The 72,089-nt window shown below is 41.5% G+C and overlaps 1 protein-coding gene across 1 annotated transcript; it reads right to left on the reverse strand.

The window, feature by feature from the left end:
• Window positions 1–4,055: 4,055 nt before the first annotated feature.
• ECRG4 (ECRG4 augurin precursor) lies at window positions 4,056–18,827 on the reverse strand. Its single transcript, XM_090280362.1, has 4 exons — window positions 18,666–18,827; window positions 13,706–13,753; window positions 11,624–11,781; window positions 4,056–4,437 (listed from the first exon to the last, which is right to left on the reverse strand). Exons 1-4 carry the CDS (start codon window positions 18,742–18,744, stop codon window positions 4,279–4,281), a joined length of 444 nt encoding a protein of 147 aa, XP_090136488.1. The 5' UTR covers window positions 18,745–18,827; the 3' UTR covers window positions 4,056–4,278.
• Window positions 18,828–72,089: the final 53,262 nt, after the last annotated feature.

Raw genomic sequence — 72,089 nt, forward strand, 5'->3', positions numbered from 1 at the left:
GCGTGTTATTTACATTCGCTAAGCAGCCCAAGTGTCCATCGGTAAATGAGTGGATAAAACAACTATGGGATATTTACACAATGGAATTCTACTTGACTGTGAAAAAGAAGAAAATTTTACATTTTGCAACAGTATGGATGGACCTGGAGAACATCACGCTAGGTGAAACAAGCCAGTCAGAGAAAGGCACCATATGATTTCACTCATATGTGGAATCTAATGAACAAACTGAACTAACAAGCAAAACAGAGACAGATTCATAGATGGAGAGCAGATGACAGCTAGTTGGGGGGTGATTAGGGAGTTGAGGACTGAGCAAAAAGGTAAAAGGACTCATGGACATTGACAACAGTGTGGTGATTGATGGGGGGAGGGGTCCGTAAGGGGACTAAATGGTACTGGAAAGAATACAATAAAGATTAAATCTTAAAAGGGTAAATAAATACATACATAAATAAAAATGAAGAAGATTCAAAATGGAACTAAGGTCAAATATAAATCAAAGACCCATTGATCCAGATGCAAGGAAATTAAGAGAACAGAAATTCCTATAATGGAGAAATACATAAAGAAACGATCAACACAGCAAAACTGCACGTTTGAAAAGATAAGATTCATTTTTTAAAGGCACAAATAAAATGAAAGGAAAAAAAAAAACATTGCCACAGATGCTACAGAAAAACAAATAGGATATTAAGAACAATTCTCAGCACACTTCAAAATATTGATATAATGGATGATGATGTAGAAAAATATAACTTTTCAAAACAGATCAAGGAGAAAGACAAAATTAGAATAATCCTTTAACTGTAAAAGAAATACAATCAGTAGTCGGACATTTAAATGGTTTTATCTGAATGCTGCTGAACATGTGGGAAACAGATAATTCCGTTCTTACACAAAGAATGGAAAAGAAAACACTCATGAATATGGATGCAAAAATTCTAAACAAATACTACCATCTGGGTCCAACAATGATTGAAAAAATCGTGATTAAGTTAGGTATATTCCAGGCATTCAATTGATGAATATTAGAATTTTGTTAATCGAATTTACCCCACTAATTACAGATTTAAAAGGGAAAGTTATGTTATTTCAATAAAGAATATGAAATTCACCATCCATATATGATAATAAAAATGTCTGAACATATTTTTAAAAGAACAGAAATTTCATTAACTTGTTAAGAGGCATCTACAACAGATATCCAACATAGTTTATGGTAAGACATGGGAAGCACTCCCTTTTAAGATTTAGAATGGAGCAAAGGTGTGCTCTCCATCATGCTTTCTCCCTCCTTCTTAACATTGCATGGAGTTTTGAACCAGCCCAGTAGTGGTCAAGAAGAAACAAGTTTTAAGGGTGGGAATGTTAAATAGTGCAGCTGCTGTGGAAAATGTGTAGCCCCTCCTTAAAAAATTAAACAATTGATCCAATAATTCCACTTCTGGCCTATACTCAGAAGAATTGAAAGCTAAGACACAAAAAGATAATTGTACACCACTATTATAGCAGCTTTATTCACAATAGTTAAAAGGTGAAAGCAACCTACCTGTCCAGCAACAGATGAGTGAATAGCCAGAATGTGGTCTATATGTGCAATGGAATATTATTCGGCCTTAAAAAGCCAGGAAATCCTGTTTCGTGCTACAACATGGATGAACCTTGAAGACACTATGCTAAGTGAAATAAACCAGTAACAAAAGGATAAATACTGTATTATTCCACTTATATGAGGTACCTAGAATAGTTAAATTCATAAAGACAAAGCAGAACATCAGGTTCTAGGGGCTAGAGCGGGAAGGGGAGTTAGTATTTAATGGGACAGGTTCCAGTTTGGGAAGATGGAAATGTTCTGAAAATGGATGATGGTGATGGTGAACAAAACATGAATCTACTTAGTGCTACTGAATGGTACACTGAAAAATGGTTAAAGTGGCAGATTTTATATTATGTATATTTTACCATAAAATTTTTAAAGTTCTGAGGATTCCAAAGGAAAAATCAAAATTACTACTATACAGATGTTATTATTGTTCATAACTACTGCTCTTCTGAAGCCAGTACTTCCTACTAAGCCCAGGTTATTTTGTTACCTATGGTTCCTGAATGAGAATGTGTTTCAGAAACTATATGTGAAGTTATATATCATTTTTCTGAGAAAGAACAAACAAGCTTCCATTAGATCAGCAATTTTCAATAGGGGTGCTGCAAGAATTTTTAAAACATGCAATACCTGACTTTTTACTCAGGGGCAATGACCTCTTTTCCCTTAGATTATCAAATAAAAATATGACTACAGCCAACAACCAACACAATAATAGCTGTCAGGTGTGAATGAATCAAAATTTTTGGCAGGCTGCATAATTTTAGTAATTGGTTTATGTGTGCCATAAGATAAAAAAGTTTGAAAATCATTGCATTAGACTGTCAGAGGGGTCTGTGACCCACAAAAATATAAGAGCCATTCTGAGTGGACTCTCCCATAATTTCATCTCATACTTTCCACCCATCCTCCACCCCCAGCAGCTCTGCAGGCTTGCACAGGCTATAACCAGACTGCCTTCTCTCAGTAATGTGCTTGGCCTTCATTTGCCTCCCATCTCATTCCCACCTTCCTGATCCCGTCTTCCTACCCCACCACCACTTTTCTCCTTCTTTCATTCACTCATGTAATTTAAATATGTTGAGAAATATATTATTATATCTTCCTTGAATTCATTGGACAGGTTTAATTTTTTTAAGACAGGCAAGGCTCTGTAATCTACCAAACTTCAGGATTTTTCCTATTACATTTCGTTTTGTTACCAGTAGAGTCTGGAGTGCTGGGGAGTCTCCCCCATTGGCCAAGATGGTGGCAAGGGAGGTTCTTACACTGAGCATGTGGAAAGCTAGAAGTATGGATGGACAGGGACTGAGTGCACAAAAAACTAGCAAATAATTGGACAGAGAAAAAGCCCTTCCCCATACCAGTAACAGATTGGAGGTGGGACCAAGGAAAGGCAGGCACATGCATCATAGAAGTCAAAATAGCACAGGGGAGGTATTGGACAAAAGAGGCTTGTCAGTCTAGCCTGGGGAAAGAAGGGATCAGTTGGGAGGTGGACCAACCCGAAGCATGAGACAGTTTGGGAAGTTGATTGGTCATTTTGAGTAAACAACTGGTCTGTCCAACACCGAAGCTAATACAGTCCCAGGGGAACAAAGCTCTCTTGTGTGTTCATGACCTATATTAGCATGGTGCACTTGTCCATTCTCTCCATGGGCCACATGGCCCATGGCCTCCAGGATGGACTCTCTCTCTATTGCTTACTTAGTGAGGTACTTGCTGGTGTGTTCATGTGCTCTCTCCTGGGAGTATGCAACCTTGTGGCCTTGGCAGCCGCATGGTTCATGGCCGTGTGGACTCTACATGCAAGCTCCAGGAGAGACCCTGAAATGAAGATCAGCCAAGAACAAGATAAGCTACCTGGATGGGGACTATGACCACTTAGCAGTTGCCTGTGGACTCCAAAGGACTGTACTTTAAATTGGAGCAGGAACTCTGGACACTGGCTTTTGTCTTTGTCTTGTTGAGGAAATGGTCATTGAAACAGGGTTCCACCATTCTCCCAGACTGCACTGCACTTGAATAAAACTTCTTTCCTTTTGCATCGGCATCTTCCTTATAAGTCTGGTTTTTGTGGCAACAGGCAGCTGAACCTCTGGGTTTTTTCATTCAGTTACAACTTCCTGGATGATAACATTAAACAGGTCCAATTCTAGCTCAGGGACTGGAACCCAGAAAGCCTAGATCTGTAACCTTAAATAATGTTCAACTAAACTTTCTTGCTGGTTTTATACCTTGCATTTAATGTGGACAAAATTTTAACAAAAGGAAGACCACTGCTGAGTCCCAGGGTCTGCTTGGGGGTGGTGAGGATTCTTGGGTTACACTTGGGATGATAACGGAGAGAGACCTCACAAATGTCCCTTCAACTTGAGAGACATCTAGGTAATGAAAAATGTTGATAGCTTAATTCTCATCCAAATCCATTCTGAGACTTTACTTTTTAACAAAATGCTTTTATTGCCATTTCTAAAAAAATGCACAGTTAGGTACTTGCATAAAATATCAAAAGACATTTATAATCGCTGTTTTGACTCTTTCTTTCTGGTCATGGAAAGTGGGCAAAAAAGAACTACTGAAACAAAGCACGACAGAAACGACTTGCGCCAGGCATCATGAAGAGGAAGCAGGTCTGCTGCTGCTGGTTTCTTGTACACATGAGACAATGGTTAGTAGTCATCATAATTGACACTGGCTCCATGCCGAAAGCTATCTGGGCTCCGAGGACCAATGGCAGCATCTTCATCATAGTGATGGCGGTAGTAATCATAGTAGTCATGTCCGTTCCGATCTCTGTTTAGCCAATAGGTGACATCATCTTCAAATTTCTGGAGGAGAAGTGAAAAACCATAGAGAATCGGTTTAAGGGCACACACACTCCTGACCACATCCTACCTCTGGCTTTCTTGGTGGTGGTTTCTCTTCAATGGTTAACACCCCTCCCTAAGTCTGTGTCCTTGTAGTATTCCTGTGCTCGGAGGTCATTCCAGCTGGCTACAGAAGACTGATAAAACATTTTCCCCAAAGGAGTGCACACCCATACCCATGAAAACTTCTGGCATATGAGAACATCTAATTGTATCCTATACATCGACACTTTTCTCTTTTTGGGTAAATAAAACAGACATCTGCTTCATACAGTAACCTCTTGGCCTGACCCCTGGTACCATACATGTGTTACTGTGGCAGACACTGTTTTATCTTCTTGTCTCATTCCGGTGCCAGGCCCACTCTAGTGCACACAGTAGATGCTTAATAAATGTTGGCTGAGTTAAATCAGTCATGGCACTGGCATAATGTAGCCACAGGGCAGTTTATTTTGGGTACTCCTGATGGTGACTTCTTTATACCTGTGCTCTTGCTTAGAGCATTCACAGGTGCCTTATTCATTCCACAGACACTGATGTAATGGACACAGCATGTCAGGCCCAAAGCTGGGCTTTTGAGGGTCACCCAACACAAGGGAGACAGTTACTGAGAGATACATATGAAAACAGACAGTTGCAGGGGACTTTGGCCAATATGGAGGCCTAGACAGATGATATTTCTCCCTCCACAACTAAGAAGGAATACAACTACATCATAACTGGAAACAACCAGAAGTTCCAAAAAATCGAGCTGCATGGAAGTCCAACAAACAAAAATATAAAGAAGAAATACTCATCCAGACAGGGGGGGGGGGCAGAGCTGGGCGGAGAGGATGCGGTGTGGTGGCACTAGCAGCGGTGGCAACAGCAGGCCAGCAGAAAGCACAGTCACACGTTTTAAAAAGTCAGGAGGGACACCTGGGGAGCACTCCCAGCACCATACCAGACTGTGCAGCTCACAGTTCTAGCACTGGGGACAATGAAGCCTCGTTGCTTCTGACTGTGAAAACCAGTGGATGTTGGGGTGGGGGCAGAAACTGCCAGCCTCTCAGCAGAGTCTGCTTGTTTAAAGGGCTCCCATGGTCCTAGAACATCTGCAAACCTACCCACTCTGGGAACGACAGCCAGGGCAACAGCTAGAGAGGTGCCAGTCCCATACAGAAGTGGGAGAAGTGCCTGGAAAAGGGGTGAGTGCTGAGCAAGTAGTGTTATTCCTTTTCAGACCCCTCCCCTACATACAGTACCACAACGTGGTGAAATGGGCCACCCCATACAGACGAGTACCTAAGGCTCCGCCTCTCACAACGTAAAAGGTGCCACAGCTCTACCTAAGACACAGAGGCAAACAAACACAGGAGCCTGTCAAGATAAGGACACAGAGAAGTATGGGCCAAAAGAGGGAATAGGTCAAGGTTCCAGTGGGAGAACTAAGCTACGAGGAGAGAGCCAACCTAACAGACGAGGAGATAGCCAACCTAACAGATGTAGAGTTCAAAACACTGGTGATAAAGATGCTCACAGGCTTGACAGATATGCTTAAATATGGCAAATGCATAAGGGAAGAAGTGAAGGCTACGTTAAATGAAACAAAGGAAAATCCACACAAAACCAATGTTGAAGAGAGGGAAACTGGGGTTCAAATAAATGATTTGGCACATAAGGAAGAAAAAAACAGCCAGTACAGAATCAGGAAATTGGAATTGAAAAAATGAGGAGAGGCTTAGGAACCTCTGGGACAACTTTAAACATGTTAACATCTGAATCATAGGGATGTCAGAAGGAGAAGAGGAAGAACAAGAAATTGAAAACCTATGCGAGAAAATAATGAAGAAAAACTCCCCATATTTAGTGAAGGAAACAAACATACAAGTCTAGGAAGCACAGAGAGTCCCAAACAAGCTAGACCCAAAGAGGACCACAACAAGACACATTAGAATTAAAATGCCAAATGTTAATGATAAAGAGGCAATCTTAAAAGCAGCAAGAGAAAAGCAAGGTGTTACCTACAAAGGGGTGCCTATAAGACTATTGCTGATTTCTCAAAAGAAACTTTGCAGGCAAGAAGGGACTGGCAAGAGGTATTCAATGTGATGAAAAGCAAGGACCTACAACCAAGATTACTCTATCCAGCAAAGCTATCATTTAGAATGGAAGGGCAGCTAAAGTGCTTCCCAGACAAGGTAAAGCTAAGGGAGTTCATCATCACCAAGTCATTAGTATATGAAATGTCAAAGTGACTTATTTAAGAAAAAGAAGACCAAAACTATGAACATTAAAATGACAATGAACTCACAGCTATCAACTGAATCTAAAAAATAAGAACAAAATCCAAATAAGCAAACCAGAACAGGAACAGAATCATAGGTATAGGGATCATTTGGAGGGTTATCAGCTGGGAAGGGGAAGGGGGAGAAATGGGAAATGGTGCAGGGACTAAGAATAAGAAGCATAATTGGTCAGTACAAAATAGACAAGGGGAGTTAAGAATAATATAGGAAAGGGTAAAGCCAAAGAACTTATATGCACGACCCATGGACATGAACTATGGGGAGTGGGATTGCTGGAGGGAAGGGTGGCACTGGGCAGAGGAGAGCAAAGGGAAAATAAATTGGGACTACTGTAACAACATCATCAATAAAATATACTAAAATAAAAAAAAGTGGTTAATAAAAAGAAAAGGGAAGGAGAAGGACTGCAGGTGAGTGAGAAGCAAAGAATGACATTCAGGTTTAGAGTGTGGGAAACTGGTCTTTGCTATTAATCCATTTTTAAAGGAGAAACTAGTTTTTCGTTATTGGTGGTGAAGGTGCACAATGAATTTGGATTAAACTTGCACCTGTCAAGGCTCATATCTTGGTGAGAGATTTGCTGGAAGGGCAAAAGGCAAAACAGACAAAGATAGCCTGGGGACGTTGGAGTGTGTTTAGGAGTCTGAGCTTGGGACCAGTTTTTCTCAGTTTGGCCAGCGCACCACTGTCTCCAAATCTCCAGGGAAGCTATAAAATGCAGATTCGCAGGCACCATTGCACACCCCCTGGATCAAATTTTCTGGAAGATGGGTCTCAGGAATCTTTTTTTATTTTAATAAGGCTGCCAGTGAACACTGATATCTGAAAACATCTTGAGGCTGAAGCCTGGCCTCACCCACAGTGGTGACTTAGTGGCCATCCTCTCTGGGTGAACAGTGGACCAACTGTACCAGGCTGAAAAGCTAGACTCAATGTCTATCTCTGTTTACTTAGCTTGGGGCACCCTTGGAGCCCTCCCCAGCCTCTGCCTTGGAAAAGAAAACACTGGCCTGTGTCCCAACACTGCAGTTTCTCCTATAGCGAAATAATCTTGGTCCTTGATTTTTCTCATTTTAGAATCTTGTTTGAAGTTTGGCTTAAAATATTTTTTTTCACTACAATTTTTAAATGTATTATGACTACAGAAAAAAAAGCAGGCTCATATTTTAAAATCTGTATGTAGGAGGGGGACAAAGAAAAAGGAAGATTGTAATTCCATTGCCAAAGATAGCCACTATTGACATTAAGATGGATTTCCTTCTAGTCTTGTCTATGCATATCTGGTTATTACAAGCTTATTTGATCTTCCTTTATTCTGGTTTTGTTATCAGACATTATTTTAGCCATTTGCTCATGTTGAACACTTTTTACATTCATTTTGTTGTTGTTGACACTATTACAGATGTTCCCCATTTTCCTCCCTTTGCCCTTCTCCATCCAGCAACCACCCCCTCCCCTGGCCTTCACCACACTGTTGTCTGCATCTGAGTTATGCATATATGTTCTTTGGCTAATCCCTTCACCTTCTTTCATCCAGTCCTCCCACCCCCATCCCTCTGGGATCTATCAGTCTATTCCATGTCCATGCCTCTGTTTTTATTTTATTCTTCAGTATATATCTATTTTTTAATTAATTAATTAATTGTTTGTTTGTTTGATTTTATTTTTAGAGAGAGGGGCAAGGAGAAAGAGAGGGAGAAAAACATCACTGTGTGGTTGCCTCTCACTTGTGCCCCTAACTGGGAAACTGACGTGCAACCTAGTAATGTGCCCTGACTGGGAATCAAACCAGCGATCTTCAGTATATTTTATTCATTAGATTCCACATATAAGTGAGATCATATGGCATTTGTCTTTCTCTGACTGTTTCATTTCACTTAGCATAATAATCTCTAGGTCCATCTGTGATTTTGCAAAGGGCAAGCGTTCCTTCTTTTTTATGGCTGCCTAGTACTCCATTGTGTAAATGTACCACACAGCTTTTTTTATCCACTCACCTACTGATAGGCACTTGGGTTGTTTCCAGACCTTGGCTAATGCTATGAACATAGTGGTGCATTTATACTTTCTGATTGGCGTTTCAGGATTCTTAGGGTATATTCCCAGAAGTGGTATTGCTGGGTCAAAAGGCAGTTCCATTATTAATATTTTGAGTAAACTCCATACTGTTTTCCACAGTGGCTCCACCAATCTACATTCCCACCAACAGTGCACTAGGGTTCCCTTTTCTCCACGTCGTCGTCAGCACTTGTTTATGGATTTATTGATGACAACCATTCTGTCAAGTGTGAGTAAATACCTCATTGTAGTTTTAATTTGCATGTTTCGGATGATTAGTGACCCACACCTTTATGGTTAATTAATATTCAACAAAAAAGGCAAAAAGCATATAATGGAGTGAAAACAGTCTCTTCAATAAGTGGCGTTGGGAAAATTGGTCAGGTACATGCAAATTAATGAAACTAGACCACCAGCTTACACCACACACAACAACAAACTCAAAATGGATAAAAGACTTAATTATAAGTGTTGAAACCATAAAAATCCTAGAAGAAAACCGGGAAAAATCCTAGTAAGATCTCAGACATCTCGCATAGCAATATTTTTGCCCATATATCTCCTAAGGGAAGGGAAACAAAGGAAAAAATAAAGAAATGGGACTACATCAAACTTAAAAGCTTCTGCACAGCAAAAGAAACCATGAACAAAATGAAAAGGGAACCCACAGTATGGGAGACATATTTGCCAATGATACATCTGATAAAGGGTTAATTTCCAAAATATATAAAGAACTCATATAACTCAATACCAGGAAGACAAACACTCTAATTTAAAAATGGGCAAAGGAACTGAATAGCTACTTCTCCAAAGAGGACACAGAGATGGCCAATAAACATGTGAAAACATGCCCACGTTGAACTCTGAATACCCATTTTCATGAACTGTAAATACTGGTAATCAAAAAATGCAAAGTGCTAAAAGATGATATAGCATTTTCATCTATCAAATAAGTAAAAATTCTTAAAGTTTTCAGTGAGAATACTAGGTGTTGCTGAAGATGTGAGAAAGTGGTGCCCTCATAGATCACTTACAAGAATGTGCAATTTAGCACTACTTAAGGATCCTTAAATATAGTTCTACATTTGTCGCAGTAACTCCCCAGGGCAGAATGCAATAGTAAGAAACAAATTACACACAATGATGCAAATAATAGCACCTGCCTTTTGGGTTGTTGTGAATGTTAAAGAAATTAATTTGTATAAGAAGTAGAGACATTCCTGATGCAGTTTGGCTACAAGTGTTTAGCTACTTGCACAACAAAAAAATTATATTTGAGTTGCAAAAAGCTAATTGGGGGAACAACTGATATGTCCAATAGCTGGAAATGAGGAGGAAATTATGATGCAGCTACAGACTTGCATTTTATGCAGCCACTTAACATGGTCTTTTCAGGTCCTCAGCCCATTTTATAATTAGATTGTTTGTTTTATTGTTCTTGAGTTGTAAGAGTTCTTTTTTTAAGGAACGTAGACTTCTTCTTTTTAAAAAAATGTTATTTATTTCATTTTAGAGAGGGAGAGAAACACCAGTGTGTGGGAGATACATTGATTGGTTGCCTCTTGCACGCCCCCAATCAGGACTCAGCCGCAGCCCAGGCATGTGCCCTGACTGGGAATTGAACTGGCAACATCTTGGGTTGTAGGCTGGTGCTCAATCCACTGAGCCACACCAGCCAGGGCTGTAAGATCTCTTTATATATTTTGAATATTAGCCCCTTACCAGAGGCAATGTTTGCAAATATCTTCTCCCATTTGCTTTGTTGCCTTTTTGTTTGTTGATGGTTTCCTTTGCTGTGCAGAAGCTTTTTAGTTTGATGTAGTCCCATTCATTTATTTTTGTTTTTGTTTCCCAATAAATTTAATTTAAAAAATAATGTCTCTAAAGAGTTAATTTGTTTTCAGCTATTGCAGTATTTTGTATACACCCTTGATTTACAATATGAATCATGGGCCCATATGGAAAGACACTTCCATTTGCCCTCCATGGAGATGCAGCCCTTCATCCTTGCCCCCTAGCTGGGGTGGCGGGCTGAGTACTCTCCACACTAAGGCTCACACAGTGTGCTCCTCCTGAGCCCTGTGCAGCCCTGTCAGTCACTCTGCAGAATTGTGAAGCAGAATCCCTCACCTTAGCCTCATGGTGTCTTATCTCTCCCTGGTTCCCAGTTGGGAGTCTATGATTATAAAAAAAAAAATTTTCCTGTAATTTGGTGAATATGTCCACTCACACTACCTGGACACATGAAATGAACCATCTTCTCCTGCAAATGCATTGACAAATTATCCCCTAAACATCTGCAAAGACATATCTCTCGTTAAAAATCAGTTTTCATCTCTTTCCATTGTCCTCATGGGTCTTTGTACTGATCTTGTTGTTTCTGACATTTTTTGAGGTAAAGCCGAAAATGTTTGGGGGAGGTTGTGAGTTATTTTAAGCACACCCAGGCAGAACTGTTAAAATTGTTCCTAGGAAAATCAGATTCTCAATGAATCTCAGTTCTAGCCAATTTGGGCAGTGACCTCTCTGGAATTCTGCTTCCCAAAATGTTGGAAGGGCTTCTTGTTTGGACCCAGTGTGATGGAAAATTCCAGCTGCTTTCCTTATACTGATGGCCACATGACCCAATGCCTATAACAGCGCTTGGCATATAGCGGTGGCTTTGCATTTCTGGAGCAAATAATGAAACCTAATATTTTGTGCCCTGTTTCCCCAAGCTATACCCCTGTCTCCGCCCCCCTCAACCCCCCCCCCCCACATTGCCCTGTAGGAAGCCAGCCCCAATAGGAGAGAACACCTACCGCCTCGTCGAAGCCCATGTAGAGGAACTGCTGGTACCACTGCTGCACCTCTGGCCGCGTCCGGTCCCACAGCTGCCGTCTCTGGCGCTTCAGGCTGCCTAAGAATTCTTTGGCTCTGCTCTCATCAACAGCCACGTCAGCTTTCTTTGGAGCAGGTGCTGAAATAAATAATTCCCACCCCAAATTCTTTTTCTTTTCTTGTTGGGGTGAATCATTATTATACATCCCAATCCAGTGCCACATGGGGAGGGTGATTTTGACTCAGCTTCATTTATACTTGGGGACCTTGTTAGTAGGCTCTCCTGTTTGGGGACAGCCATGTAAAAGTACATGGGCTGACTGGCAACTTCTCAGGCCCAGGGTAGAAATGAAATTCAGTGCATCCTCTGCAGCTACTCGACATGCTCAGACCCCAGGCCTCACGCAGGGGCTGGGGGTTTGCCCCTCAGGCTCTGCATTTGGAAAACGACAGGCTGGCTAGTGCCACCCCGGTGCATATACGTTGTACATGCAAACAGAACACTCTGCTTGCTTAAGAAACTTGGGGAGTAAAAAGGACTGGAATGATGAGCCCTGAGGGGACAGGACCAGGCCCAGGCCCACGGTATGGCAAGTGCTCAGGTCAGATGCCTAGAGCGCACAGTGCCACCTTGGGCCGTCATCTCTGGGCCTCACACATCAGTGAGGAGTCAACTGAGTCTGGAAGCATCCTGATACTGCTTTAACATGCGTCTTTTGACATCTTTCTGTGTGGTCTCAACTATTTGAAAGGATGTGCCTTGGGGAAGGAAGCAGCTGTGTCACTGGGTCTGCCCCTGCTGTCTGGCTTTGAGCCTGTTCCTTCATCTATAAAACTGGACTGACCGTCCCTGTCTCCATGGTGTTCTAAAGGCTGTACAGGGTAATGGAAGTAAAGTGCCCTATGTGTTTATTGGTCACATGGATAAATATGAGGGGGGTTGCTTTTTCCACTCTTGCTTATCTAATTTCCTCAGGGCCTGTTGCACTGTTTGGCACACAATAGATGCTCCATATATATTTCTTGGTTTGAACTGAATAAAAGTTGAGGATGTGCACTCAGGACTTAGGATTATCCTGGCGGTTTCCTCTCCTGTCCCCTTTGTTAGGCTGGCCCTGTGGGACCTTCTTTTACCAGGTTGTACCCTGGGGAGATGTATGGTGGCCCTGCATGGGGAGAAAGCACTCCAAGGTGCCTTGGAGATTGTGGAGGGACCAGGGCCTCATGAGTGGCTGGAAATGCTGGTAAAGATGCCCCAGCAGCCCCCTGGCCCTGAGTGGGGCTGCCTGTGCTCAGCACCTACAGGGTATCTCTGAAGGGCAGCTGGGAGGCATGCGAGTAAGAGCTTGAAGCCCTGTCGGGAGCCTACTTGAACCTACTAGAGTCCCTGCTAACTCAGACAGATAAGAATAAATGATTAAATGTTCACATCAGAAGTATGGCCACATTTATTTTCTAAGGGACAGGTAACTTTATTTTATAGGTAAAGATGAAAATTCCAAGAGGGGAAGTGGCCTTCACAAGACCACACCACTAGTCTGATGACAGCAGGCCCGGGCTCACGCTGTGGCTTCCGACTGACTGTTCCATTTCTATGACATTTTCCTGCTGCCTACCGCATTTCTCTTAGGGGCATTTTCCACAACAGATGTTAGCAACAAAACATTTTTCTGGTTAACCCTCCTCCCAATAGCTAGTTGAATATGGACTACTGGGACAATATAATACGTGCATACCACCAACTGAGCTTTTCTGGGCTCCAGAGGATATGGTCTAAGTTAGATATGTGCATTCAATTAACATGGTAGCACTGCTTCTTTTATTTCTGAGTCCACACTGACAGCTTTCAGAAAAACAACCTTTAAACATTTACTGGCAATAATATTTATCTAATAAAATGTCACAGCACACACCCACAGAATAAGCTCTTCAAATGTGCTAGCCCTTTAAGGACCCAACATTTCTGATTGTCCAAATACGAGACTCTAGTGAGCATGTTCAACATTGCCATCTCATTTTAATCCTGTGAAGAATGCAACTGTTATGCATTTGGGTATATTTACCTTCCCGTTTCTGAAGCAACAGCTTGAGTTTATTTCCACTTATGGCATCTAAAGGAATGAAAATAGAAGTCAGGTTCAGAGTTGCCCATGTACTCTTTTAATTTCTCAAATGCAAAAATCAGTTGGAAAAATTCACTGTGTGCATACATCTTGACTTGGCAACTTAATAGTATTATAGTGTTTAAGACTTGTTGTATTCTCTGTTGTCCAGAAGAAGCAGTTCAGGCTGCCCATGGCTCAGACTGGTGATAATGACCATGGCTGGCCAAGGACATTTTGATATGAGCTAGTCCTGGGGAAAAGTCACATTGTTCTTTCAGCCCTTCTGTCTTATTACAAGGGCCAGCCACCTGTCATATGTACCTTCCTGCAGACTTTCTCTTTTCAGGACATAGTGGGTAGATGTGCCCCCCACCCTAGTCCATGTCCACCTGAAACCTCTGAATATAAACTTATTTGGAAATAGGGTCTTTGCAGACACATTAGTTAAAGCTCTTGAGGTGCTATCATACTGAAATTAGAGTAGGCTGTATATCCCATGACTGGTGTCCTTATAAGAAGAGGAGGGGAGGCAGAGAAGGTAGCTATCAGAAGACAGGGGCAGGCAGAAATGGGAGCTATGTGGCCACAAGCCCAGGGACCTATCTTAGCACTCCAAAGGTTTAGCCCAGTTTTGTAGCTTGTCCTCAACATCTTATAATCACGTATTCCTTGCACTATTTGCTATTATTTTTATTCTCTTATAAAAATACTTCTAATCAGCCCAGTCATTTCAATGGAAAATAACATGTCTGGCATGATAGACTACCCCACTCCGTGCGGTGATCTGGCTTGAGGATCTATCAACGCCACATATAAATGTGACATATAAGGCTTAACCTCTGAAGGGGGGAACAAAGCCCCTGGGAAAAAGCCCTGGCTCATAAGTAGTGAGTCAAGTGTCTTCAGGGCTAAGGAGCTAGTCTGGCCCCAGATAGATAGGCATTGAGGTGGCGGTGCCCACTTTCTTGGGCAGGTACTTAACCTCCCTCTCCATGGACAGGCGCCAAGGCCTGTTTTTCTAGGAACAGTTTTCTAGGTACAGTTTTCTGGGAAAAAAATCCATAGCTTTTGCTAGATTCCCAAAAGTGTCTGGGATCTAAATAAGATTAAGAACCCCTGCTTAAAAAATTTACTAGGTAGTTGAGGGAATAAAACACATTTGTAAGCAAAGGTCATAAATTGGATGCCCGCAGCTGAACCTTTCCTGCAGATGTGTTTGTTGGCATTCCAGTGTTCACAAAGTTTGAATTTGTTCACCTCTGGGCCAAAGTTACTCAGCACACCCCATGGTCCATAAACAGCCACTTCTACTGTCCCCCTGTAAGCATTTGAATTTGAGTGATACCCAACTGCCTTTAGAGTAGGTGTTCCAACTGGGGAGCCTGGTTTGGGAAGAATCTCTAGAGACCACACTGAAGGAATGAAGTACAAGTGGTGTTACCCTCACATCTTCCACAGGACGGCTGGGTGTCTGCTGGACAGTAGGCTCAGTGAGTAGCACAATGTGTGGCAGCCTGTAGAAGAACTTAGCAGTTTTCATTGTCTGTGCTAACATCAGTCTATAGTGATGTGATTGTTTAAAAAGCAATTGTGGCCCTGGCTCAGTAGCTCGGTTGGTTAGAACATCATCCTAATATGCCAAGGTTGCAGGTTCAATCTCTGGTCAGGGCACATACAAGAATCAACCAATGAGTGCATAAATAAGTGGAACAACAAATCAATGTTTCTCTCTCTCTCTCCCCTCCCCCTTCCTTTCTCTCTAAAATCAATTAAAAAAAAAAAGAAACAAATTGCAATTTTAGGCTGTATTAATAACAGGTAGCAACTTGCAGAAAGGAATTGTCCTGTCTCTGTTTTGTCATTACTCTGATCAGACTACCCCTCTATTATTTAGTTCAGTTCACAACATCTGACTTTCAAAAGGTCACAGAAAAATTGGACTTGTGGTCAGAGGACAGAGTCCAGAGAGGACAAGGGCCCAAACATGTGCTACTGTATATGAGAAAAAAGTAAAAGAATCTAGATATTTAACCTAGAGAAACAAAACTTCTGGGAGAAAAGTTATGGCTCTAAGGTGCCACAGGGCCATAGATTAGGACATGAAGTAAGGTTTCCAGCATGTGGGCAGCCATGCAAAATTAGCACAGATTGTGCCAAGAGGTTTCATGTTAAGAGTTACTGGAGGCTTCTGAGCATAAGTAAGCAGAGATGAGCACTTTATGAGGCTACTGCAGACGGGATTATTTAGAGGGCATGGCACTACTCTTAAAGTCTGCACTTCTTTCCCAGCCATAAGAGTCAATGAAGAAATCAATGAAAACATTTCCCAAAGCAGACAGGGATGTTCCTTGGCACTAATATTAGCATTCATTACGATCTTAACAGTTGTTGATCTCCAGCAACTCATGCAGAATAAGCCATTCCATCTGCTTGCCTTCTGTAAAAGCGCTGAGCAATTAATGAATGAAATGTGGTCTGATGTTAAAACAGACATTAGTTTTAAAAGCATTTGTGATGAGGCTGCAATTTCATGCAGCAAATGTGTCACCACTACACCAGATTTGAAGCCTCTCCAATTCTCAGCTGTAATACAACTGAAAAGCATAGAAAACCCTAAATTATGAATTGTCAATGTTGCCTCCGTGCCAGTTACTGCACACTGAAGTATGTGGAACAAAACGGGGACAATACTAAACCTGACAAGCTCAGGTAAGCATGTGTTCTTACAAAGTCAGACTGAAAGTAACCATGTAGGATGGTATGAAATTAAAACTTTCTAACTAAAAGTGAGTCATGGTGGGTAGTCATGTCCTAGGCTGGTATCTTCCTTGATAAAGGCCAATCCTTACCTTAGCTGAGCCTGTCCGTTGTCTTTTTGCATCTAAGATAATGTATTTTTGGAATGTTTGGGCAATTTCCTTTTTCCAGACCACTGACTGCACCAGAGCAGTGACCACAAAATGCCTCATTGTTATTGCTATTGTGTTGTTAACTGTCAACTGTCCTATACCCACAAATGTAAAGGAAGTATGTGTCTATTTGTTTTACTTTTTATCCAATTTGAGAGATTTCCCAGTTTTGCTTTCCCCCACTTCCCTAATCTATCATCAGTGGATTTCATGTAACCCCCTTATGTCTCCTCCTTTGATTCTAATGTATAAAATAAGCTGCAAAACTACCATTCTCTAGAGCATTTTCTCAAACCGTTGAGATTTTGCTCCTTGGCAATTGTCATCAGTTTGGCTCAGATAAACTCATATAAATCCTCTACAGGTTTAAACATTTCTTTTGTTGACAATTATAAATACTAACACATATAACTGGACACCACACTAAATTTGTTTGAAAAAAAAAGAACAAGTGAATAACTGTTATTTTTCTTTTCTGTAGTATAGATTTTTTTTTTTTTAACTCCAAAACCATCAGCTACTATTTCTAGGCTAGGTAATAGGCACTTTTGAATTTATCAAATCTAGTTACCTCGTATAGCTCTCCCAGCAGGTTCATAATTGCAAGATGCCCCTTTGACCAATTTATTAATTGATCAAGAAGGGCAATGATCTTTATTTTTTCCATTAAATGTTTTCGGGTGTCATAAAGAGCCACCTTTGGGACTCTGTGTAGATATAAAGATATTCATTTTATATCATAAGAACTTTCACATTCCAGCTCAATAATGATACTGTACTATTTTAATTGACCGCTTTCACTATGTTCTTGGAATCAATGAAATAAAGCACACACTCTGAAAAGAAAGAACTTACAACCAATGCTTACTCTCTATTGGGACGTGCTTCTTAAAATGGGAGGAACACAGGGTATGAGCTAGATAAATCATGTAGTGGGAAATTACTGATTAGCCTCCACTGTCATTTGTAATTTAGAACGGCAGTAATCCTCCCCACTTGAACATATCCCCTGCTGTTCCAAGGACTCCAGCTCCAACCTCAGGGCTCCTCCCTCCCCTCCATTAGGAGCTTGGTTTTCTATAGCTGCTTTGAATAAGTAAAATACGGAGGCTGAGCAACCAACGGAGCCTTCATTTCCATCGGACAGTGCCCACTACTTTGCAGTGGGAAAAGCACCAGCCTCACTTCACCAGCAAGTCACTCCACGTCTTCCAGCCCCTGTTCTCTTAGCACTAGATCTGGCATCACAGTACCTGTCCCTCTCAGGTGTGAGCCTCAAAGATACTCATGCACGTTGAAGGCCACTAGTGAATCACAAAGGATCACTCACAGAAAGGTAGTATTATCCAGACAAAACATACTATTTTAGATTGCCTTTCTTAAGATGGGGTCTATGGACTCCCAGGGTTCAGATGTCTGCACACTCACCATATTGCTTCTTTTTGGGAGTATGTGTGAATGTGCGCATTTTACAGAGAACGTTTCTTTGGGAATTTTCAACCCATTCACCAAGGACTCCAAGAATTAGAGAAGGTGAAGCATTCCTCCTTTAAGAGCGGTTCCCCTATATGCGATTTGAGGCCTGCTCATAGCTTTGCTACTTGGAACTTGACCCAACTGGGAAGTGCCTGGAAGGAAATCTCCCTGATGATGCCTTTTTGGATCCCCTCAGTCTGGGGTGGGGGATTGAGAGTTGGGAAGAGGGGTGTGTGCAGCACCGGATTCAAGCTCCCATTACCCCTTCCCGCATTACTTAGTACTGACACTTCTTGCCTGCCTTTCGGACCTCGGGCCCTCATTTTCCCCCAAGGTTATCAAACATATCTGAGACCCTGCCCTTGACCCTGGTACTCTGTTAGCCTGCTTAAGTGCACCACTTGCTAATCCTGCAAATGCAAAACCCAACACCCCTATCATCCTTTGGCCCTTGCCAGGACTCAAAATGGGTCCCTAAGCCCCCTCTCCGGCACCGATCCGCCTCCCCTGCTCCCTGCCATCGCTCCGCTTACTTGGACCCAGGCACAGCACCAGGAACAGCGCCAGCGCGGTCACGGCCAGGACGGCGGGCCGCGCGGAGGAGGAGGCCATGGTTGCACCCAGTGGGCTGGAGGGTAACGCGCGCACCACTAGCCGCTGCGCGAGAGGACTGGTGCACTGGAGAGAGGGGTGCAGGCGGGCGGGCTCTGCCTGCGTCCCTGCAGGGGCGGGGCCGGCCGGCCGCCGGCCGGGAGTGGTGCCAGCGGGCCGCGGCCCAAGTCGTTCATCTCAGCGCATCCGAAACCCGCTCTCTGGCCACGGATGCTCGCGATGCAGAAGCCACCGAAGACCAACGAGGCCCGGGAACATCGGGGCCGGCGAGGACAATTGGGGTTCCAGATGCCCAAGGAGGGGCGGACGCCATCAAAGAGGGAAAGGCTGACAGCCCCCGGAACGGTGGGGGGCGGACCGTCCACCCCAGTCCAGGTCTCCCTCTCTCCCTTCCTGTCCCTCTCGACCTAGCCGGGCTTGCTTGACTCTCGTGTTGTCCCGGTCACTCCGCATTAATACTTTGCTGCCTCCGCATCGTGCATTGGCCTACAAAGAGGCCTCTGGAATTTCCTTAATTCCCCAAGCAGCACTTAAAGATGCTCTTGGCAGTGCTGCGTTTGGTATATTTTGAAAGACTCCACAGTTTGGGTTCAGAGTTGCCATCCAGGAAAATATCTCATCCCAAGCTACTGGAATAGAAAGACTTTCAGAAACCAGGAACTGAGTGAGCTCTGTAGATGGTCGCAGAACAAAAGTGTCCCACTGTGTCCTCTAGGATCCATGCACCAGTAAGTGACACTGAAGTGAGGCCCAGTGCAGGCCTGATCAGAAACAGAGGACTTGCAGGATGGGAAGGAAAACTGAGACAAACTTGTCCCAGCTGACCTTGAGCTGGTCACCTGATTAGTCTCTCTAGGCCTTGTCTACAAAATGGCCAGTGATAGCGAAGTTACCTTTAGGGATCCTTCCGACTAAAATCTGCTATGAACTCAACTGATGATCTCTTTTCTTTACCTCGTTTCTGGATTTCCATACCTTCCAGCGGTAAGTGCTTACTGTCTCCCCATATAATTAGCTCCCCGTTAAATGAGGTTGGATTTCTCCAGCACGCAGCGGAAAGGAGTGTGTTAATATTGAGCGAGAAAAGACAGATGGTAGCAGGGTGAAGTGGGTCTGAGAGAATCACAAGGACTTGAGCTACACATATTTCCAGAGAGAAGCAGAAAGTTAATACTATACATCAAATGATTGTAGGAGAAAGCTATAAGCCCTTGGGGAGACTCTGGAGTACGGAGTAGGATTAAAAAATATTAAGAAACTAAAAATTGCAATATTTGTCCTTTTCCCAAGGACAAGAAATTCATTATTAGGAAGAAAAAAGCCAAAGTTCTGTTTGGATTGCCTTGGAACATCTATTTAAGATAGTAATTCTAAACTTCTATTTGTCTTGTGGCGCTCATCCCCCCTTGCTTCAAATCTTCAACAGAATTTGCTTCTAATGTAATATTTAAATCCTTGTCTCTTAACTAGGATCTGAGTTCATGGAGCCAGAGGACAGTAGCCACCACCCTACATAGTTTTCTTTTTCCATATTTTGGAAGCAGGCCCACATATTATGCCCTCTACCCACCTCCTCCTGTATCCACTTGAAAAGGCAGTGGCAATTTTATTTTTTGTTAATCAAAGAGTCCAAGGGGAACAAAACGTCTGCTTTAATCAGCACATACAGTTGTAGAATTTGAAAACAAAGTAAATATTGAATGTTAATTTTTAATGTGCCCATATATAAAAATATCTTGATTACTGTTCTATTATGGAATTGGTACGACAAATCAAGGATCCTACAGAAATTATTTTAAAATAATTGCCATAATGTGAGAAGAACATTTCTTGAGGATTAGCCCAGATCCTTCTCCTCAAGGAAGGAGGTGAATTCATACTTCTGCCAACTCCCAACTACTCAAGCTGATCCTGGGGGCCCCGGGAAGGGTAACATCTTTCACAGGAAGGGGAATGACCAGCAGATATGGCCAGAGCAGTATACTGATGGTAAGTCTTCCTTTTGAAGCTAAGTCTACACTTTCTAATCAAGAAGATAAAAATGATTCCCATGTGATACAGAAGACCCATTTGGTAATCACAAAGAGCTTTGATGCTTACTTGCAAAACAAGAAAGGTTTCCAGGATATTCTATAGCTCCTGGGTAAATGGAACATTACACACTCTAAATAATGACTGAATTCTCCATCTGTGCCAATGAGAAACATGGTCTCTTCACGTAAAATTTTTATTGAAGTACAATACAGAAAAACGTGGTGATCGAATATGGCATAATGATCAAGGAACAACATTATCCACATTCCAAGAGGCCCTGTCCTCTGCCAGGCTCTCCCCACCCATAAGTACTGTAGCATAATAGTGTGCTTGGCATAATCTTCTTTTAAAAACATTTTATTGGTATTTTATTTTCATTTCCTTAAAAAGAAAAAAAGCCCTCATAAAATAAAGATTATAGTTACTAATGGGAAGACACTAACTAATAAAAAGAAGTGTTAAAAAATGTAAGATTTATGACTGTGTCAGTTTACCAGTTTAGTTCATTTCAATCCTGTATCCATATCTTTTCCTCAAAATGCTCACTGGATGTTCTTTGCCTAGACCTAGAAATAATTCCAGAGTGCAATGTCTTCGGCTCCAGTATTCTCTCCTCTGCCTTACATATTGTTGGTAACACTACTCAGTGGCGATTTTCCTGCCTCTCTCTCACACAAATGCAGAGGAGGCCTGAGGGAGGAAGGTGACTTTGACCAGGCTCCAGTGGCCATTACTGCCACGTCTTTCAGCACAAGGGTGTGATGTTAGCCCCCAGGTTTTATTAAGCAGTGAGTGCCATGTGGCAGTGAGCCACTCACTCAGCCTTCACAGGGGGCTGCTAAGCTTGGTGCTCTCACTGGAGACGCTGAGTCAGTTTTCCATATTAAAGTTCCTTTCATTTGTTTATTTGTTCAACAGTATTTACTTATAAAATTTTAACTACACATAAGGCACTGTGACAAGTCCTCTTCTTTCTATTTAATTACATTTGTTAAGTACATGGCTCTCCTTTTTCCCTCTGCTAACACTGGTCCCTTCTTTATTCCAGTTTCTCACACTTCATCCGAAAACCACAAGATGCTTGTTAAGGCACATTCCTGGGCCACACTCCCTGAATTCTGACCTTGCTGGCCTTGGGTGGGGCCCAGGAATCTGCACTTTTTGAAAAGAAGATTCTAGAGCATGCTGATGTCAGGTCACTGGGCTGCCCATCCAGTCTTTGCCTTACTCATCCCAATGTTTCTCCCCATAGTTACCATAGCAGTTTCAGGATCTTCTGTTCTGAGATTTGGTATAGTAACTAAGAACAGGAATGTGTCATGTGCTAACCATGTACGTAAATCACGTGTCTTCTCTAGGCCTCCTTCCATAAGATAAGATCAGAGATCACATATACAGATCCTCACATGAATTAAGCATCTAGTAAATGTCAGAAGTCATTATCATCAACAACCCCTTTGATCTCTCCATTCATCGTGTCTGACACCTGTGTGCTCCTCCCCCTCCCTACCCTGCAGCCTAGATTAGGTGAGCAGGAACCCTCATTTTGGATGGGTCCCAATCCATCTCATTATCATATGTCATTAACTCATTATCATACCTTATCACTTCATTATCATATGTTATCAGATTCACCTTCTCAAACAGAGCCTCCCTGACATGGTGTCCCTCGCCTCTCTCTCTTACTTCCTAGTTCACAAGAAGCTTAGCACTAGAAGAGCATGCCAAGTGACATCACCCTATGAGGGGGGAAGGTGCCATGAGCCTGATGGGGGAAGTTCTGCAGGATGCACAGCACAGGAAAGAGGGGCTGATGCAGAACTGCCACTGATTACTGGGAGCCAGCTTGACTCTGAATCAAACGGAGAATAAGAAGATGGTAGGAAAAATTTGATCATGGAATGGGTTTCCTATTAAGATGGTTGCTTTTTGTTTAAGTATAAAAATGGTTTTACAGTTACTTTGTTAAGCTCTTATCTGTTAGAACTACATACATACTAGAACAGTTATGGGAAAATGATATGATGTATGGGATTTGGCTTAAAATGTATCAAGGAAAAACTAGCAAATATTGATCATTCTTTTGCTAGGGAACCACATTACATTCCCGGAGGCCCAGTTAAAAGTTAAAAAATATATACAGAATCATAGTGATAACCATTGACTATAGAATCTATAACATACACATGACCTTCAGATTCTCTGTTTAGCCTTAAATATGTACAACAATTGTTATTTTTCTCTTACACTTTCTGTAGTTTCCCCCAATTCATCCAGACTTAATTCTTGCACATATTCTTGGCACCTTCACAGCTTCAGGGCTTTGCACACAAACTTCCTCTGGCATGCTGCTGGGTCCTCACCTCTGTTAGTCAAACCCTTATATCCTGCTTACCTGTCAGTGCAGGGCTCAGCCAGGTGGTTCTACTGCCTCCCACAGCGCTGATGGAACTCACTCAGCAGACTCAACTGGAATAGGCTGCACTGGACGGTCCCAGAGATCTCTGCTCACGTGTCTGGCACTTTAGTGGGGTTAATTGGAAAGTCTGGGTTCAATTGAGATTGTCATCCGAAGTGTTTACATGTGGCCACTCCAGCAAGAGGTCTCAGGGTGGTTCCTACAGGGAGGCTCTGGGCTCCCACAGGGAGTATTCGAAGATCAGCCGCTCCAAAAGGCAAGAGGAAGCTACCAGTATTTTAAGGTCTTGGCCAGGAAATGGACACAAATAAATGTATATTTTTTTAATCCTCACCCAAGGACTTTTATTTTAGGGAGAGAGAGGAAGGGAGAGAGGAAGGGAGAAAGAAACATCGATGTGAGAGAGAAGCATTGATTGGTTGCCCTCCATATGCACCCTGATCGAGGATCATACATGTCCTGACTGGGGACTGAACCTGCAACCTAGGTATGTGCCTGTCTGGGAAATGAACCCATAACCTTTCAGTTATAGGACAATGCTCCAACCAACTAAGCTATACTGGCCAGGGCATAAATCAATGTATTTTATTGATTCAAGCAGTCCCAGAACCCACTGGCATTCACGAAGAGATACAAAAATCCCATTTTCAATGAGAGATGTCAAAGATTGGTGTTATCTTTAATCCACCACACCCACCCACCTTTCAAGGCTGAGCTCAGATGCCATCTTCTCCAAGAGTCCTTTCTTGCTTCCCCCTTTTGGACTAGAAGTGTACTTTCTTTTTGATTCCTACCACTGATATGTTTCCCTGAATGTTCCCTGTTCTACCTTGGATGTCTCTGTGTACCTTGTTTCTCTGTTCTCCGTTGGATTTTAAGCTTTGAGCTCCTCGATTTGTTTGTTTTTTTTTTTTTTTTTTTAATGTTCCATAGAACAGAAGACTCAAATATTTGATGAACGAGTAAATGTGAGTCATCTAAAAGTGAGTCTATGGCTACGCAGATCTGGTATAAATGAGATCATTTCGAATGTCTCTGTTTTTTATTTTAAGTTTGGTATTAGAAAAGTATGTTACACATAACAACGGTTCACAGCAACAGCCCTGCAACAATAAGAAAGAAGGTAATAGAGTGAACCCTGCCCAAGGCCAGCCATAGCAACTGTCTATACCTATGAATTGGCAACCAGAGGGTTAATTTTTATGCTCAGTGGTGGGTCCTCAAAATTCTGTTCTTGTTTATCAAGCAAATTTCCATGTTGGAATTTTAATAACTTTTGCCATTTCAAATAACTAACTGAAGCCAAAAGCAGGGAAAGCAGGAAAGTTTCCTTTTGGTCTAAAAAAATATTGAGGAGCACAAAGTTCTTATTATGTACAGCTCACTGAAAGGCTCTATGAGCAGGGCTCCTGAAGACATGGGCCCTCAGCCATGTGTCCAAGACTCCATGGGCAGATGTGGGTCCTTGGTAAAGATGAGTATAAAACCCCAGCCTATGGCCTGGAGACAGTCAAGAAGTCTCCAATAAGCAGTCTTCATATCACTAAAGGATTTCTGGTGGAAAGAGATAATTTTACTGGAACAGATTAACACATGGAATGAGGCCTGTTTCCAGTCTTTTCATACCTTGAATTTATAGCATTTTAACTGAAAAGATCCTGAGAGTGGAGAACACAAAGGCATAGAGCAGACAGCTGCCTGCACTAGCCCCCCATACACAGCCTTTGCCCTGTGGATAGAGGAGCACAGTGGGTTCTTAATGTAAAACTCTGAGCAGCAGCTCAACCACCTGGACACAAAATATGGGTTTTAAGGCAGCAGTTTGTAGCTCCACAGGTGGTGAACCCCCACCTTAGGGAGCCTAGAGCAAAGCCAGAGGCCTGGTCCAGGCCAGGACCTGCAGTGCACTAGGCCTTGCTCTCATGACCTTGGGATGACCAAGCTGCCTCCTTCACAGAGGGGCAGGCAGAGGCCACAGGAGTGACAGGTGCCACCAGCACATTAGTTACTTCTTGCTTGCTGAATGACTCAAGAGTTCTGTCAGCTTTTGATAAATATGTTGAATCCCAAAGTGGTGGAACAAAGATCTTGTAGTGTCATTGCTCTTACAGATCACAGAATGTTGTTGGTAGAGCCCTACTCAGCTCTTTCAGGGCCAAATAATTGGAGCTTCACTGTTAAGCACACACAACAGCCACACAACCTAGAGATCCCCAAGATGGTTGTCATTGTTATTATTATTATTATTATTTTGGTATTGTTTCATTTCATTATCTATTTATGCTGCTAATAACTGAACATGGAATTTTAGAATTGTCCTGTAAATTCAGAGAACAGATGTAGTTCAGACTAGCTCCCCCAGCCCCATGTCAGCATCAGAGAGGCACCTTGGGTTAAGGCATTGTATCTACAAGGCACTCTGTTTATATAAATACTAACAATAAATTAGACATTTTATCCACTTCCCAATGGTACAGGCACCTATTGGGTACAGGGGGTTGACCCAGGTCGCATGAAACCTAGAGTTTAAATGGTGCTTTGTGATTGCAAATTTGATCCTCACCAGGTCCTGCAGGGTGGGCAGGAATCCAACCTCCATTGACAGGTGAGTAACCTGAGTGTTGGAGGTGTGATGTGCCAACCAAAGTTCTCATCAGCATCTAACTTTTCTACCTCTCAGTCAGGTGCTCTACATCCCTTTGGTCCCTTTGCACTCTTGGATTGTCCAGAGACCAGACCCTGTGCTTGGCGCTGGGTGAGGCCTGACTCTTGTCCTCGTATTGTCAGTCTGATTGGAGAGGCAGGACCTAAACATGAGAGTGACAAGGGGCCATAGACTGCAATTAAAGTTAACAGCTGTTTGAAGCTGTCTCAGAACTGGCATTGTAAGGATCCCAAACAATCAAGCTTAATATTATTAGAAACAAGAATGGTAAATGTTTGTGTAAGCAATTGATAGTTTATAAAGCACGTTCCCATGGAATTCATTATTTCAAACACAGGAGCCAGGGCTGTGGTTACTGCTCGCTTCCAGAACATGTCTCTTCATCTTAAGATCCCACCTAAGAATCTCATCTAGCCCAAAACATTTACGCAGAAAATTTCCTTTGCCCTTTGATGGTTATAATGCCATTCATATCATCTTAGCATATTAACATGAAATAGTTTAGGTATTTCCTTTGTGAGATTTAGTCTTTGCTCTGTTTTCCCCCTGTGAGTATATTGAGGGGAAGCGGAGTGTATTTTTAAGTCACTTTTCTTTTTGTGTTTGCCAGGCTTTGCACACACACTCCCGAGTCATTGCTTACTGCCTCCCTGGGACCCTCATCCTGGAGAGCCACCTAGGGGTGCAGGAAGGAGTGTGGTAGCCCTGGCTGTGGGAATGGCTTCAGGTCTGAGAGTCAAGGGATTTGTTGCACAGGTGGTTCCTGGTGGCCCTTTCAATTAATCCTCTATTTGAGGGCACCAGAGAAGGGTGTTCCTGTCTCAACGCAAGGGTGACAGCAGGCACAACAGCCCCTGGCGACCATGGTGAGTGAGACTGTTTGCCTTCTCCGTCTGTCTGGATAGACCCTGGGCACCAATCAGTGGAAATACAGCCCTGGGATCCAAACTGTAAAGAATTTACGAGAGGCCTACTTCCTATCATGCAGTCTGCTGAGTGAATGTAAATAGAACTTTTTCTGAATTTTCCAAATGTTCCAAACCTGACAAATGAGTCTAATAACATCTACATTTTCTATTACTTCACAGTAAGATACAATTGAATTACCATAAACTGCATATATTTAAAGTGTGTAATTCTAAGAGTTTTGACAAATGCATAGAATGACTTAACTACAACGTGATCATGACACTGAATATTTCTATCAGCCCAAAATGCTCCCTTGTGCACCTTGGCAGTCACTCCCCTGTCTGCACGCTCTGGCTGTTGGCAACCTTGACCTGCTTTCCACCTCCATAGCCTGGCCTTTTCTAGACTTCCATACAGATGCAGTTACACTGTGTGCATTCTTTTGTGTCTGGCTTCTTGCCCTCAGCACAATGTTTTCTACTTCTTCTTGTTGTGTGTATAAGGAGTGGTCCTTTTTATTGATGAATTTTATTGATGATTCCATTGTATGGATATAGAATAACGTAGGTGTCTGTCTACCAGGTTCATGTATATTTGTATAGTTTCCTTTTTTTGGCCATTACAAATAAAGCTGCTATGGGCATTTGCATGCATGTCTTTCTGTGGACACACTTGTTTCTTTTCTGTAAATCTCTGGTGGGCAGTGGCTGGGTGGTATGATAGTGTGTGTTTAGCTGTATGTTTTAACTTCATAGTGATTATGAGGATGTGTGAGGCCACCTGCTCACTCACCAAATGTGACTAGTGAATAGCAAAGTGTATAGGCTCTGGGAACACAGAAGCCAGTAAGTCCCCACCTTCAAGGGGCTTACAGTCCAGTGTGGAAGCCATTTCATAGCAAAGAGCATCAGTTCCTAGAAGGAAAGTGAATGAACTTGATGGGATTGTATAAGGCATGTCATTAACCCACCTGTGGTATGACTACTTCTGATCTGAGGGGCTCCCCACTCCATGGAGAAACTGTTCCTCTTTGGAGCCTTTCCAATCATTAAAGTTTCTTCCCTAGTTGGGCCCATTCTCTCTTCTGTATCAGTGCTTTCTGGGGTAAGCTTAACCCTCTCCACCCAATCCATGAGCCTAACAGATGCTTCTTAGCTCTGTAATCTGTATCAGATGACCTCTTCCTTTGCCACCTTCCAGTCTTAATGATACCAATGAGGCTGTATTTATGCTACCCTTTCAGGGTGACTTCTTTCCTCCCCATTCTCTGTGGCATTTCCAGCTTACTCCTAATATTTTCTTCCGAGGGTACTGGGTATCACCTCCAGTATGGCCCCGGTTTCATTCCAGGATTGTTGTCAGACTGAATTGAAAGCCCTGTTAACAGAGTCCCCATGTCTCCTGGTAAATACCTGTCCTACCCTCCAGGAATGTTGCATCACAAACCACTAACCACTGTTCTTTAGTCGTTCACTATGGAGTCAAACTTGGTTTCTTTACTGTTGTCTGCTATACCACACAGCTTGAACAAAAACATAAGCATAACATTATTTCATGTTAAGTCCATATCCAAGGACTCACCATCTTCCACCCCCACCCCCACCCAAGTTTTCCACACTCCCTCTCTCCTGCCCAAGAATGGCCAAGGCAGATCAACTTTTTCTATCCTTATTTTTCTACTCCCCTTCTCCACCTTCCCCTTCAATAGGATTAGCCCCAATAATATTGGTGTTATTAACACAAACCCATAAGGGGAATACATAACAGAAAAACATCTGCATTTTAATCTTCTTGATTTTTATATTGCTTTAGAAAGAAAAAAGTATGCCATCATTACCAGCAGAACACCAATAATAGGTTAAAAGCATTTTCTGTAATTTTCACACTCACTGGCAGAGGCTGCCTCTGCAGATGTTGGTTTTGTGGCAGTGCCCTATTCTTTTCTCAGAGCTAAGCTACCAAGGAGGCCAAAAAGGCAGGTGTTTTCCTTCCCAGTGTCTTCATGTGTGTAGCAAGTTAGCAAGCAAGCATGTGCTTATTCTTCATCATCATGCTGGGCTCTGATGACCTCTCTGTCCTCCACCAACTAGCCTGCAAGACCTTGGACCTACCTGTGCTGGTTGGGCTTCCAGCTGATCTTCATCAGGTCCTCTTCTTCCTGTACACACATGCCATTTCTCCTCTTAAATCTGGGCTGGCCTTGAGGCTATTGTAACCAAAAGCAGAGGTCAGCAAACTCTGGCCCACAGGTCAAACCCAGCCTACTGCAGGTTCCTGTAAATAAAGTTTCAATGGAACTTTATGTATCTGTGTTTCTTCCTTTATGTATCGTCTGTTGCTATTTTCACACTATAATGGCAGAGTTGAGTAGTTGTGACAGAAACCATATGGCCCTCAAAGCTAAAGTATTTATTAGCTGGCCCGTTATAGAAAAAGTTTGCCAACAGCTATCAGTACAACATAATGGAAGTGACATTTGGGAACCTTTCATCCTAGCCAAAGAGAGCTGACAGCTTCCCTTTCTTCTCTCTTGGAAGTCAGCTGCCATGGAACAAGTCGAGCTGCCCTGCAGAGTGGCCCATTAGAGACAGGCCTCATGGTGCTTCTCCCCCAGCCATGTGCCCAGATGAAGGAAGACCCATGATTGAGTCCAGGGGGCCTGATGCAGAATTGGCCAGCTGAGCCACCCAGCTCATGAAAATTGTGAAATATCACAGTGGACTGTCATTGTGTGTGGTTTATATGCAACAACAGGAAGCCCAAACAGCACCCTTCCTAATCTTAGTGCCATCATAGAGCTCAGCAATGCTGTAGCTCAGGGCTCCCGAGCGACACCATGAGACAGAGTCCTGGGAAGCAGACACACAGAAGACAGGCAGAGAGGAGAGGCAGGAGAAAAGCTGAGAAGACCATGGTGAAAATGTAGAGTGACACATATAGGGGAAAGAAAAGCAGAAGAGGGTATGTGTTAGTTGATGAATGAAGGGCTGGGGGCCTTCATGGGTTAAATGGAGGACCATGGAGCAGGGAAGGAGTGGACACTCAGGGAAAGTCACAAGGGGTGACTTTTAGCAAAGTGCATAGAGATTCATGTTTCAGTACCTATGAAGGTATTTTTTTAATGTGTGAAACTATACAGGCATTTGGAGTTTCCAGGACATGGTAAATTTTGACATGAGAGGAACATCATACATTTATAGCAACATTGCTATATTTCAAAATTATTTTTTTGTGATAATGTGCAGTTTAATGTAATGCTGTGAGAACTTCAAACCAAAATAATTCAATAAAATTTCAGGAGTCACACAACAAGTCAACCCACAAAGACACCCCAGTCCCTTGCTGATGCCCAGTCATCTAGGCACAGTTGCAGCCCCCGGACTCTCATGGAAATTCATGCAGTGGCCAGCTCCCACAAGAGATGTTATTAGCCCTTGCCTGTCAGAGGTGCTCTGGCCCTCTGCATGATGAACTCTATGCCATTATTTTCTAGTGGTACTTTAAGTACATTTTTATCCAGTGTTTAACCTCTTGTTCACAATTCTACCATAGACACTAGGTCCATAGTAATTGCTTATTTTCTGCTCTCAATATGGTAGAACATTTTCCAAAAAATTTAATTTAGTAAGCATTTATAGAGTGCCTATGTGTGCAAGGTACCACTCTAACACAAGTAGAGAAATCATGATGAACAGGACATGCTCTCTGCCCTTAACAAACACACTGCTTGGTCTAATTATATATTTTACTCTTTCTTTTGAAGGGTGATGGGAAACCACATATCCAAGACCACAAAATACTGCTTCTCTTTCCATGATGGAAGAAAGTTGTAGATGGGCTGGAACATGGTTTCCTGTCTTTTGCTTTAAGCCAATTAAAAGATGACCACATCAGAATGATAATTGGACGGTGGGCCGAAGAAAGTCTGTGACCACCCAGAATTGGATTGATGGACTGGATTAGGACAAACACCTATCTTGTCAAGTGTAATGATGCGTCATCTTGTCAGCCTAGCATTTACCCACTAGTATTTTTCTTTTGATCTGCTTCTAGCAAGAATGCCCTTCTCCTACTCCAAACACATCTCCTTCTTAGGTGATCTGCTCACCAGGCCTCAGTTGGTTGACCCAGAAGTGGACAGCTAAGCCAAGTCCCTTTCCTGTGGCTGAAGGACCTGTTGGTATCTGTGTCAGCTGTCACATGGAGAAAGCAGTCCACAGAAGTAAGAAGAATAAAGTTGTGAAGGAAAAGCAGAGATGAGAGGTGGGCACCCTTGAGATCTTGTCAGGGGGACTCAGCTGAAGCCATGGCCTTTCTGAGCGTGTGAGATAGCCCACAATATTTCCAATAAATCCATGTACTTTCTTTAATTAGTTCAATAGGATTCTGCCACCTAAGACCAAAAGTAGCTTGCTACATCAAAATTTCCACAGAGATGAACTACTCATGATTTACTACCTAGACTGAAACAGCATAAAAATAATAGAGGTCATCCCACAGAACATTCCCTGTCATAGTTCACATTTTTTCACTTGGGCCAAAACCACTTTGCATTTCCTGTCTTACACCCACGGAGACTGGCATCTGGGAGGGTTCAGACACTCTACGTAGTGTACAGCCAGCAATGGTGGACTCTGACAGGGAAAAAGAAGAGAATCCATTAAGTAAGAAACAACAAGGTTCTTTATTGAATGGTTGGGGGATTCACATAATTTTAACATTAATTTACTTTTTACCCATCAGAGGGGTGTCTTTCCAGCAAATAACCCCCACTCCTCACATACCCTGAGACCTGTGTTGCCAAGCTCAAGATTGAACACAAGTGTAATTAGCAGTTCCAGTTCTTCTAAGATCCCACTTATAAGTAGCTCATGTTGATTATACCGATCATCTGGTTTATTAGTTTCTTTTTATATGAATCAAGTCATATTTTGCAGAGCATTAAAAACAATCTTAAGCATTCAGATACTTTGCAAGAATTTTTTTTTTTAAATCTAGAGGATAAATGCTTCCTCACAACCCTATTGAGGAAGACTTTAAATATCTTTGGTGAAACTTTAGAAAAATATACATTGGTCAAAATTTGCTGTTAAAAAAATATCTGCTTCAGTGCCATGGAAGTCTAATATCTAAATCAACAGAATATTTAGTTCCCAAGATCAATTAAAACATTTTGATGAAAAGGATTCCAATTAAATACCATTGGCTATGGATTTGAATGAAACTAATCAATTTTACAAAGCTTAGATGCAAATATTTTTTTCCCTGGGTCAGCTTTTGTTTTTTCCTCAAAATTCCTGACAATGGGAAAAATGGAAAGAGCTCACTAAGGAAGTAATCATTTGGACTCTGTTGCTGCATATCCAATTATTATTGCTAGCAAAAGGCACTTTTCAACTTCCCCAAATGTACTAGGCATTTGAGTAGTTGGACAATTATTTAAGCATCAATTATTAAAGTTATCTAGGCTATTCTTTACAGATAAATCCCACACCCCATGTTCATGTCTATAGAAATGGGGAATTTAAAGCTTGTTAAATGATATAGTCAAATTCATATCAAGCAAGAATGGTAAAATCTTTAGAATGGTACAATAGCCACTTCCAGGACTACTATTTTGAGCTTTCAAATGTACTGTTAGAGTTACCACACTCATTCATAGAAGTTGCTTGTCTTTTGCAAAACTCTGGATTTGATTGTTGTCCAAATTTGGTATCAGGATGAGAGAGGCATAGATGAAGAAGCAAATAGAGAAGCTCAGGTGAAGAGCAGTCTCCAAAAAGACTCTTAACACCCCCTTTCCCTCTTGCCTGAAATTCCCACTCAGCTTAATTTCTTCTGTTTTTTTTTGTTCATTGACCCTCCCTATCCTAATTAACTAGGTATGCTGGAGGGCCTTATGCTAAGACATTCGATCATTACCGATTAAGGACATCTGGTTTTCTAAGGTGAGGTTATAGTTTGGAATAACTGGCATAGAGAATAGTTCAGCATTGCTGGTGAGGAGATGGGAAAGTTTGAACAGAAGGAACATTGTCCAAGCTCAGGTAGAAGTTGTGCTGGGAAGACTGAACTCTGGAATTGAATTGGGGAGCTGATTCTGGTATCTGGGGGTCAGCAAACAGTAATATCATGGGAGGAGGAAAGCTTAATGGGTGGATGGAAGTGCACCAAATACTTTTTTCTTCTCCACAACTAGCTCTGGTGGGATGGAGCTGGAACAAAAGAACCCACGATGAAGATCAATGAATAAGTAAATACAGTGGTACTTTGATACTCCTCATTAATTTGTTCTGGAACTTATGACACTGAAACAGATGAGTACTGAGCAAGCAACAAGTGGTAAAGCATTTTCTCTTGCGGGGTGGCATTGAGACTTACACAAATTCGAGTTCTGAGCAAATGCCGAGTGCTGCTAAAACATTTTTTTCTCATCAAAATGTGACAAGTACAGGGTTTGATGAGTTCTGAAGCCAACGAGTATCAAGGTATGACTCTACAGCCAACCCCAGACCCTGTCAACCTTAAACTAGAGAATGAACAATGGAACAAGGTAGTATTGGGAGCCAAAAGACAAAACCAAAAACCAGCCAACCAAGCAAGCAAAAAACCAACAAAAGCAGAGACTCAGGAGGAGGAAAATGTGGGGTAGGAGTGTAATCAGTAAATAAGCACTGGGTGGCAAGGTGCATGTCATCCAAACTGTTATGAGCAAACCAAAACAGTATTACAAACACTTTAACCTTCACTGTTGGAGGCAAAAGCCCAAATGTGGTGAGGGTGGAGTGGCAGGCTTTAGCCAAATACTTGTTATTGTAGGGATTTAGTGTAGAAACTGGACTACACTGCCACACATTTAAAACCCTATTATCAACAAGCATGCACACACACATACACACAACACTCCAAAACAACAACAACAAAAACCTTAATGCAAGAACTTTTTATGGAATGGAAATTATGTCTGTAAAATATGGTGGGAAGTGGCCTCTACCTGTTACATAGAGAAGCTTATCCCATAAGTGTTTTAAGAAGTTTAAAGCAATCAAAATGTTCAAAGAATTATTTTGCATAGCTATCTGTTTACACATCACAATTAAACTTCAAATATTCAATGTCCCATGGACTTGTCATAGTGCTTTGCACAGGGTAGGACTTCAAATATTTCTCTGCTTTTTGCAATGGGACCTTGAAGACTGCTCCAGAGACTGCTGAAGGCATTCCCCTTACATTAGAAAATACTATTAGTACCTCCACTTCCAAGCATGATAAAGTAACTCATACTGGACTTACTCTTCTGCTGTTAATAACAAGAAAACTAGACACAATATGGGAGACTATTGTTTCCAGACATTGGACAATATAGCTGAGATCCCAATAGAAAGAAAGTAAATGAGGGAACCTAAAATCACCAGACTTTCCACTTGAAGGCATTTTTTCAGACTGTAGAACAAGAAGGGAGGATCTAAATAGAGGGCAATGAACTCACTGACATAAGAAGTCAGAGACTGAAGCTTGGTGAGCATGAACTGATTAGAATTTCCAGAACAGAGTACTGGAAAGAAGGGAGGTATAGAATGAAAGAACTCAGAAACTCTGTATAAGTTCCCCTTGAATCTTTTGTTGAATACTAAGTATGCACATGGAAGGTGAACCCCCATGGAGTTACCAGGGAGTTACAGGCTTAAAAACACCCAAACTTTTCACAGGACTTAGACATTTGTGCTCCAACCAGCCAAAATGGAGAGATCACTGAATGCTTGAGGCACTCAACAGGAACCCAGATGGGTCACAACACATAGTAGGACTAAACTAAGCCCTAGTAACATGCTAAAAAGCAAGCCTGTATTTTGAGGATCCTTATTAAAATGAATTGCAAGTAACTTACTTGCTTGCCACGATAAGACCGAATACTCTTTAAAGGAGGACAAAAAATCCAGACACTCAAAAACACACATAAAATCAAAATCACTAGAGAAAGAATCAGGAAAAATGTAACCTATAACCAGGAGAAATAAAATCAGCTAATAAAAACAGGTCTAGAAATGTCAGAGAAATTGATGGACTTGGCAACTAAGGACTTCAGAACAACTATTATAATTGAAGGGAAAACATGAACACAAAGTAGACAGATATAAAATATATAAAAAAGATTCAAGTGGAACCTCAAGAGCCCCCCCCCCAAAAAAAAGTAAAAAAAATTTACTGGATATACGTAACAGCAAGTTAGACAATGGAAAAGAAAAGATCAGCGAATCAGAGGCCAAAGCAATAACAACTGCCCAAATTGAAGCACAGAGGGAGAAAATACTGAGAAAAAACAAACAGTGAACAGTGGCAAGATATCAAGCAGTCTCACATACATAAAATTAAATTCCCAGAAAGGGAGGAGAGAGTACAGAACAAATTTTCAAGAAGTAATTATCAAACATTTCCAAATTTGGGGAAAAACACAAACAGAAACCCACACAAAGCACATCGTAATTAGATTTCTGGAAACAGTAATAAACTAGAACCCTTAAAACAATCAGAGGAAAAAGCAACATCACATATAGAGTAACAAAGATAAGAATTATCACTAACTTCTCATAAGAAACAATGCAAATTAGAAGACAATAGGATATGCTTACAATGCTGAAAGGAAAAAAAAAACAAAAAACCTGTCAGCCTAGAATTTTATATCCAGAGAAAGTCTTTAAGAAACAAGGGTGAAATGGACTTCTTCAGATAACAACAACAAATCTGAGGTAACTACCAGGAGACCTATGCTTTAAGAAATATTAACAGAAGTTCTTTAGACTTACACAAAAATAATACCAGAGGGAAACTCAGATTGTTGAAAAGGAAAAGAGAAAATGTAAATATGTGAATGAACACAAGAGATTATTTTTCTCTCTTTTAAAAAGTTCCTCAAAAGAAAACTGACAGTTTAACATGGAAATAATAATATTGTGGAGCTTATTGCAAATGTAGAAGTAGAATTTTTGACAACCATATTCCAAACAGTGGAAGGGGATGATGGAAGTGTCTTGTTGACAGATTCTCAGTCTTTGTGAAGTGATTGATCTACGGAGTCAACATCATTCCAATCAAAAACCCCACAGTACTTTTATGTGAGAATTGACAAACTAATTATAAAACTTATAAAGTAATGCAACTGATCCAGAATAACTAAAATAATTTTAAAAAAGAAAAAGGAAGTTAGATAGCTATTCTGAGTTCAGAATATATGACAAAGTTACATAAATAAGATAATAGTATTGTTATAAGGATAGATATGTAGCTTAATGGAAAACAATGAGTGTATAAAAATAAGCCAGTATATATATGTTGATTTTTCAACAAAGGTCCCAAAATTATTGAAGGGGGGAAAGAATTTTTTTTTTTTTTTTTGCAAATGCAGTTATTCATAGGGGGAAAGTTAATGCAAAGTTACCTCAAAAAGGATAATAGTCTTAAATAAAACCAAAAATTATAAAATTTTTAGAAGTAGATGATAATCTTTAAGACCTTTGGATAGGGAAAGGATTTCATAGACAGGAGACAAAAAGAATTAGTCATAGATGAGGACCCCAGATGGTGGAGGAGTTGGTGGAAGCTACACTAACCTCCTCCCAGGATGAAAACGGAATTACAACTAAATTATAGAAAACTTATTCTGAAAAACCAACTGAACACTAGCTGGAGAGAAGCCTTATAATTACGAACAGACATAAAAAGCCACTTCATCACAATGTGACTGGTAGGGAGTGCAGAGGAGGCATGAGAGGGCTGGCTGGGCTTCTGCAGGTGGTAGCTTGTGAAAGAATGTGTCCCTTGTTAGAAACAAGGACATAGTGACTCCCAAACCAGTAAAAAGTTATTAGTAACAAAGGGCAAATGTAATTAGAGGATCTCTGAGAAGGGAGCTGACAGCACTGGCATATCTACAAACCACAGAAGGGGCATTTAGATAACCGTGTTAGATTGTAACTCCGGAGTAACCAGTAATGGAGAAACGGGGAAGAAGGAGAGGGGAGGGGGAGCTAATTGCGTTAGGGCAGGGAAGCTAATCGCTCTCACTTTAGGGCAGAGAAGATAATCACGTTAGGGTGGCAATTTTAGGGTGGAGAAGATAATCACTTTAGGGTGGCAATTTTAGGGTGGAGAAGATAATCACTTTAGGGTGGCAATTTCAGGGTGGGGAAGCTAAGACTATAAAACCAGTTTCCTTTGTCTACTTGGCGCGCACATTCTCCTGGCTGTGAGGGTGCGCCCGGCTCTGCAGACTCGTGAATAAAGGCCTCGTTTTACTGCTCAAGTCCTGTGTCCCAGTTTTTATTGTGAGCGTTTCTCACACCTTCGGAGTAGATGAAGAAACTACTCAGACACTCACCATTTGAGGAAGGAAGGGAGGGGGTTTTCTCTGAGGAAAATCACCCCGGTTTCTTTATTAGCCAGGGTTTTTATCTAATTTCCACACACGGAAATGTATACAGAAAACATGCAGCCCTTCCCCAAATGGTAGGGAGGGAAAGGGAAGTGCAGATCAATACAGAGTTGAAATGCCCAGGTATTTTACACAAGGTCAAAAACATTTCCTCTTATTTAATCGTTCTGTTTTTCACATTCTAATGACAAGGATTTGAGGCTATTCAGAGAAAAACGGAGCAGGTTCCCTTTCCCTTAAAAGCCACTTTGTATTTCTATTCTATCTTTAAATTCCCCCAGAGGGTGGGATTCAGAGCAAGCATGAAAGATAAGAAACCTGCTGGCTAAGACCCAAGTTCCCGTTTTTGGGAGGGCTCCACATAGCAATCATCAAAGTCTTTCAAACCACACCTGCCTGTCTCCCACAGTAGCTGAAGTTTGGGAGGGATATTTCAGTGGCAGGGAGGTTCTTCCTGAGAAGTGTGGGGTCTAAACCCCAAGCTGGGTTCCTCCGCCTACAGTACCAGAACTGAGAAAGGAACCCAAATAACATAAAGCTCTAAAAAGCAGCGGGGTTTCTGTCTACCAGGAAGAGATGGCTAGAGAGCCTCTTAAAGGGCCAAAACACAAAATTCTGTTTATAGCCACTTATCATGGGCTCTGGCAGAGGGAGGGCAGAGTGGACTAAAAGATACATGAGGAGAGTCTGGGGCTGGTGGCTTTGGGGAGAGAACTGAAGGAACAGCCATCAGGATCCCTGTGCTGAGTCATTCCCCACACTGCAGAGGCCATCTTTCTCAGCAGAGTACTGCCCTCCAAGCGGCATCAGCATGAGGTGAAGCAATAAATAGCCCTGCCCCACAGGAATTACTCTACCCCATGCTGTGGTGCTTTATCCCTGCTGCTGAGGAGCACAGCTGGAATACATTCACTGATTAACCCTACAGAAAGCCTGCAGGCAGAGGCAGACCACTGGGACCTCAGAAACTTTAGCTGACCCTCCTCAGGGCCTGGCCCTGATAGAATCCAGCCTTGATGTTCAGCCTGGTTCTTTATGCATATACCCAGGCCCAGCAGAGAGACCCAGAAGGTGTGGATTTCTGATAGCCCCAAACAGGTTACATAGGGACAGTCACAGGCAGGATTTGACTTAGGCCTGCACCAGAGTCTTGCAGATCTACATATTACATAGAAACAAACACAAAGAGGCAGCCAAAATAAGAAGGTAAAGAAACAGGCTCCAAATGAAAGAACAAGAGAATTCTCCAGAAGAACTAGATGAAATGGAGGCAAGAAATTTATCAGATAAAGTTTAGAGTAATGATTATAAGGATACTCAGAAGCATGAAAAAAGATATAGAAATCTATATCAGAAATAGAATGCAATACCTGAAATAAATAATACACTGGAAGGAATAAAAGGTAGGTTAGATGAAGCAGAGGTTAGAATCAGTGATTTGGAAGACAAGGTAGGAAAGAAATACACCCAGAGCAGCAAAAAGTAAAAAGAATTTAAAAAATGAGGAGAGCATAAAAAACATTTTGGACAACATGAGCATTACATCCATATCATGGGAATAACAGAAGGAGAAGAGAGCAAGCAAGGGATGGAGAATCTGAAGAAGTAATTCCCCCAAACTTCCCTGCTTAGGTGAAGGAAAAAGTCCCACAAGTCCAGGAAGCTCAGAGTCCCAAACAAGTTAGACTCAAAAAGGCCTACACTGAGACACATCATAATTAAAATGGCAAGGCCTAAATACAAGGAGAGAATCCTAAAAGCCACAGGAGAGAAGAGGAAGTTATCTACAAGACAGCACCAATTAGACTGGCATCTGATTACTCAACAGAAATATTTCAAGCCAGAAGGGAGTGGTGTGAAATATTCAAGGTGATGAAAAGCAAGGACCTACAATCGAGGCTACATTACCCAACAAGGCTATCATTTAAAATCAAAGGAGAAATAAGGAGCTTCCAAAAACAAGAAAAAGCTAAAGGAGTTTGTTAACACTGAAGCAGTACTTCAACAAATGTTAAAGGGCTTGCTTTAAGAAGAAGAAAAAAAGAAAGAAAAAGAGGAAAACAGTCTAATAATAAAATGGCACTACATACATATCTATCAATAATCACCTTAAATTTAAATGGCTTTAATGCTTCAACCAAAAGATATCAGGTAGCTGAATGGATAAGAAAACAAAACCCATAAATATGTTGCCTCCAAGAGACCCACCTCAGATTGAAAGATACAGACTAAAAGTAAAGGGATGGGAAAAGATATTTCATGCAAATGAAAAGGAAAGAAAGACTTATATAGATAGCAATACATTGTCGTCGTCGGCAGCCGTCCGTCTCGAGAGACGATGGTGTAGCTTCTTAAGAGTCTATCTGCACCGCCGAGAATGGTTGTGCAGTCCGACTCGGGAGTGACACGGTATCTGTCTCCTCCCGTGTTGAATCGACATCTTGCGATGACGCTGGATAGCAATACATATATCTGACAAAATAGACTTTAAGACCAAGGCTGTAGTAAGAGAGAAAGAAGGATACTACATAATGATAAAGGGAACAATCCAAAAAGGATATAACCTAGTAAATATTTATGCACCCAACATAGGAGCCCCTTAATATGTAAAGCAAATCTTGATGGACATAAAGGGAAAGATCAGCAGAAATACAGTCATATTTGGGATTTTAACCACCCTTTGGCTTCAATGGATAGATCTTCCTGATAGAATATCAACAAGGAGACAGTGGCCTTAAATGATACACTAGATTAAATGGATTTAACTGATATCTTCATGAGCATTTCACCCAAAGCAGCAGAATATACATACTTTTCAAACAGGGAATGTTTTCTAGGATAGACCACCTGTTAGAACACAAAACAAGTCTCAATAAATTTAAGAAGATTGAAAACATATTAAGCATCTTCTCTGACCACAATGCTAAGAAACTTGAAATCAACCACAAGAACACTAAAAAATACACAAAGATATGGAAGCTAAATAACATGTTATTAAACAATGACTGGGTCAACAAAGATATCAAGGGAAAAAATCAAGAGATACCTTGAAACTAATGAAAATTAGTACATAACAAAACAAAATCCATGGGACACAGGAAAATCAATCCTAGAGGGAAATTCATAACACTACAGGCCAATCTCAAAAAATAAGAAAAAGCTCAAATAATCTAACTTCACACTAAAAGGAATTTGAAAAAGAACAATAAACAAAGCCCAAAGTGAGTAGAAGGAACAAAATAATAAACATCAGAACAGAAATAAATAAAATAGAGTCTAAAAAAAGAAAGAAGACTACTGACCAAGATGGAGGCCTAGATAGAAATGTTGCAACTCCCTCCACAACTAAGAAGGAATAGGAATACAACTACCTCAAAACTAGAAACAACCAGAAGTTCCAGAAAATCGAGCTGCATGGAAGTCCAACAAACAAGAAATAAAGAAGAAATATTCATTCAGACAGGTAGGAGGGGAGGAACTGGGGTGTAGAGGATGCGGTGTGGTGGTGGCAGCAGCAGGCTGGCAGAAAGTGCAGTCACATGTTTTAAAAAGTAGAGAGGGACACCTTGGGAGCACTCCCAGACCAGACCACACAGTTCACCGTCCCAGCGCTGGGGAAAGTAAAGCCTCATTGCTTCTGACTGTGCAAACAAGTGGGGCTTGGGGCAGAAGAAGTAACTGCTAGTCTCTCAGTAGAGTCCACTTACTTAAAGGGTCCCCATGGTCCTAGAACGTCCTCAGACCCGACCACTCTGGGAATGATGGCCAGGGCAACAGCTAGAGAGGCGCCAGTCCCATACAGAAGTGGGAAAAGTGCCTGGAAAAGGGGTGAGTGCTGAGCAAGTGGCATTGTTCCCCCTCAGACCTCTCCCCCACACACAGCACCACAATGTGGTGAAATGGGTCTCCCTGTACTGATGACTAAGGCTCCGCCCCTTACAACATAACAGGTGCAACAGCTCTACCTAAGACACAGGCAAACAAACACAGCAGCCTGTCAAGATGAGGAGACAAAGAGATATGGCCCAAAAGAAGGAACAGATCAAGGTCCCAGTGGGAGAACTAAGCGACGAGGAGATAGCCAACCTAACAGAAGTAGAGTTCAAAACACTGGTGATAAAGGTGCTCACAGTCTTGACCGATATACTTAAGTATGGCAAATGCATAATAAAGGCCATATATGAAAACCCACTGCCAGCATCATACTCAACAGGCAAAAACTACAAGCCTTGCCCTTCAGGTCAGGAACAAGACAGGGATGTCCACTTTCTCCTCTCTTATTCCACATAGTACTAGAAGTCTTAGCCACAGCAATCAGACAAGAAGAAATAAAAGGAATCCAAATTGGAAAGGATAAGGAAAATACTCCCAAATTAGAAGCAAATGAAATTGAATTAAAGAGAGAACTGGCTTCCTAGAACAGGAGACCACAGGAGAATACAAACACAATAGGGGAAAGTAACACCAATGGTGTTCCATGATCAGAGTGGTAAAGCCAGGAGGATGGCCCAGGGAGATTAGGTGGGGTACTGCAGTCCTTACATACAGGCAGGTCCACCTCTCCACACCCCTTTTTTAAGCTTGTGATGTGATGGATTACATTAATTGATTTTTGAATGTTGAACCAGTCTTGCATGTCTTGGATAAATCTCAACTGGTTGTGGTACATATTTCTATTTATACATCATTGGATTCAATTTGCTTATATTTTGTTGAGGATTTTGCATAATGAGAGTTATTGGTCTGTAGTTTTCTTGACTTTTAAAAATCCTCTTCTGAGGATATGTTTTGTTTTTTTAAAATTGATTTTAGAAAGAGAGGATGGGAGAGAAAGAGAGAAACATCAATGTAACAGAGCAACATGAATCACTTGCTTCCCATATGTGTCCTGACAGGGAATTGAGCCCACAATCTAGGTATGTGCCTGACCAAGAATAGAGCCTGAAAACTCTTTTAGTATACAGGACAATGCCCCAACCAACTGAGCCATCTGGCCAGAGGGTCTGTAGTTTTCTTTTCTTGTAATGTCTTTGTCTGATTTTGGCATTAGGGTAATGCTGGCCTCACAGAATGACTTAGGAAATATTCCTTTTGCTTCCATTCTCTGAAAGAGAGAGTAGAAAACTGGTATAATTTCTTCATTAAATGTTTGGTAAAGGTCACCAGTAAACCCATCTAGGCTTGGTGCTTTTTGTTTTGGAGTTATTAATTATTGATTCTTTAAGTGTGGGGAACCACTCCTTGTTGTTTCAGGAATTGTAACCCCGGCCATGAGCCAGACTTGCTCTCCTACCCCCAACTTGTCTTTAAGTCTCAACATCACACTGGAAGGCTGTGTGGGAGACATGATTGGAAGCCATTCAGAGGGTTTCCATGGGAATTGGATTTTTAAAATGCTTATTATGCTTTGGGGCTTGCTCTGCTTTTCTTATCTCTTAGTTAACTATAAACAATCTCTAGCAAGGAATATATGAAACCTTGCACCTAATGCCAGTGAAGCATCAAGATGTTTAATAGACCCTGACACAGACTGATCACTGTGCCCTCTGTACTAGTACATGTAATCTGTTATTGTCAACAGTAATCCAGGCGCTTAAAAGCTATTGATGATTTATGAATTTTGACCTTGTATCTCCCATGCGTACCCTTCTCAATAAAACATGAGGGACAGAGATCTTGCGTTTTCTCGACTAGAGAGAACAGCTGTCTCCCTATCCCGCAGACAAAATACAGTGTCCTGGATAGATTTGTTCTGTCGTGGTTGTGAAACCTCTGCTGGACAGAGTAGTTTCCAACCAAGCGGGGGTGTTGGAGGCAGCTCCACCTCATTTAAGAGATTTAGGCATGTTCAGATTATTTGCTTTTTCCTGTGTGAGTTTTGCCAGATTGTATCTTTCAAGAAATTGGTCCATTTCAACTATTTATTGAATTGGTGAACATAGTTGTACATAGTATATCTTTACTCTCCTTTTAATGTCCACGAGCTTTATAGTGATGACCCCTCTTTCCTTTCTGGTATTAGTAATTTGTGTTCTCTCTTTCTTTCTTAGTCTGGCTAGAAGTTCATCAATTTTAAGGATCTTTTCAAATAACCAGCTTTCAGTTTTGTTGATTTTCTCTATTGATTCCTGCTCTAATTATTATTTCTTCTGCTTACTTTGGATTTTTCTTTTGTTTTTCTAGTTTTCTAAGGTGGAAGCTTAGATTATTGATTTTGGATCTCTCTTCTTTTCTAGTATATGCATTTAATGCTATAAAATTTTCTCTAAACATTGCTTTTACCACAGCTCACAAATTTTGACAAGCTCTGTTTTTTTTTTCATTTAGTTCAACTGTTTTTAAATTTCTTTTGAGATTTCTTCTTTAAATCATGTGTTATTTAAAAAAAGTATTTTTTAGCCCCAGCTGATACTGCTCAGCGGATTGAGTGCCAACCTATAAAATGAAAGGTTGTTGGTTCGATTCCCAGTCAGGGCACCTGCCTGGGTTGTGGGCTAGGCCCCCATTTGGGGTGTGCAAGAGGCAACCAATTAATCTCTCACTCATTGATATTTCTTCTCTTTTTCTCTTTCTCCCTCTCTTGCCCTCTCTATACAAATAAATAAATATAATCTTTTAAAAATAAATAAAAGAGTATTGTTTAATCTCCATGTATTTGGGGATTTTCCAGTTATCTTTCTGTTCTTGATTTGTAGTTTAATTCCATTGTAGTAATGAATTCTATTCTTTTGAACTTGTTAATGTGGTCTACCTTGGTAAATGTTCCATGTGAGCTTGAGAAGAATAGTATTCTGCTATTATTGGAAGGAATAACCTATAGATGTCAATGATATCCAATTGATTGATGGTGATGTTGAATCCAACTATGTCCTTACTGATTTCCTACTGCTTGTTTGGTCCATTCCTTTATGTGACACAAGCTGCCATGGGCTAGGCATCAGCAAAAAGCTGTCTGTTGCCGCGTACATCAGTGACTGGGTCAGAAAGACAGGTATCTGTCATTTGGTATTTGGCAAAGCCTTCAACCCCAATGACCTGGTTGGGGCTTCTTCTGCTTTCACAGAAAAGCAATGTAAAGCATAAACTCTAGCAGATTATTCTGTTCCCCTCCCTGGTAGGAACAGAGATGGTAAACAATCTGGCAGGGATTTCCAAGTGCAAAACCAAGCACACAACCAAGATTTACTGGAAATTTGAAAGAAACTGACACCATGAGAAACAATACACCTAACAGAAAAACTTACTGGGGAAACATAGTTAATAGAACAAATAAAACAGAACTTTAAAATAAATATAATTTATTTCTTCAGAACAATACAATAAGGTTTCAAATAACTAACTAGATGTGCTGGAAATAAATGACTATACAGTGAATTCATGAGTTAGTTGATTAGGCTGAGGAATTCTCCCAAAATGTTGTACAAAGGGATAAAGAAATGGAAAGTACATTTAAAAAATTTATTTTAGCTATAGTGTTTGAGTTGCCTAGATAGGAAATAAGGGTTCTAATTGGGAGGCACTGTGATATTCCAGGTGAGAGATTATTGAAAGTTGACTGGGATGGTGTTATTAGGGACAGAGAGAGACATGCAAGCAGAATTTACAAGACATTTAGGAGACAGAACTGGCAAAACTTGGTAAATGGTTGTGGAAGACACAGGAGAGGAACAAGATGGTTTTTAGGTTTCTGACTATAGCAACTTGGTGAACAGTGACACATTCATAAAGAAGGGGAATAAATATGACTGAGAGGATGAACTAAGATTTAGATGTGTTGAATTTGAAAGAGCAGCGGCGCACCCAAGTGGCAATGTCCATTGTGCAGTTGGATATCTACTGGTAGGTCTGGAGCTCAGGAAAGTAACTGGGCTGGAGATAATTCAGGGAACTGTTAGTGCAGAAGGATCTCTGACTCTATACAAGTGGGGATATTCACCCAGGGACAAGTGTGAAGTTGAGCATCTAGAATAGAACCTAGAAGAAAACTGATACTTAAGGAAACATCCAAAGAGAAACCTAGAAATTAGATGGAGATAGAGAGTGTTTGGTTCTTCTTAAAAATTTAGATATTCCTGGAAAAGACAAATCACTAAATTACTAACTCTTCATTATATCAACTGTTTTCTTTCTCCTGAGAGGAAAAAGCATGAACATCTTAATTACTAAAAAGGAGAGAGATCAATGAAAGAGAGGAATGGGGAGGACACCAGAGACAAGTTCCAGCTATGCCACTATTTTGCTCAGAATCAACAATTGTGATTCAACATTGTATCCAGAGAGCATGTTGTTAAATGAATTCACTGTCTGATAAGACACACTCATTTATTAGCATATTTACCATTTGCATTGTTTATGTAATATTAGCAAGATAATCAGGCAAGATGTACCATGGCTTCCATCTGGTTCGTGGCATGGACCTCCTAAAACCCTTGTAGATTCCTAAGTGGTAAGAGCACTAGGAACATCTTTTGGTCTATTGAGGTGACTCTAAGTGGGCTCCTGGATGGGGGCTGATAATCAGAAGGACCAAGCCATTAGAAGCTTGAATTTTTCATCTCCCCCAATTCTCCAGAGAGGGGAGAGGGGCTGGAATTAGAGTTAATAATTGATCATGCCTACATGAGGCAGCCTCCATTAAAATTCCAATAGCATAGGCTTCAGAGATCATCTGGGTTGGTGAACACATCCATGTACCAGGAGGGTCACACACCCCAACCCCACAGGGGAAGAAGCTCCTATGCTTGGGACCCTCCCTATGCATCTGTTCATTTGGCTATTCATCCATGTCCTTTAGCATATCCTTCAATAAAATGATAAATATAAGTGTTTTCCTGAGTTCTGTGAACTGTTCTAGCAAACAATTGGGTCCAAGGGGCAAGAGATCTTGGGGAATATGGGGACCTGCTACTTGCCATTGACATGTGAAGTGGAGGCATTCATGTGGGCCTGAGCCCTTAACCTGTGAGATCTGATACTCTCTCCAGAGAGTTAGTGTCAGAGTTGATTTACATTGTAGGACACTTGGCTGGTGTCTCAGAGCATTGCATGGTGTTTAGGAACACCCCCTCAGCTGGTGTCAAAAATGTTGTGAGTGTGCTGTGTAGAAGTAAAGGAAAGACAGGGGGAGAAAGAACTGTGGGTTTTTTTCTCATGCAGCTTCATTATACATAACTAAGTTCCCAAGATGGAGTTTGACATGTGATAACACTAAGATTTAGCTTGTTTTCTTTTGGCAAAATTCTCAATATGAGCTAATGTTTTGAAGGCACTTTCTAAGGTATATGGCATAATATAAATATTAGTTATGGTCATTATGACACTTGGAGTAAAGCAGATATATCAACCATTTGTTTGATTAAACTGAAGGTCAACTTAGTCTGGCTATGTAATTCATGTGATTATCAGCAAGAAAGACAGGATGGGTGGGTTAGAAAAAAGAGTTAAAGAAGGGAGAGAAGGCAAGGAAGAGAACAAAATAGAAAGGGAGCAGGAAAGGATGGAGAATTGTCTTTGTGCATATACTGTACATGACATTTAAAAACTGTTTTCTACCTCACCATCTACAGTAACTGTAGGTACCTGCAGTGTTCCCCATTTGACAGAGGGAGAGCTGAGGCACTCAGCCCCACAGTGAGTGCATGTGTGTGGCTTACTGTCAGGTGTTCCTATGCCACGTTTCCCCACTGTTGCATAAGAGCTGTGCTTTTAAGTAGTTCTATTTAAAATTTAAAATATTTTTGAACCTAGTCTGAATTATATTAAACCTTTTAAGTATCTTCATGAAGCCTGGAAGGAAACTACAAGGGAAGGAGAGTGTATATGGAGAGAGATGAATAGTTATTACTTAGCACACATGGCTATCCACAACAATAATAAACCATATTCCAATCTCTGTGAAGTCCCAGGAGGCTTTCCTACCTCAGGCAAAGTGCTGGCTTCAGAAAGGCAGACTGTGACTCCTGTCTGCATTCTAGTGAGAGGAAGTGTCAGAAGCTGCTCTCATTGAAGTAAAGCTGAGCTGTAATTTTTGCAGGGAGAGCACCCAAGACTGCTGGGGAGTGAGCCTCTTTGTGCCTCTCAAACAGTCAGTCACAAAACTTTCTTTAGTAGTTTCTACCAGACACCCACTAAAGCTACATTTTCCCTTTAAGACTAATTTGTCAGAAAATGGCATAAAAAGTTGACCAAGGGTTTCTGGGATATCAGTGAGAATCAAGACAGAGAATAAAGTGCAGAAAGTAACTAAATGAGGGCCCCTAATTCAGGGGCCTCCAAATAATGAACATAAATAAGAGATTTCATGGTACAGAGCCGGATTCCTGTTGATAATTTCCTTTAACATTTATTTATAATCACTGTTGCCTTAACTACCTTTCATCATCTCATTTGTTCCTCACTTGAATTTTTACAATACAGTTTGTCCTGAATGCCCTCTGTTCCTCTGTTCTTGTTCTTTCCTTTGAACCTTCAGTGAAAATCTGCTGATTTTACATGTTCATACTTTTCAAAGTGCCCAAAACTCATGAGTCTGCCCTCTAACTCTGTACCCAAGGGATAGCCTATTTTGAGGTCAGCATCTTGAATCAAGCTTACTATATGAGGTTCTGTGGCTGCTACAGTCTCAGGAATCATAGGAGTTAAAAAAAGAAAGAAAGAAAAGAGTGCATAGTGTGTCAGGGATGAAGTTTGGCAGTCTAGTATTTTAAAAGGAAAAAAGGTAGTCATTCTGAGTTGGAAGGGTGGGACTGAATGCTATGTAATAGAGTTGGTGTTTTTCCATGTGGCTTCCTCTGTGAACATGTGTGTCATGTGCCCTCTTCTCAGTGGACAGAAATAGCCCTGATTTTATGCCCCCCTGTTCCCTGACCCTCCCTCCCTCCCAAGACCACTGCTTTTTGCTTTCCTCTCACCAAATTTATATTTTTCTTAAACTGTTCTCATTTACATTAAAAAACAAGTTTCCTAACTACAAAGGAGTTTACCAGTGGTCAAGACTGGTACCAGGGCACGTGCTTTCCTGAGTCTTAAGATTATTCAAAATTTGCTAATGTAAAGATTTAGCTTAATTTTTTAAACCTTTGATTTGGTTAAACTTTTAAAAAGCTTTGGGATTTGAAGGGAAGCAATAAGTAATAGCCTTTTCCCTGTCTGGTTAGGGAATGAGAAATAGACACAGAAGTCAGACATATGGAGATAAACTATCACTCTTATGACAGATAAAGGCAAGGCTGGAGAAAGAGGGTCGATGTGGTAACAAATGGGCTTGCTCATTCTGAACCCCTGAATTGAATTCTACCCACCCCATTATGAGTAGCACTGGATAAGTCTCTTTCCCTGGAGAGCAGGGAGTATGGTCAAGATATCAGGGTATTGCTTTAGTAGTTACCTGCACATGGAAACCAACCTAGGGCAAAGGAGGAGTTCCCAGTTGTATCATTCCAGTAAAAAGGGGGTCCATGGGCTTATAAATACTCATGGAAGTATACAGAAAAGTCACAAAACATGTGTGTTTATTGCTGAATCTGGTAAACATTACTGTAGAAATTGTCACCTATTCTAGGGTCAGAATAGTTTTTTTAAAAACATCAGCTGTCTAAGAAATATCCCCACCTTGAAAGTAATAAAGAGAATGACCCTTGGGACAACAAAAAACTGGAATGGGTACAAATAAGTTCAAGTGCGATGATGAAAGATTCACTAACCAAATCAGAAGACAAGGACTGAAGGAGTTGGGAGAGAGTTGGCTGTCTTCAAATGGACAGAGGTATCTGAAAAACATTATTTTGCATAATTGCTGAGGCTAGAAGTGGGACCAATGGGTGAAGGTTATAAGAATGCGGATTTCAGTTTACTATATGGAATGGGACCAGTGGAAAATTAGCAAGCTTCCTATTCCAGAAAAAAAAGGAAAGCTGAGCTGCGAATAAACGGCCACTCTCAGAAATGTTGCAGAAGATACTCTTGAGCCATGTTGTTGGTTGGATTAGATATTCATTTTCAAACTTGTTGGCCTCAGAATTTCTTTACACTCTTAAAAATTATGGAGCAGCCCCAAAAGCCTTTGTTTATGTAGATTATATCTATCAACATCTACCATGTTTGAAATTAAAATGGAGATCTCACTTATTTGTTAATTTACTTAAAACAATAAATTCATTATGTGTTTATGTACATAACTTAAGTGAAATATACTTATGGCATTGTTTTAAATTTTTGCAAGCCTATTTAATATTTGGCTATTAAGAAGACAAGTGAAAAAAAAAAAGAAGACAACTGGATTCTTACATCTCCTCCTGTATTCCATCTTTTGCAGTGTGTTGTTTTGGATGAAGTGCATGAAAAACATCCAGCTAAGCTTACAAGGTATGTAGTTGGAATAGGGAGGAGTATTTTATATTAATTTATTGTTATTATTTTTTAATCCTCACCTGAGGATATGTTCACTGATTTTAGAGAGGAAAGGAGAGAGAGAGAGACTGATGTGAGATAAACACTGATCCATTGCATTCTTGTATGCAGCCTGACCAATCCACAACCCAGGCATGTGCCCTGACCGAGAAACCCACAACCTTTTGGTCCATGGGCAATGCTTCAACCAACTGAGTTGCCTGGGCAGTCCAGGAATGAGTATTTTAGATACTTTTTTTCAGATAACTGTGAATATTCTTCTTTGATACTATACTAAAACTCAAAAGTGGTAGTTTCTTTTATCTTTAATTTTATTTTTCAATTAAAGTTGACGTTCAATATTATTTTGTATTAGTTTCAGGTGTACAGCATAGTGGTTAGACAATCACATATTTTAGAAAGTGGTCTCCCTGATATTTCAAGTACCCACTTGGCACCACTTGTAGTTATCACAATATTATTGACCATAGTCCTTATGCTGTATTTTACACCTCTGGGACTATTTTGTGACTATGGATTTGTACATCTTAATACCTTCACCCAGCCCCCAACCACCTCCCCTCTGACAACTATCTGTCTGTTCTCTGTATCTACAAATCTGTTTCTATTTTGTGTGTTCTTTTGTTTTGCTATTTAGATTCTACATATAAGTGAAATCATACAGTATTTGTTTTTCTCCCTCTCTGATTTATTTCACATAGCATAATGCCCTCTAGGTCTATCCATGCTGTCATAAGTGGTAAGATTTCATTCTTTTTCATGGCTGAGTAATAATCCATAGTATATATATATATATATATATATATATATGTATATATCTCACGACCTTTTTTAAATTCTAAAAATGGCAGTTTCTTAAAGGTTAGTTGTAATGAGAAACCTTAAATCATATTAATAAACTTTTCAGACTGTCACATTAGAAATACAGTGATCTGAGTTCTGGCCAAGATGGAGGCCTAGACAGACATGCTGTGTCTCCCTCCACAACTAAGAAGGAATACAACTACCTCAAAACTAGAGACAACCAGAAGTTCCAAAAAATAGAGCTGCATGGAAGACCAACAAACAAAAATATAAAAGAAGAAATACTCATCCAGACAGGTAGGAGGGGTGGAGCTGGGGTGGAGAGGATGCAGTTTGGTGGTGGCAGCAGTGGTGGCAGTGGCAGGCTGGCAGAAAGCACAGTCATACATTTTAAAGAGTCGGGAGGGACACCAGGGAAACATTCCCAGCATCAGACCAGACCATGCAGCTCATGGTGCAAGCACTGGGGAAAATAAAGCCTCATTGCTTCTGACTGTGCAAACCAGTGGGGCTTGGGTAGAGGAAGAAACTGCAGGTCTCTCAGCAGAGACCACTTGTTTAGAAGGCCCCCACAGTCCTAGAATGTCCTCAGACCCACCCACTCTGGGCAACAACTAGAGAGGCGCCAGTCCCACACAAAGTGGGAGAAATGCCTGGAAAGGGGGCAAGTGTTGAGCAAGCAACATTGTTCCCTCTCAGATGCCTCCCCCACATACAGCGCCACAATGTGGTGAAACAGGTCACCCTCTACTGACGAGAAACCTAAGGTTCCATTCCTTACAACACAACGGGAGCAACAGCTCTACCTAAGACAAAGAGGCAAACAAACACAGGAGCCTGTCAAGTTGAATGAGACAGAGAAGTATGGCCCAAAAGGGGGAATGGATCAAGGTTTCAGTGGGAGAACTAAGCAACAAGGAGATAGCCAACCTAACAGATGAAGAGTTCAAAACACTGGTGATAAAGATGCTCACAGGCTTGACGGATATGCTTAAATATGGCAAACACATAAGAGAAGAAGTGAAGGCTATGCTAAATGAAACAAAGAAAAATCCACACAAAACCAATGGTGAAGGGAAGGAAACTGGGGTTCAAATAAATGATTTGGAACATAAAAAGGAAAAGAACAGTCAACCAGTACAAAATGAGGAAACAAGAATTGAAAAAAATGAGGAGAGGCTTAGAAACCTCTGGGACAACTTTAAACATGCCAACATCCAAACCATAGGGGTGCCAGAAGGAGAAGAGGAAGAGCAAGAAATGGAAAACCTATGTGAGAAAATAATGAAGGATAACTCCCCATATTTGGCTAAGGAAATAAACATACAAGTCCAGGAAACACAGAGAGCTCCAAACAAGCTAGACCCAAAGAGAACCACACCAAGACACATCAGAATTAAAATGCCAAAGGTTCAAGATAAAGAGAGAATCTTAAAAGCAACTAGAGAAAAGCAGAGAGTTACCTACAAAGGGGTTCCTATAAGACTATTGCTGATTTCTCAAAAGAAACTTTGCAGGCAATATGGGACTGGCAAGAAGTATTCAAGATGATGAAAAGCAAAGACTTACAACCAAGATTACTCTATCCAGCAAAGCTGTCATTTAGAATGGAAGGGCAGCTGAAGTGCTTCCCAGACAAGGTAAAGCTAAAGAAGCTCATCATCACCAAGCTATTATTATTTGAAATGTCAAAGGGACTTACTTAAGAAAAAGAAGGTCAAAATTATGAACATTAAAATGACAACAAACTCACAACTGTCAACAACTGAATCTAAAAAATAAGAACGAAATCCAAATAAGCAAACCAGAACAGGAACAGAATCATAGGTATGGGGATCATGTGGAGGGTTATCAGCTGGAAGGGGGAGTGGGGAGATACAGGGAAATGGTGCAGGGATTAAGAAGCATAATTGGTAAATACAAAATAGACAGGAGGAAGTTAAGAATAATCTAGGAATGTGGAAAGCCAAAGAATGTGTATGCATAACCCATGGACATGAACTAAAGGGGATGGGAATCCTGGAGGGAAGGCGGCCACTGTGCAGAGGGGAGCAAAGGGGGGAAAATTGAAACTACTGTAACAACATAATCAATAAAATATACTTAAAAAAAAAAAGCCAGTAATCTATTTTGCACTTTGAATAGATCTTTTACTCATTCACTATTTTTGACATCATGCTTAGTATTATTATGAGAAAAGTGTTGACTCTGAAGGCCCCCTGAAAGGTTCAAGGGATCCCCAGTGTCTGTGAACTCCTCTTTGAGGACAGTGCAATGGGTAATCCTCCCAACTTTCTAAGATCTGATGAAAGACCTATCTCAATACTCTTCAGGAAAGGCATAGCTTATCTCAGGTGTGAACCCCAAGAGGAAATACATCTACCAAGAAGGACTTCTAGTGGGTAACTGGGCCCAAATTAATAATCAGAGTCCATCAATCATTGCTGAAAGAGGCCTCTCATGTACTCTACAGTCCCAGGAAAAGCCACAGACTAAACTTTCAATCTCCTATACTATGCTCTTTCTCTCTGATTCAACCATTAAAAGGGAGTTTCTATTATAGTTTTATCTTTCAACTAATGGACTGAGATCTGCACTGACTAATTGGAACTGCAAAATTATATCCTTATTTTCATCTATACTGACCAGTCAGAAATACTCCATAATGACCAACAGAATGCACAATACCAACTATCAGAACTTCATGATTCAGACCAATCAGAATTGCAGGAATTTGAAAACCTCATTTGAATAAAATGGATCTAATTAGGAACCAGGGCAGGAACTTTCCCTATAAAAAGGTGGATTCCCCTTTGTCTCAGTGGAGCACACTTCTGTTTTCCACCAGAGGAGGCCGTTTTTCCAGGGTTTGCAAACTGTTCACCAGACTAAAATTCTTCTTCTCCACACTTATCTGGGAATTTTTGTCTCTACAAGTATATTGCAAGAAAAGAAGACTATTCAACCTAGCTGAAGCAAAAAAGAGATTAGCTAAAGTTCACCCAGGCAATCACTCAGAAATTCAGGGATAGGAAATATAGTTACGCTGCCCCTAGGACCCATCTTCCAGGCAGAGTGGTGGCTTCTCTGCTTCTCCACATCTCTGGTGTCAAAGTGGATTTGATTTACCCAGTAGCTTTTGCCAGTTCCAATTCTAAGTGATCTTTCAGTTCAAGAACCATCTTCTGTCAGTGTGTTGGATTCCTGATTTCAGACTCCCTAGAGAGAATCTGATTGGCTCATTCTGATTTATGATTGGGTCAGATGTCAACTCCTGGTCCTAACAGCTGTGTCCAGAGTGTGCTGGATTACCAGGTACAAACATGGCCCCAAACAGGCAATGCAGACTGTCTCCTCTATTAGGCCTTTGAAGTGTGTGTCGTCGGCAGCCGTCCGTCTCGAGAGACGATGGTGTAGCTTCTTAAGAGTCTATCTGCACCGCTGAGAATGGCTGTGCAGTCCGACTCGGGAGTGACACGATATCTGTCTCCTCCCGTGTTGAATCGACATCTTGTGATGACGCTGGAGTGTCCTCTCCAGTGAAGCTGAAGCTACAGAGCCTGGGCAGGGTGATATGGAGGGTCTGCTGTTGCCCATGCAGCAGACCCCCCCTCTCTTCGCAGCTGAAGGGTCCAAGGGAAAGACGGAGTCAATACAGCTTGGCTTCAGGTGCGCCGCAGGAGTTGCCGGTGTTGACTACAACGTCAAACCACCTTAGGGACTCCGGCTCCAGATTTTCTGTCGGGGTTTACTCCCTTAGCCTTTCCCCTAAAGAGGTATGCCGCAAGGCAGCGGAGGTTTTTTGGAGTCAGAGTTTTCCTTCTCTGATGTGCCCTGACTGGAAGATCGAACCAGCGACACTTAGCTCGCAGGCCGACGCTCAATCCACTGAGCCAGACCAGCCAGGGTAGAAGTGTGTGTAAAATAAAGTAAAAGATTAAACTGTAAGAACACAATATGAGGCAGCAATAAGAAGTGACATGTTATAACAAAGATAGAAAACAGAAAAATCCAATAGAGTTCAGCATGGCAGTTTGTGTTATTTAATATTTAGTGGTCATAATAATGCTAGTTGGTATTTATTGAGGGCTTATTATGTGGCAGTCATTAAGCTAAACACTTGGAATACATTTTCCTCATTAAAACTGAAAAACAAAAACAGAGATGTTAGGCTCATTTTTATCCCTAATTTAGCACAATGGCTAAAAGTATGGGCCTTAGAGCCAAACTATCCATCTGAGTGTTTGTATGACTTTGGCACGTTCTTTAACCTCCCAGTGTCTCCACTCTTACGCTTTGGCCCTGAGACAAATGACTTCCTGTGGAAAGAAAGTGGGGCTGTGAGTTGGTGGGGTGAAAAGCAGAGATTCTAGATTTCTTTACACAGCTCTCAGGGGGAGACAGCAAAAGATTGGATGAGGTGTGAGAGGAAAAGGCTCTGCTTGGCATTAGAAAGCAATGCATTGGGGTACATCAGAGCACCAACCCAGACACTCAGGGTCCAAATTCCCACCCTGCCATTCCTCAGATGCTTGACCTTGGGCTAGTTTTTTAAAGACTCCCTGCCTGTGTTTCCTCATTTGCAAAATGAGATCCTCATAGGGCTGTTGGGGGATCTCATGGAGTAATAGGTATGAAGTCTATTACACATGTGTGTCTGCTGTGAGTAAGAATTATCCTGTGGTCAGAGCCAGCCATGATCAAAGTAATACTAGCAACCCAACCTCCACCTACACAGCAGGTCTGCATTAATCCAACACCTGAAGCACACAAGAATATTTATCATTCACACCCTTTACTCTCAGAAGACCTGCAGAAATGACCTTTCTTGCTCCATGACAAGCTGCTCTCTGTATCCAAGGGCTCCCTGAATTTAGTAGTTGGATAAGCAATGACTGATGGGGGATGTGTTTGAAACCTTTGGGCCTTGACAGGCTACAACAGTGAAGTATTCTTAAAGGCAGTTTTTGTTCAGCAATTTGCTTCCATCCCAACTCCTTTCTTAAAGGTCTGCAAAAACATGCTCTCTGCCCTGCTGGGAAGAGGGGTGGCTAATGTCAGAGATCCTGGGGACAATGATGGCAAGCAGATGTCCTGGCACTTTGAGTAACAGTGATTTAATTCTTGCCAACTGATGGAGTGAGAAACAACTGCTTAGGGTGGCACTGGGAACAATTCCTTGCAGGTGACAAGCAGAAAGTAAATCATTATTCTATATTAAGGAAGTTAACTTTGGGGATTATCTTAGTGAGCAGAGAGGAGAGCTGCAGAAAACATGAGCCAGAGCCCTGGACTTGGTGTCTGAAGGTCTAAGTTTGAATCTTGGATTTCCTATGTACTCTGGGACAGTGGCCAGACCTGTTTTCTCACCTGTAAATTGGGAATACTGCTAATTCCTTCCTTTCTTATTCACAGGGTTGTGGAGAGAAAATGAGTTAGTTACTGGAAAACCCCCTATGTAATTTTGACTCCTCCCAGGACCCCCTGCTCCTTTTGCTGTGTGTGTGTGTGTGTGTGTGTGTGTGTGTGAGAGAGAGAGAGAGAGAGAGAGAGAGAGAGAGAGAGAGAGAGAGAGTGTTTCCTTTGACTTCTGTAACAAGTTACCACAAACTCAGAGGCTTAATTTTCTTACAGTTCTGGAGGCCAGATGTCCCAAGTCAGTTTCTCTGTTCAAAATCAAGTGTCAGCAGAGCCACACTCTCTCTTGAGGAGGCTCTAGGGAGGACTCGTTTTCTTGCCTCGCACAGCTTCTAGAGCTGCTTTTCTAGAATTCCTTAGCCTGTGACTCCATTCTCTATTTTCTAATCCAGCAACATACCATTTTACTTCTGTTGTCTCTTCACCTCCTCTTCTGAATCAAACCTCTCTCTGACTCCCTCTTATAAAGACCTTTGCATTGGACCCACCCCAATAAACCAGTATAATCTTTCCATCTCAAGATCACACCTACAAAATCTCTTTTGACAAATAAGAGAGGATTCACAGGATCCAGAGATTAGGACATGGACATTGTTTGGCAATGTAGAAAGGGAGGGGAGGAGCTGGGCTGCGATGGGGAGGGGACAGGCTGTATTTTAAAGCAAATCTAACCTGATGCTCCTCAAATGTCCCCCTGTGTCTAGTTGGAAGACAGGCAGGATGGTAGGATAGCTGTACACTCAGGCCTGAACCTTAGACCAGTTGTTCTCAAAGTGTAGTCCCCAGACCAGCAGCTTCAGCATCCCTTACAAAATTTTGGACTGCATCCCAGACCTGCTAAGTCAGAACTCAGAGGTGGTTGCATAAGCCCTGCAGGGGATTCTTATGCTCATTATTGTTAGCTCAAGTTTGAGCCAGAGTCCTTAGAAGGAGGATAAGGCAAGGACTGGGTTGGATCCTGGATCAGGGGTTCTCAACACTGTGACACATTAGAATCACTTGGTGAGCTTTAAAAAATAACATAGGAATGAGAAGATCTGGGTATGAGGCCTGGGAAGGAGTTGTTTCTTAAGTTCCCATGTGACTGTCATGTGCAATCAAATGGGAACCTCTCATAGTACATCATCCCAACCCCACAGCTTGGCCTTGTAGGGAACTGGAGTTCCTAAATCACTGGTTCTCAAACTTGAGTGAGCACCAGAACCTCCTGGAGGGCTTGATGGGATATGATTCCTGGGCCCACCCCCAGCTGCTCATGCAGCAGGTCTGTGGTGAGGCCCAAGAATGTACATTTCTAACAAGTTTCCAGGTGATGCTAATGCTGCTGGTCCAGGGACCTCACCTGAAGAATCACTGCACTAATGAGGATTTTAATACTAATAGCCCACCCAAAATACCTTTCCCAGTTAAAATTAAAACCACACATTCTGAAAGCATTAGAAATTACTCTATTCAATTCCCTGGTTTTTTTTTTTTTTTTATTCTTCACCCAAGGATATGTTTTAATTGATTTGGGGTGGGTGGGTGGAGGAGACAGAGAGAGAGAGAGAGAGAGAGAGAGAGAGAGAGAGAGAGAGAGAGAGAGAGAGAGAGAGAGAGAAACATTGATGTGAGAGAGAAATAATGATCAGTTCCCTTCCATACGTGCTCCTACTGGGGATGGAACCTGCAACCTAGGTATATGCCCTGACTAAGAATTGAAACTGCAACCTTTTGGTGCATGGGATGATGCTCCAATTAACTGAGCTACTGGGCCAGGCCCTGTGCTCTGATCTGGTTTTATTATTTTATGGAAAATGCCAGTGAAACTTAGCTACTGAGATTATGGTATTTGTGACTTATAGAAGATGTAAGTAAGATCATATAAATGAAGTTTGAGGGAAAGTGAAGGGAGAAAGATGCTGGAAACAGGTAAGATTGGGAACGATAAACAAAAATGACATAAGCTTGCTTTTCCCCCTCATCATCACATTTATTGTCAGCCCCTGAGAGGTGGGGCTATGGACAGAACATACAAAGATAAGGACCTGCCCTCAAAAAGGTTCCATTCTGGACTACCGGCCAGGATGGAGGTGTGGACAGACACAGTGCATCTCACTCCACAGCTGAGAGCGAATACATCTACCTTGGGGCTGGAAACAACCAGAAGTTCCAGAGGGTCAAACTTCATGGAAGTCCAGCAAACAAGGATATGGAGAGGAGGTGCTCATCCAGACAGGCGGGAGGGGCAGAGCTGGGGTGGGGATGGTGTGGTGTGGTGGCCGCAGTGGCGGCAGCGGCAGTGCAGTCACACGTTTTGGAAGGTCAGTAGGGAGACCTGGGGAGTGTTCTCAGCTCCTCACCAGACCTAGCAGCTCACAGTCCCAGCACCGAGGAAGATCGGGCCTCATTGCTTCTGGCTGTGAAGACCAGTGGGGGTTGGGGTGGAGGCTGAAGCTGCTGGTCTCAGCAGAGTCCGCTTGTTTGGGGGGCCCCCATGGTCCTGGAGCATCTTCAAACCCACCCACTGTGGGAGCGACGGCAGAGGAAGCGGCTGGAGAGGTGCTGGTCCCGTGTGGAGGTGGGAAAGGTGACTGGAGGGGGGGTAAGTGCTGGGCAGGTGGCATTGCTTCCTCTCAGATCCCTCCCCCACATACAGCACCACAACGTGGTAAAACAGGTCACCCTGTACTGACAAATCCCTAAGGCCCCACCCCGTACAACATAACAGAAGCAACAGCTCTGCCTAAGACACAGAGGCAAACAAACACAGGAGCCTGTCAGAATGAGGAGACAGAGAAGTATGGCCCAAACAGATGCAGAATTCAAAACACTGGTGATAAAGATGCTCACAGGCTTGACAGATATGCTTGAGTATGGCAAATGCATAAGAGAAAAAGTGAAGGCTATGCTAAGTGAAACAAAGAAAAATCCACACAAAACCAATGGTGAAGGGAAGGAAACTGGGGTTCAAATCAATGATTTGGAACACAAGGAAGAAAAAATCAAAAATGGTCAACCAGTGGAGAATGAGGAAGCAAGAATTGAAAATAATGAGAAAAACTTCCCAAATTTTGCGAAGGAGATGAACATACAGGCCCAGGAAGCACGGAGGGTCCCAGGCGAGCTGGACCCTGAGGGGACCACACCAGGACGCATCATGATTGAGATGCCAAAGGTGAAAGATAAAGAGAAAGTCCTGGGGGCAGCAAGAGAGAGGTGGAGAGTTGCCTACAGAGGGGTGCCTATAGGTCTATCAGCTGCTTTCTTAGGGGACACTTTGCAGGAAGGAAGGGACTGGCAAGCAGTATTCAATGTGATGAAGTCAACCTGCAACCAGGATTACTCTATCCAGCAAAGCTATCATTGGAATGGAAGGGCAGATGAAGTGCTTCCCAGACAAGGTGAAGCGAAAGGAGTTCATCATCACCAAGCCATTATTATATGAAATGTCAAAGGGACTTACTTAAGAAAAAGAAGATCACCACTATGAACACTAAAATGACAACAAACTCACAACTATCAACAACTGAATCTAAAAAATAAAAACAAATCCAACTAAGTAAAACAGAATAGGAACGGAATCATAGGTATGGGGATCATTTAGAGGGTTATCAGCTGGGAGCGGGGAGGAGGAGAAATGGGGAAATAGTGCGGGGACTAAGAGGCATAATTGGTTGGTACAAAAAAGACAGGGGGAAGATAAGAGTTGTATAGAAAAGGATGAAGCCAAAGAATTTATATGCACGACCCATGGACATGAACTAAAGGGGATGGGATTGCTGGAGGGAAGGGGGGGTTACTGGGCAGAGGGGAGCAAAGGGGAAAATAAATTGGGACTACTGTAACAACATAATAAAATATACTTAAAAAAAAGGTTCCATTCTAAGGAGACAGGACAGAAAAATACAGAATGGTCTTTCCTGGGGATGGCTCACTGTCACCTATTCTGGTCAGAAGCCCCTGACCTACCTTGCCCCAGGATCTGGAGCAGGAGTGGGCCTTGGAATAGCTACATGGTGTCCCTGACCCTGCAGCTGGGACCTGCCTACCTGGCTTTTAGGTGGTGGGCACTAGGACTAGGGGAGAGGTAGGCTCGGTACATCATGGAAAACACTCTTGTTAGCATTGGCATTGTGCTAGCCCAGTGGAGTGGCAGCGTGCAATAAGCCACTGAAAGATAGCCCTTTGGGGGAAGTGAACACCTTCCTGGGTCACCATGAGTTAAGTTCATCACCTGGGAGGCCCCAGCAGGGACAAAAAGAGGCAGCTTCCTCAGTGTCAGAGGCATAACACTGTGGAGAGCAGGATCAATAAAATAGCATTGGTCCAATCAAGATAGCATAAAGTATATAAAAAAAAGTGGAGTCACTCATGTTAACCAAGGTGACTGCCAGTCAGCCATGACACTCTGGTTCAAGAGGGAAACTAGATAAGTCAGAGCAGACACATCTGACAAAGAGACACACCTAAGATATCTACACATGTGATCAGAATAGCCATGTCTGCAGAGCTAGGCCACCCATAGATAGACTCCTGGGGAAATTCCACACTTTCCATCAGGGGTGCAAAAACATTTATTGAAAAGACCCAGAAGGGTGGAGTATATCACTTTCAAGGTAAAACTGAGGCAGGTTCCAGACCACTGCTGAGGCAGTCAGGCTTCACACTCCAGAGTGCTGCCCCAGGCCACGCTGATCTTCCTTGGCATCGGCTGCCAGAGCCTCTGCTCTGCTGGACTGAGGACTTCGTCTGCCCTGCTGCCCACCTGGCTCCTGAGATCATTTCTTGCAAGATGCTGACAGCTCCCTTGCTCACTGTGCTGTCTCCTGGATCTGCGGACGGAGATTTGGAGTCAGGCTCATTATCCCCCATTGATTGCTGTGTGTTTGTGTGTATTATATTTCACTTAGATTGTTAGAGTGTGAGAAGGATATTAATATATGTTGCTGTTCTACTTTGAGTGAACCTGCATTCAACAAAAACTGAGTGAATAGCATAGTTACTGTATGTGATTATTGTCTATTCCTTGGTGCTGGGCTGCTCAGCAGGCAGCTAGCTAAACAGTTGCCTGGCTGACTTATAGGAAAGACTATATCATAAAAATGTGCTTGTGACAAACACCCTTCCCACCCCACCCTCAGCCCTCTCTCTGGGCATTTGCTAAGTGACCTTCCTCCTCAGTTCAACCTCCAGGGCCAGAGCATGCTGGGGCTGGGAGCAGCGGGGAGGTCCCTCTGCTGTCACCTCCAGGCAGTGGAGGATGAGGAGGAGCCACCCGCCAAGTTTGTCTGGGCCTCCCATTGGAGAGTCATACCCTGAATCCTACAGAAGAGGAGCAGGAAGGGGTGAGGGCTCTGGTTGCGAGGGTCCAGGGTTCAGCAGAGGGGCTGGGCCAAGGGGGTACGTGTAGGAGTCTAAGGGGGCTAGGCTCTGAGGCACTGCTGGTGGATCTGGGCAGCCCTGGTGGGCAGGACAGCTGTAGTGGAGAAAGACATTAACTTGCTTTCTGGATTGGCCAAACCCTGACTATGGCATGTGTGTGTGCGCGTGCATTCGTATGTAATAAGGAATAGCGTTGACTCAGAGTGGTGCTCTTAGTAAAAAATCCTCAAGTTCAGAGATAGCTCTCAACTTCTAATTATTAAGCAATAATTTCAAATTTGGGTCAACAATTTAAACAATATTTATCCAGACATTACCTGGGGATCTTGTCTGCCCTTTGACATCTATGTCCCATTACCCTGGAACCCTAAATTACAGGCCTGGGTAATTCAGTGTCCTCCTGAAAGTTCCTGTTAATTTCCAGGGAACTGAAGTCATTGTAGATCCTTAATGGCTTAAAACCTTTGACTGCCTTCATTCCTCTTACTTTACCGCAACTCAGCCTTTCCACCAGTTTTCTATTAAGATTTAAAAAATTCACTCCCACCAAAAGTCTCTCACAACTCAGGAGACTTTGTAGAAGACTCAGAGGCCAAGGAAGCTTTCTCCTGATTCATTGCAATTTTCTTGCTGCTATGCCCTTAACTTCACTGGCCCTCTCCTGAATAGACTATAGCCTTGTGCAGAACACATCCTTCTCCTCATCTTGTTCCTTTGGAGCATGGAGGGTCACCCTTGATTCCAAAAGCACTTATCAAAGCATCTTTCAAACATATTGTTTCATTTCTGATAAAATTCAGAGGCATTCTGGTGAATAAAATTTTTTTCTTACCTAATATAAAGATAGCTATATTTATCCATTTCATTTTAAATAAAGTTTTTATTTTAGAATTAAACTTATAGTAAATTGCAAAGCTAATGCAGAGAGTTGGTAGAGTTGCCATATCCGTCACACCCCAACCCCTTATTGTTAACAGCTTACATTACTGTGGTACATTTGTCACAATTATTGTACCAACAGTGATAGATAATTATTATTTACTAAGTCCATACTTTATTCGGACATTCTTAGTTTTTACCTAATGTCCTTTTTTTGTCTCAAGATCCCATCGAGGGTACCATGTTACATTGAATCATTATGTCTCCTTAAGCACCTCTAGAATATTATGTTTTCTCAGACTTTCTTTGTTGTCAATGAGCTGTCTGAAGGTGGAGCAAAGGTAGAGTGAGGGTGTCTTAAGCCCAAAAAACAATACAGACAACTACATAAATTATAACAAAATTTATTGTAGAGTAACTTACAGAGATAGAGTTGGAGGAAAAGACAACTCCACAGTCTGCATAGCCAATCTCCACTGCTAGATAATTATTACTGTATATATTTTATAGTACAGCTAAAGAACTAGTGATCAACTAGACAAAAGGACAAAGCATGCACATGAGCTGGGGACCATACCTCCTGATGGTCTTATAATGGATAATTGCTAAAATTGACTCCATTACCTAGTTTGATATTTATCTTGGTTGCTATGCCATTCTGGCCATTATTGAAGGGAATCTTTATGGTTACATTGCATAAGCCTATAGGACACAGCTAATCATAAATTATGAGGCTTTGGTGCTGGCAGAGACTAGTTAGGTGATGAGAGTTCATAGCATGAAAACTTGAATAAAAAAGAAATTGAAGCCGTGGGGAGAAGATGGAGTAAATCTTACTTACATGAACATCTTGTCAACCAATGGTCATTGGCATCGATTCAATGCCAACAGGAATCCCCAATTTGGGTACAGTGAAGAAGGAAAGTTTATTCAGAGAAAAACAGCTCAATTGTGATACAGCACGGCTGTGAAAACAGCATAGCCATGAGGCAGCCCGGGGTCAGGGGGTCCTGGGGCCAGGCCTCTCTCTGTTAAGACAGTTCTTTCGGGGCCCTGGTTAGTCTGGTCTGCTCTGCAGAGAAATCTTCCATGTTTCAACTCCAGCTGGGGAAATGCAGTCATCAATCAGTCTTCAGTGGAAAGGGAAAGTACTCTTGAAGCCAGAGGGGAGCTAGCTTATTTAGACAGGAGTCCCCATCCCTGGTCTCTGATTGGTCCACCCTCAAGCAAATAAGGACTCCAAATCGTCACAGTTTGATTGGTCCAAAAGGCACTGTTCTGATTGATCAGAATAGAGCCACTCTTGTGGGTTGGAGCTACACAGCTCTAATTGGATGGAGAAAGCCTCGGTCCTATTGGTTGAAATAGGATTATACAATCTCCTTGATAAGAGTTGGCTCAGGTGGCAGAAACACAGTGCAGGCTGCCATTCAGTGCAGAATCAAGCAGTTAAGTGCAGGCTTCTTGCTAAAGTGTAGTTTGTGTGAGAGGCTCCTGTACAGAAATGGTTGCTAGACTCTTTAAAACTTTGACCTCAATTAGCCATCAGGAGTGCTTCTTAGTAAGTGTTTTTGTTTTTCTCAGGGTTTACATTCTATATATGAGTTTTTCAGTTTTGAAAACCAATCAGATATTTTGTAGAAGGTCTCTTAATTTTGGTTTGGCTGGCATTTTTCTCATAATTAGAGTAGGATTGTGGGATTTGGGAAGGAAGACCACTGATATAGCTTTCTTGTCACATCAGGTCAAGAGTACGTGCTATTATCATGATTTATCGCTGATGATGTTAACTTTGATCACTTGGCTGAGGCAGTGTCTGTAAGGCTTCTTCACTGTAGTCTCCCCACCCTGCACCACTGCCTTTTTTCATACTGCATCCTTTCTAAAAAAAATTTTTTTTTCTTGTAATGAAAACTTTTATTTATTTATTTATTTTTAGAGAGAGGGGAAAGGAGAAAGAGAGGGGGAGAAACGTCACTGTGTGGTTGTCTCTCATGCGCCCCCACTGGGGACCTGACGTGCAACCTAGTCATGTGCCCTGACTGGGAATTGAACCAGAGACACTTGTATACTGCATCCTTTGGAAGGAAGTCACTAAGCAGAGCCCACACTTAGGGTGGGATTAATGCTCCACCTCCTTGAGAAGAATACAAGCTATAATAATTTGGAATTCTGTATAGGAGATATGTCTATCCAGTCATTTATTCAAATACGGGCACATGGATATTATTTTATAGTTTGGGTTATAATCCAGCATTACATAATTTTGTTGCTCACATCGTTCTGGCTTTGGCCATTAGGAGTTCTTTCAGTTGGTTTCTGTGTCTTTTTGCCATAACCCATTTATTTATTTATTTATTTTTTTACTTTTAAAAATTTTCTAGCATTACAGGATGTTCAAGGTTCATTTCCAGGTATATTCCCTGCCTCATCCTAGGCTCAGTCATCTCTCCAAGGAGTCCCCTTAGTTCCTTTTATTGAAAAATGGTATTAGAAACCAAGATCTGAGCAACATATGTGTTCACTGCTACGGGAGTGTCATTTCTAGGCCCTCTCAGCAGACAGAGCTTGGAAACACATAAATGTGTGTACACATATCCATAATTATTTCTATATTTATTTACCTGTATCTATATAAAGTTAAGCATGAGTTCATACTGATGTCTATATCGACTCTTAACACATGCTTTCTTCTAGGCTTCCCCCTTGCTTATCTTTAATGTCCCAGTCCAACACTGAGAACCTGGTTCCCATCATCCACTATCTTTACTAATTCTGTTAATCCAAGTATGCATGTACAGCAGTGTCAGAATTTTAACCCACACATCTGTAAAAAACAAGTTTATCAACTAGGGTTCAAGTATATATTTACAGTTTCTTTTGTCTTCAGTCTTACAGAGTCCACTCATTCCCAAAGTTACTCAGGATAACATCTTTCCCTCACCTTCTTCAGTGACATTGTGTCATTCATTTGTAACATAGCTACACTCTTTTGCCGGTCTGCATCCCATCCTGCAATTCTCCAACCTCCTACTTGATTTTTAATCTTCCCACATTAAGGTTTATTCTTTGTGCTATAGGACTTTATAGGTTTTGATAAATGCATAATGTTCCCACCACTATAGTGTCATATCCAGTGCCCCAATTCGAAAATAATTTTTTGCTTCTTCTAATTCAAACCTCCTCTCCAAGACTGTGGCAGCAGCTGATCTGTTTCCCATCTTTATAGTTTTTCCTTTACCAGAATGTTATATAAATGCAATCATAGTATGTATATAGCCTTTCCAGGCTGGCTTTTTTCACTTAGCATAAGTATTTATATGCAGCATAATGCAACAATCAATTCATGTTGTTGAGTGAATTGACAGTCGATTGCCTTTTTATTATCTGAATTGTAATTCCCTTGTATGGATATACTAAAATTCTTTATCCATTCACCTACTGAAGGACATCTTGCTTGCGTCCAGGTTTTGATGATTATGAATAAAACTGCTATAAACATTTATATGCAGGTTTCTTAGTGTACATTAAGTTTTCAAATCAATGGGGTAAATGCCTAAGACTTTAATTTCTGAATCACATGGTAAGAGCATTTTAGCCTCATAGAAACTGCCAGATTATCTTCCAAAGTGGCTCCACCATTCTGCATTCCCACTAAAAATGAATGAGACTTCCTGTTTCTCTACATCCTTGCAAGAAATTGCTATTGTCGGGTTTTTTTTTTGGGGGGGGGGGGGGCCGTTTTAGCCATTCTAAAAGTAGGTCCTGTTATTTTATTGTTCATTACATTTTTTCAATGCATATTGGAGCATGGCCAATTTGGAGCATGGGAAAATTTATCACTGGCTCTGGATTTTACATTGTATTTTAAAGATATAATTTCAGCCAGGCCAAAGGGCTTCATGAGTAACAGCAGCACCCAGCTCTTCAGCTGTCTCTGAACCTATGGAGTTCATTAGTATGTAAACAGAAGCATCTGATCTGAATATAAATTGGGGAAAATAAAGTGACTACAGAATGGAGTAGAGTGGAGTTTTGGTCAAGGTGAACGAAAAGTTTTAAAGACCTCATTAAAATATTTACAATTAAGAAAAATATAGGTAAAGAGGCAAAAAATCTGTTATACTAAGAGATGATGGTTGAGAGTGGAATTTTCAGTATACAGAACCACTTGTTCATGGTTCATGCCAACATCACTTTTACCTCACTGGTTAATGACAAGCCTTTTAACTGGTCAGGCACTCAGCTTGTCTAGTTCTTCCATCAGCCCATGTGGGGCCAGGATAAGGCACAGTGACGTCACAGGTGGGTGAGCCGCATGGTTTCATGCTTTGGTTTGCACTGTATCTGATTTTGAGTTATGCCTGATGAGTTCTCGAGAAGTACCATACTGAAGGTGTGAGCTATTCTATTTCAAGCAAGTTCTTCCTGTTTTCCAGCAGTCTCTGCCTTACTTGGCTCCCCTCCTCCCTTCCTTACATTCCAGGCGCAGATCTGTTTACACAACTTTGCTTCATTCGGGAGAGAGAGAACAAGAGAACATTCTCTGTCAGGAAATTAAGAGGAAGAGCAAACTCCTGCCTTTTCTCTTGCCCACGCCTCTCCTTTGCCCCTTTTCTGCTACCTCCTCCCTCCTTTTCTTACTGTTATTGTTACTAAAATCTTTGGGAGTCTGGAATCAGTACTAGAATGACATTCTGCAGCTCACACCAAGATCACCAATCTCTGAGGAAACTTATTGTACCCTCTGCTGACCTCAAAAATCTCTTCATTCTCTGGTACACTGTAGATTTATTTTATTTTATTTTATCTTAATTTATTTGTCAGATTGGCAAAAATATAATACATGCATTTTTACTGAATTTATTGGGGTGACACTGGTTAAAAAAATTATGCAAGTTTCAGGTGCACAATTCCACAGCATATCATCTGTACATCTGTACTGTGTGTTCACCAGCCCAAGTTAAGTCTCCTTCCATCACCATTTATCCCCCCTTTACCTTCTTCCACCTCACCCACTGCACTTCCCCCTGGCAATGACCATAGATCTATTTTATTTATTTTATTTGTTTAATCCTCACCCCAGAATATGTCCATTGATTTGAAAGTGAGAGAGGGGAGAGAAAGAGAAACATCAATGTGAGAGAGAAACATTGATCGGCTGTGTCCAGCACATACCCTGATTGGAAATTGAACCTGCAATCCTTTGGTGCACAGGATGACACTTCAACCAACTGAGCACCCAGCCAGAGCACCATACATCTGTTTTAAAAGCTAGAAACATTTTTCTGTTCCTAAATGATCAATTCCAATCTAAAATGCTATGAGTGAACATGCAGATATCATTTTGTATGAAAGAAGCCAGATATTAAAACGTATGAATCTATTTTATATGAAGTTAAATAATAGACAAAGCAAAATTATAGTGTGTAAGTCACAATAGTAGCTAAGATTGGGGAATATTGATTGGAAAGCGTACGGAGGAGCATTCTGGATAAATGAAATACTCTGTATCTTGTGATTAGGGTGGTGGCCGAGCATACGTATATGCGTGCGCTTGTGTGTGTGTGTGTGCATACTTGTATATATGTAAAAGTATTATATGGGCTGAATGTTTGTGGCCCTCCAAAATTCATAAGTTGAAATCTTAACCCCTAATGTAATGATATGTATTTAGAGATGGGGCCTTTGGAAGGTGATTAAGTCATGAGATTGGAACCCTCATGAATGGAAATAGTACCTTTAAAAAAGGAGACATGAGAGCTTGCTTCCTGGCAATCTGCTCTCTGTCATATGAGGACACAACCAGATGATAGCCGTTTGAGAACAAGGAAGCTGGTTCTCACCAGATACCAAATTCCCTAGCACTTTGATCTTGGACTTCCCCATCTCTAGAACTGTGGGAAATAAATGTTTGTTTCTAAAGCCACTCAGTCTATGACATTTTTGTTTTAGCAGCCCAAACTAGGGCAGTCATTAAGCTGTATACTTTATACTGTTGTACTTTATATAAATTATAATTCAAAAAAGTATCCTATCCTAGAAAAAAGTTTCTGTAAAACAAATGGACTAAACTGTGAACATTGAATACAAAATATTGACCAAAATCCCCTAGGACCATTCATTTTAACAGAAACCCATAGAGCTTAAGCGGCTTGCCTGTAGACACACAGCCAGTTAGGGCCAGACTTTGACGGTCACAGAACATGCTAGCTATTTAACCATGGGCTGGAATAATTTACCCTAAATAGGTAGTTTTCTTTATTTTAAAAAATATTCTGTTACTGGAAGAGGCTGATCATAAAAAGATAAACATCTGGGGCCCAACAACTCTATGAGGTAAAAGTAAGAATACATTGAATGCTAATTCTAGAATCTGTGGATGTTCACACCTGCCCTAAGATTTCTGCAAGAGGAAAGGGAGGTAGGGTTATGTTGGGACTTAGACCTACTTCCTCAGTTCTTACACTGTCGGATCCCATGTCTCTGCTCTCCATTGACCCACTCAAAAAATTCAGCTTTGTTTTTCATACAAAGGGTGGACATTTGTCATTTGAGAGCTCCTACACCTTTTGAATTTTGGTGAAACTTATTCACTGTGCCAGCCTTTCTGTGGCTTGGCTCAGGCAAGTGTCCTGCATGAGAGAGACGCTGGCCAGGGTGGTGGCAGCTTCATCTGGATTCAGGAGAGTGGAGGCAGGGGCTTGGGTCAGGGACCTGCGGGGAACTCAGGTTCACAGCTCAGTTTCTGGCCACACAGGAACATTTCCTTCATTATTTTAGAGCAATTTATTTAAAATTTATACTTACTCTCTTTACAAACTTAAAATATTTCTTGTTTTTCCTGAATATTACTTAAAATTTTAAAGTTACAAATAGGTTTTTTTCCATTTTTCAAATATAAAATTATAACATTATATATAAATTACTGCATCCTCCTCCTGCCCCAAGATTCAGGTCTGTCCCCAGAGGCTGTGGTTTCCTTTGAGAATCACTAGAGTAATATCTTCATTTTTTATCAAGCCTGGCATTATCATGCTGATCACCCAACTTTCCTAACAGGGCTCTGAAGAACTTTTCATTAGTTCCCCAAATAAAACATTCCTCAAGGATGAAGATTTGTTAATAATGGAAATTACCTCCACTCCAAAATGTGAGGCATGTGCAAAAGTCAGTCTCCCAAAAGGAGAAAGCTGGAATCTATGCTTAGCCTCTTAGAGTGACCATCCCAGGAGAAAATATTCATTGGTTAAAAAAAGAGTCTGTCACATCATTACTTTCTAGTCACATTTCTATTCAGGCCTACAGCTGAACTCTGCTCCAGGGCAGAATTCTGCAGAAAAAAAGTGAGATATTTGTGAACAAGAAAGTACTTTTCCCCTGATGCCTAGAGGGACATATGCTCAATATTTCTGATTTCAGAAAATTCAAAGCAGTGAATGGTGGTTTATGACCAAGTTAAAGGCAGGCTTTAAAATTATTTAGTTTTAGTTTATAACCAGAAAAAGGGGGGGGGGAGAGAAAATAACTGAACAAGTAAGAAAGATCTCCCCACCCATAGTATCTCCTTTCCCCAACCCCACCCCACACCCCCAAAAGGAAAAAGAGTAAGGAAATGAAAGGAAACTATATGTCTAGAAATAGAGATATAGCTTTAGGTAAGAAGAGCTTAATAAAGTACTATAATGAACTAAGTCTGTGTTACATGAATCAGCATTCACTAAGAGGGTCCCTTTCTACTCCACTATTCAGTGAAACCATATGCTAAATGTTTCTGGCATTCAGTCCTGAGTTTGCACTCTTAGATTCATAACTTTAATGATTTGAACTGGGTTAAAGGATAACTGAATTTCAGATGAGAAAACATTTTCTCCTTGCTTTCTCCTCATTGCTCATAGGGACAAGCATAAAAAGCAGATGCTTGCTGTTGCTTAGACTGGTTCAGGCAAAGAGAGTTTTGGGACCCCAATTATAGTGCCATTCTTCTTCCAAGGCTGGTCACTAAGTATTGTGGGATCTCCGGTCTAATCAGGAATCCTGATGATGATCAGAAAACCTTCCTAAGGCAAGTTCTCAGCTCTCACGAGAACATCTAAATTTAATGTGGAAAAGTTTACTGGCTCCTCTGAGGTGGTGGCAGGAAAGGGAACAATGGTAGTTAGCCAATGTCATGGTGGGAAACAATGGAAGGCATAAAATGGCCTCCAAAGATGTGCACATCCTAATCCCCAAATCCATGAATTTATTAGGGTACGTGGAAAAGTGCTGTTAAGTTTGCAGATGAAATTAAGTTTGCTAATCAACTGACCTTGAGCTGGAGGGATTATCCTGGCTATGTGAATGGCCCCAACATAATCACAAGGGTCCTTATAAGTAAAGGGGTTGCAGAAGAGAATCAGAGAGAGGGCAGCATGGAAAGGATGGCTTGACACTGCTGGCTCTGAAGGTGGAGAAAGGGGCTACGGCCAGGGAATGCCGTGGCCTCTGGAAGCTGGAAAAGGCAAGGAAGCAGGTCCTCTCCTAGAAATGAACACAGCCCTGTCAGTACCTTGATTTTAGCTCAGTGAGACCCATTTCAGACATCTGACTTCCAGAACCGTAGGATCATACATTTGTGTTGTTTTAAACTATTAAGTTTATGGTAATTTGTTAGAGCAACAGCAGGAAACTCATACAGGAAACTTTGTACTCTTAATAAATAGAGTAATATCTTCTTGAACTCAGGGGAGGGACAATTTTTAAAACAGGATATAGAAGTTACAAAGAAACAAATTGATATGCTCAATTATATTAAATTAAGAACTTTTGATTATTTTTTAAAAAGACACCCATATTCATTTGCTAGTGCTTTCATAACAAAGTATCACAGACTGGGTGGTTTAAACATGAGAAATTTACTTTTTCACAGTGCTAGAGGCTAGAAGGCCAAGATCAAGGTGTCAACAGGGTTGGTGTTTTGTCTCACTAATAAGCTGGTTGAAGGCAGAGGCTATGTTTCTGGGATCTGATATCTATTTTCTAGGTAATAGGTGCTCAATGAATATAATTTGAACCATATTTTATACAGTATTCTTTATGCATACACTCACAACACACACACACATACTCACACCACATTTGCAAAGCCATAGAAAATATTAAAGGATTAAAAATTTGGGAGAACTCTCACAAAATTGAAAAGAGTTTACCTTGAGGGGGGAACTAGAATTGGGTTATGAACTTCTCCCTCATCTCTAATGTCTTCTACTACTGTCTGAAAAATACGTTGTTCCTAGTACCAAAAAGGAAATCATTGTGTCAACATCAGATGAGTAAGAGCCCGAATTGTTTTTCTAGCACCAGTGATGGGTTAGCAGAGAAGGACCCAAACTCTACCACTGGCCTGCTGTGGTCGTGTTATGCATTGGCAAATGGCTAAACATGGACGGTTTCAGTCTAGGCTTGATTCCCAACCTATCAGACTCCATAAATAAAAAATAATTTACAGAGTACCTGCAAATGACATTTATAGATTATGCATGAACTATATACATCATTTAAGAAAATCAACATACTTCATTAACTATAATTAAAAAATAAAAAGAATGTAATTTATAATTAAAAAACAACACCTAATTACATAGTAAATATGTGTGCATTAACTATACTAAAAAACAAAATGAGGTAGGCTTCTTTTAGGATGGCAGTTACCAAACACTTTACTACTGTTGCCAGCAGGGACATCATTTCCTTGAAATCCTGATGATGCTTAATAAAACTTTTTAAAGTCTGGGAAATAGGATGTTCATTAAAGCCACACACACACACACACACACACACACACACACAAATACCTTGTGCTTATATGTGAATCAAAGTTAGGTTCTAGACTTCAGTGATCATAAATAGGCATTTATCTGCATGCTATCCAGTGGCCATGTGAGAACTCTGCAACATGCCAGGTGCTTTAACAGGTACAGGACACCTTTACTTTGCAAGATAGCCAGTATTACAAGTTCTAAATGCCAGTGCAATCT

The sequence above is a fragment of the Furipterus horrens genome, unplaced genomic scaffold, assembly GCF_987537825.1.
Source record: "Furipterus horrens unplaced genomic scaffold, mFurHor1.1.pri manual_scaffold_6, whole genome shotgun sequence".
NCBI classification, from domain to species: Eukaryota; Metazoa; Chordata; class Mammalia; order Chiroptera; family Furipteridae; genus Furipterus; species Furipterus horrens.

What these genes read in the sequence shown, in the direction of transcription:
- ECRG4 (XM_090280362.1), bottom strand. Translation starts at nt 18,744, where the DNA reads ATGGCCTCCTCCTCCGCGCGGCCCGCCGTCCTGGCCGTGACCGCGCTG. An exon ending in GGTGCTGTGCCTGGGTCCAA is followed by an intron (nt 13,754 to 18,665) that starts GTAAGCGGAGCG and finishes TCATTCCTTTAG; the next exon opens with ATGCCATAAGTGGAAATAAA. An exon ending in GTTGCTTCAGAAACGGGAAG is followed by an intron (nt 11,782 to 13,705) that starts GTAAATATACCC and finishes TATTTATTTCAG; the next exon opens with CACCTGCTCCAAAGAAAGCT.